Source organism: Papaver somniferum, chromosome 2 (genome assembly GCF_003573695.1).
Source record: "Papaver somniferum cultivar HN1 chromosome 2, ASM357369v1, whole genome shotgun sequence".
NCBI classification, from domain to species: Eukaryota; Viridiplantae; Streptophyta; class Magnoliopsida; order Ranunculales; family Papaveraceae; genus Papaver; species Papaver somniferum.
In genome coordinates this window covers 64,615,763-64,678,602 of record NC_039359.1, presented here as the reverse complement: position 1 = coordinate 64,678,602, position 62,840 = coordinate 64,615,763, and the positions used below count along the sequence as shown (strand labels likewise).

Genomic DNA, 62,840 nt, shown 5'->3' with positions numbered 1-62,840 from the left:
TTAGTCCATCCCGATTAAGAATCTCAGAGGCATACTTAACTTGAGATATAAAGTAACCTTCAGATGATCTATCAACTTCTATTCCAAGAAAATATCTTAAATGACCAAGATCTTTCATACACAAATTCAGATGAATTTCAAGGATTTTATACCTTATGAGTCACTGCCTGTAATAACCATATCATCGATGTAAAGAAGAAGAAGTATATTCCTTTTTCAGATTTTCTGGTGACCATTGCTGAGTCATATGTACTTTGACTTAAACCAAATTGAAGAATAGTAGTAGAAAATTTCTCAAACCAGGAACGAGGTACTTGTTTGAGTCCATAAAAATCTTTACGAAGCTTACATACTGGATTCGAAAGATGAAATAATCCTGGTGGTGGTCGCATACACACTTCATCTTGTAGTTCTCCGTGCAGAAATGCGTTTTTAGTATCCATCTAGTGAAGGTCCCAATTACGTACAACAGCCACAACGATAGATGTACGTATTATTGTCATACGATCGAGTAACAAGAGCGAAAGTCTCTTCATAATCAATCCCATATTGTTGTGTATTTCCTTGAGAAACTACACGTGAGTTACATCATTCTAAGGTACCATCTGATTTAGTCCATAATTTATAAACCCAGTGACTTCCTACAAACGGTTTTCCAGGTGGTAAATCCAACATGTCCCATGTGCCAGCTAGTTTATGTGCAGTCCGTTCTTCTCTCATTGAGTCTTTCCATTATGGTATCAGTGAAGCTTCCCTGTAACTCATAGGTTCGTGTAAAGACAAAAAATAGTTGTTAAAGAACAATGATAGTCAGATAACTTAGGTGGTGGTCGTCGAACACGAGGTGGCAGAGACACAACTTCAGGTACATGATCCCCAGTTGAAGATGCAGTGTCAGGATGTTCCAAAGAGTGATCAGTAGCAACTTCATCTTCAGTAACTTCAGTTTTTTCAGCGGAAATAGGAACCAGGGTGTTTGCACTGTGATAAGACAAGAAATTTTCGACTGAGATATCTTCAAAAGGATCAAGATATGCGAAGAGCTTTCTAAGGTGGATTATTTGATACTAGGAAGAGAACAAAATGTAATTTTATCCCAAAAGGTGACATGACGAGAAATACGTAATCTTCTAGTTACTGGGTCATAGCATCTGTAACCTTTCTGGTTTATAACACAACCTAAGAAAACACATATAGTATTCTTCTTTCCAAGTTTATTTCGTTCACATTATGAGAGAATAACAAATCAAGTTGAACCGAAAAAATAAAGTTCACAGTAGGTTGGTTTCTTATTGAACAAACACTCATATGGGGATATACCTCCTATAACCATAGTTGGAATACGATTGATAGTGTAAACGACAATGAGGACAGATTCTCCCCAAAAAATTGAGGAAACTGAATAGGATAAAAGTTGCGTTCTAGTTGTTTCAGTAGTATATTGGCGTATTCGTTCAGCTACACCGTTTTGTTTTGGAGTTTCTGTACAAGATAGGTGAAGAAGGGTTCCTTATGATTTTAAGAAATCCTTGAAAGAAATGAATATGTACTCACCACCTTGATCTGCACGAATTTTTTTGACGGTTTTACCAAATTGGGTTTTAATCATTCTAGAGAAATTTGTGTATATTCTTAAGAAATCTGATCCAGTGCTGAAAAGATAGATCCATGTATAATGTGTATGATCGTCAATAAATATCACATAGTACCAAACCCCTCCTTTAGTAGCAAAAGAAGCTTTACCCCAAACATCAGAATGTATAAGATCAAAAGGTGCATTAGAAGAGGTAATACTTTAACTAAAAGGAAGTGGAGGCTGTTTTCCCATCTTACAGGCAATGCAATGAGGTTCTTTATCGAAAGGTATATTTCCTAATAACCCTTCATTAATCATATAATAAATACGGGAGAAAGAGAAATGTCCCAACTTAGAGTGCCAAGATATAAAGTGTTAGAGCACTGCTCGGTCAAACTCGCAAGCGTTGCTATCTCAAGATTGATTGTCAAGTTTAGAGATCAAAACTATAAGTCTTTATTTCTAGTCTCCTTATAGTTATGTCTCATACTAGGATAGAATGTGTATTTGAGCTTAAGACTTCACGACGTTTATCAATTCAAGATGAAGAACTACTAAGGGGAGCTTGTGGAACTTCATCAACAAAAGGTATGTGGAGATTGAAACTCATCTATCACTCAGAAGTATATTTCTACTCTATCTCCTATTTGAAACAAAAGTCATATAACTATATAGACTTCATATTATACACCTTTGATATTTCAAGCTGAGTTTAACTCGCTTACATATTTCTTGAAATATGTGTTAGTAAGCTTTTGTTTTAACCAAGTTCATCTTATATTCTTGACGAAAGTCAAAAGATAATCTAGTGAAAACCGCCTGGTAACATCTTACCTGATTTGTGTGAGACAGTCATTTGATGTAGACTCAGAATGTTTCCTATTAATCATTCGATTACTTGAAAACTACTTTGAAGCTAATATTTTGTGTGAGACAACTATTTTCTTCTTCTAAGAATGTTTCAATGATTGAAATGGGAGCTTAGAACACTTAACCATGATTGGATTATAAGCACAGTATGCGTACTTGCATATGTGTTGATCCAAAACCGGAACTTAGTATGCATACACCCGTATGCGTACTGGTTGGTCAGGCGAAGTCCAGAAGCTATAGTATGTGTACATGTACAAAATGAAATCCTTTCTTTGTGAATCTTAAGAAGTAAATATTGTATTCCATCGGACCAAGTACTGGGAGACTACATGTAATGCTGATGAATTACATATGCTTTCGCAAACTTAATTTTGAGTACTTTAACCTACTCCATCTTGCACAAATAATCCAATCTAAGAAATAGAACCCACTTTCAACTTCTCAAACACTATGATCATATTCACTAATTAATAAACTACGATTTATATAGATTTATATCCAAGAGCATCACGCGCCAGAAATTGTATGCCAAACTATAAACTCCTAATATATGGTCATAACATAATAACTGATCACCTATAAGGTTAAGGAAAGTAAGCATGTCAAGTAAGTGATGATGAAAAACAAAGTCAAGTAAGCATGTCAACAATATTTGGCGCTAGTTCGCTGGAAGTTTGAATCCTCGTTCTTGACAAAGGATGAAAAAATATGAGTCATACGACATCTTTGTTCAAAGGGTAATCATCTGAGAGCTGGTAATTCATGTAAGATTGTTGTTTCTCGATGAGTTTATGATATTTTTCTTGGGCCTGGTTGTCATTCTTGAAGAAAAACATATGTGAAAACTACAGGGAGACCCATTCTCCCTGATGTTTCTACTGTGAAACACACGCTCCCAAAACTACAGGCGCGCACCCAAATTCTGGAAGAAAATTATTCTCAAACCCAAAATATATAAAATTCTGTTTCTATCTTCTTCTTTTTTTTCTTCTTCTTCTTCTTCGTCTTTTTTTCTTCTTCTTCTTCTTCTCCACTATACCTAGATCTCAGAAAAAGGGAGAGATTCGAATGATTTCAAGAACAAAGTCATGCCTAAATTCGATTGATCTCAACAGCAGCACCAAATCGTCTTCTTCTTCGAATTAACGACGAAAACTCTTACTACCGATTCTCTTCATTACAATTTAAATTCACTACTGTTATTAATGGTAGCAGCAAAAATCCCTAAATGGGTTTGTAGAACACGGTTTGGTCATCATAGATTTATGATCAAAACTTGTTTTCAATGAAGATTTTGAAATGAATTTCATATTTTTATGAAACTCTCAGCCTGGAATTAAGTTGGAGTAAGCAATACTGGATGACTTGTGAAGAAGGTTTAATTGCAGATGATGGTGTAAATAAATGAAAGAAGATGATGGTGTAAATACATGATTTTGATCAAGAGCCCCCGAATAACTGAAAGATAATGGTTTGCGTGGGAGTTAATGAAACATGAAAGAAGATGATGATGTGGTTATGACTGCATAACATGTCATTCAGCCGAGAAACTGTCTGCATAACATGTTATGCATTCGTGAAAATGGATGCATAACATGTTATGCATCTACAAAATTTGTTGCATAACTTGTTATGCAGTCCAGAAAACCTGCATAACCTGTTATGGAGGTTTAATTGCAGATGATGGTGTAAATACATGAAAGAAGATGATGGTGTAAATACATGATTTTGACCAAGAGCCCCCGAATAACTGGAAGATAATGGTTTGCGTGGGAGTTAATGAAACATGAAAGAAGATGATGATGTGGTTATGACTGCATAACATGTCATTCAGTCGAGAAACTGTTTGCATAACATGTTATGCATTCGTGAAAATGGATGCATAACCTGTTATGCATCTACGAAATTTGTTGCATAACTTGTTATGCAGTCTAGAAAACCTGCATAACCTGTTATGCGTCCGAAAATATGGCTACATAATGCATTATGCATCGAGAAAATAGATGCATAACCTGATATACATCCGTAAATATGGATGCATACTGCATTATGCATCAATTTTTTATATGTACGGCTAAAATCAACCAAAACAATGGTTACATAACTTGTTATAGATGCATAACTTTGTTATGCAGATACATAACTTGTTATGCAGTCGAAAAAATGGTTGCATAATTTGTTATGCGTCTGCAGAATGTGTTATGCATCGTTTTTGGTGACTGCATAATGGTTAAGTATCAAGTTTTAAAAAACTTTCCCTAAAATGAGGATCACCTCCGATTTTTTCGTTAAAAACAAAAATTTGACATTCTTGTTTGTACTCGTTGTGTAGCTCTTTTAAATAGATTTCCAACGATATAAAATTTGTAAAATTCTAAGACGCGGATTTTTAGATATGTTATGTCCAAGTTGCGCTGCCAATTATACACATGAAAAAGATAGTATGCATAACGAGTTATACCTGAAAAGATAGTATGCATACCCAGTTATGTATTGATTCATATAATAATTTCATATAATTATGGGTGTCACGGTATACAAAATTAACTGTGGACCTAAGAACGAGAATGTTATTTTTTTGGGGTCTCCCCCTAATTTCCCCAAAACATATAGCAGTGGAGGCAAAGATGTACTTTCAATGACAAATACAGCTTCAAGACAGATGAAGATCTTTGTGATAATGCAAAAGTCCTGATCCTCTCTTGGGCTACAGCAGCGGGAAACAAAATTCATTCCAATTTCTCTCAAACTGTTCTTAATTGGGAATCATTTTTCTATTAGTCTATTTTGTTTTTCTTTTCTTTGCTATTACTGGTAGCAATTGTGAACATTCTTTTTTATCTAATATATTCTCTTTTTCTATCAAAAAAAATAAAGAGGTAAACGTGTGCCCGATATTACAAGAGGCCTAGCTAGCTCTCAAATTCCCTAGCTACTATCAGATTTTTTAGAGCTCTTTATATAGATAACTCTAATATATTAGATAAATAACAGATTTTCATATATACAACAAAATCAAAATAGCCCAGTAAAACCCTAATAATGTTTTTTTCTTTTCCAGCAACAATAGACGAATATATAAAACCCACGCATGACAAAACCCACACAAGACAACCCTCAACGTTCATGAAGGAGCAGCCTAAACTCTGATAACAAAAAAGTTCTCAAGAACAGATATTGAGGGGGAACACAACAATGCTCGCATTCTACAGTACCACCCATTATTAATTGCTAGATATACTTGTACATTCTAGTTTTCGTCTTTTCTCCATAAATGCATAAATTCTATTGAGAGCAACATCCAAAGTTTTTTCGCTCAAATTAGCAAAACAAACCCTAAACCAACCAGGTTCAGAACAATGACAAGAAGATCCAGGAGAAATATTAAGTTTCACTTCATGCACAAATGATTCCCATAATTCAATTTCTCCTTCTATTGTAGGATTATCCCCTAAAAATGGGCTTAAATTCATCCAAACAAATAATCCAGAATTTCCTTTCAAACAATCTATCCCAGCTTTCCTCAACCCTTGGGTTATCATCTCATATCTCTTTCTTAATCTTTCTCTATTAGTTTGTATATATATCTTTGTAAACTCGGTATCTAATAACATTGAAGCAAATAAGTGTTGTGTATGTGATGATATTAAACTAAAACTTGACATTCTTCGCGCAGTTGTCACGACATGATCGTTGTACGAATAAATCGTTCCAATTCTAAAACCGGGTATGCCAAGATCTTTGGAAAAACTATAAACTATATGAACTCTTTCAGCATCCTTATAGTTTCGAGCTTCAAGAATTTCTGAAATGCTTATGAATTCGGATGAAGAAAAAACCGAACCTGAATAGATCTCATCCACGACCAGGTGAATGTTCTTTTCTACAGCGAAGTTGAGAATTTCTTCGAGAACGGATCGCTGCATTGATGTGCCTAATGGGTTTGAAGGGTTTGTCAATAGAAATCCCCTAACCTTAATGTTCATAGAAGTTGCTTTGTTAAAAGCTTCTTCCATAGCTTTAGGAGTTACTAGGAAATCGTTTGAACTGTCACAATGAACAGGCACAATTTCCACACCGGTTCTCCACCTTAGATCTCTATCGAATCTGCAAACAAAACAGCATCCAAATTCCCAGATCTTAGTTTAAACTGTAGAGATGACAAATCATTTTAAATTCCATGTTGCGCGCTTTTCGTTCAATATTGTATAAAGGAATATGCATATTCTTACCCTCACTACAAGAAAACTTGGTTTAAGCGACCAAAATCTTACCAAGAGCATAAAATTTTGGTCGTTTTAACGGTCAAACAACCATGTCTGCAACTATCAGAAATCTTGGCTGCTATTAACCTGTATCCACTTTATGGCAGCTAGTAAATAAATTTGTTGGTTGCTCCAGCATTTTTCCCAGTCATATATAGCGAGTACAATAATAGGTTACTAGCTTTTTACTTCAAGCTACCATAGATCAGCAATTCAAAACACGTTTCGCTGGTAAAACCCGTCTCAGCAAACAAGTTATAGCGATCGCCAATTCAGAAAAGAGAAAGCGAATGGCTTTATATAGATACATACTACGGTTTCAAATAAAAACAAATTTTGTTACCGAATCAAACAGCTTCTCCACAATCAATCCACTTCACCTTTATCTGATTATCTTAGACACGAGAATGAAGCCTGGATATAATGGAGTTCCTCTGTTCAAAATTTGTTTAAAAATCGGATATATTTCTTCTCCTATTTTTTTCTTCTTTGTGCCAGATTTTGAGTTCATCTGTCAGTCATGGAGAGAGTAGATGTAATATCTAGTTCAATGTTACCGATTAAACATTAAGTTGTATGCATCGTAACCACTAAGGACTGTTACAACTACATCAATTCTGGCAGAGGCAATATCTCGAACACTAAGTATGCTTGAACAAAATTCAACTAAGTAAATTGAAAATTTTAACACAAACTCAATATTGTCAACGATCAGGACAAGAATCCAAAAAGAATTAGAAATCGATGATACTGATTTTTTGTTGATCCAAATAGGTGATTTGAATAAAAAGTGAAATTTTTGCTTCAAGAAGCATTGAATGACCCACACAAGCAACATTTACCCACACGTAGAGATACACCGAAACACAACTATAAATTAAAACATCACCAACAAAATCTGCAGCAGTTCATAACATTCTAAACTTCAACAAGAGATTAGAATTTCATCAGTGTATACGCTTGTAAAGTTGTACTGATGATAAAAAAAAAAACCTCATCATACCATATTGCATCAATACCAGTAAGTTTCTGGAAAAATAAAACACTCATCTCTATAAACATTGACCAGGGGAAAATTTCCAACAATTAATGGTACAAGTTTAAAAGAAAAAACAGGAAGTAAAATTCCACCCATTAATCTGAAAAAAAAATAAAAACACCAATTCAACATTCAATTGAGAACAATATGCCAACCATATAAAAACCTAGCTTTTGCCGAACTTGAATTGAAATGAGAAATCAACAACTAATAATTAATCCACAACATTACTTTTACAGAAATTAAGAAAATCAATGACAAGAAAACTCATTCGATTTCAATTGAAATGAAAAGAATAAACATCTAGTAAAAGTATAACAAAGACCTAAGCAAAGAAATTCATAGACAAGAAAGACTCAATAATTTTCTTCCTTTCATAAAGGCAATATGGGCTTTGTGTTAGTCTGTTAGATCGATTCAAGACTCAAGAGAAACTTGTTCATAAATACGGTTGTGGAATTGGTGTCAGTGGTGAAGATTTGGTGGAGGCTTTGGTGAGTTTTTTTTCTTTTTTTTCTTTTTTTGGAGATGGATAATGCAAGCGGTGGTGAAGAGAAATTTGGGCGTGACATCTGGGAATTGGGTAGGATCTTTCCAGATACTTATTTATCAGAAAGATAGAAATTGGAGGGAAAAATAAACATTTGGAGGGAAACATGGAGCCAAAATTCAAAATTATAAGTAAAAGTGCTCTACAATTCCCGCCTAGAAATTTAGCCTTAGATTCTTTAACAGTTGTCGCGCATGTGATGTTTTGTGGCTGAGATTGAAATTTTTTTGACAACGAGGTGGCTATCCGTGTGATGTTTCATGTTTGCATAAGGTATGGGTTTCTACTGGCGGAAGTGAATATCATACGGATCCTCCTATGTGCAAATTAGGTGATGATCTTTTTGTGTGAGAATTAGTCCCAATTTTAGCCACAAATATGTAAACTTTAACCAGGGCTGTCAATGAATATTGGATATCCATTGGAGTTCGTTCGAATCGTCAGAATATTATGCGAAATTTCGGATGTCGGATACGAATGTCTTATCAGATATTCTTATTTTAATGATACAGATACAGAAAAGGCATTATCCTAAAGGATAATATCCGACATCCGTTAAAGAATGCATAAGCAAATTTTTTAAATTTTAATTGAATAATATATTTAGTTATTAACTTGGTAGTTTATGAAGACGTAGAAATAAAAATATTATGGAAGAACAAAAACATAACTAGTTTTAAGTCACCGGATTATTTGTTTCACATATTTCGGTAAGGGTAACTTGGTCATTTTCATAATTACCTGAATGTTTGCTGTGCATTTTCTGGCAAGGGTAATTTGGTTATTTTTTAAGTTACCAATTATTTGTTGCACATATTTCGCAAGGGTAATTTGGTCATTTTCAAAAACGTATGATTATTTGTTTCAATTTTCCGACAAGGGTAATTTGATCATTTTCATAATCACCGAACTATTCGTTGCACATATTTCGGAAAGTGTAATTTGGTCATTTTCGAAGTCACTTAATTATTTGTTGTGTGTTCCAGCAAGGGTATAATGGCCATTTTCTAATAAATGATGGGCAAAGGGTGAAATGGTCATTCTACAGGTTTTCCTCAAGACTTATGATGAAGACAAACCCAAATTCGACGAATGAGGAGGGATTGATTCGATCCGAGATAGAAAGACTTTATCCGACCAAGCGAGGCGTGACCTGTGCCTCATGAGTGATTCCGGAAATCCGGTTTGCATTAACCATATAAATCCAAGGAATCAAAGAAAAACCGAGTGAGCTCGAGGGATATATTGGATAGAAATTGATAAATAATATGTGAAATTGACCAAAGTCAATTGACATTAAGTTAAAACTTTATTTAACTGGAAAAAAACGATGCAAATCGATTGAAAATGACCGATGCGACGAAAATTGGTAAGATAGACGAGTAACAAATAAAAATAAGTGAGGTCGAGTATTATTGGAGAAGATTAGTATATAAGAGATGAAATTGACTAAGGTTGATGGATATTCGGTTAAAATGATGGATAACAAGAGAAAACGATGAAATGCGAGAGAAATTGAGTGAGACGACCGACATAGGGAAAATTGACGGATAACAAACGAAACTAAGTAAAACCAGATGGAAATCTGGAATGAATTAATAGTTAAATACGAGTTCAAATTGTAGTGAACTGGAAGAAATTGGAAAAACAACCTTATTGAATTGAGGCGATTGCGTCAAATTGAACAAGTGTAATCAAAATTCGATACTTCAATTGTAAATCTAAAATTTGATACTTGAGCTTAATTAAGGAGTTCAGATAAAACTTAAGGTATATGAATCTTAATTTGTAAATAAAATTTTGAGTTTCAATTTCACTGCATAATGTTTGTGACGTCAGGAGGCTGTTTTTTCACCCTATAGAAGGCCTCCCTTTGATCGGCCAAAAATTGTTAGGATTCTGTATAGGAAATTTAGACGGTGAATAATGCATAGTCATACGAATAGTGTAATTTTTTGGACGACGGATATTTAATTTCGGGTTTTCATACGGATTAAGCGCACAAAATTGAGACCGAAGAAATAGAAGTAACCGCACAAAATTGAGACCGAAGAAATAGAAGTAACCGCACAAATCCGTTTTTGTTATAAACTTTGGATAGTTCCTTGGATATATAACAACACAAACTTGTGTCGTGAGGACATTATCAGATTGAGATGCACTTATCTAAACCAAATAGTAGTTTATGTATCTGAGATTCTTAAGATCTTTAATCTAGTTTTGATGCTTCAATTAGTTTATAATCTTATTAGCTAAGCAGGTGATTAGGTTGGAGCGTCACATCATACTAGAAAAGAATTTTTGGTCCCCAAACTGTTTTGGTATACATAACGGTGTTGTTAGAGCATAGCTCGATTAGACTCACCAAGTGTTGCTATGTCAAGCTTGGTTGTCATATTTTAGTATCAAAACTCATCTAAAGTCGCTTGACTAAATACTAGAGTCAACTTATAGGAATGTTGAGACACAAAATTATTACTCCGAAGACATGAAGAACGCGAGGAAGTAACGAACTACAAAGACGATATCATCCTTCCACTTGAGGTTAGTAATATTGACTTGAATTGTTTCATTCCTAATGTATCTTTCAAGTCGTGCTATTTTGAAAACCTAACTGCGAAGTTGTATATACTGTACCTATTGTATATAATACTCTAGTGATGTGACATGATCATAATAGTATGATCATAGTATTAAGGAATTAGACTACGAAGTATAACGCTTATCTTTTGAATATCAAGTTGCCGTAGTGTCTCGACTTTGTCCATAGACGATCACAGTTGGTATCGGACTTATGGGTTGAAATAAAAATATTGTGGTGCATTTGGGTACCCTTGACTTTTTCAGGTACGGATGCCAAAAAGATTTTCTGAACTCCGGAACTCGGTTATGTTTTAATGGTATCCATACTAGTACTCATACCGAAATTCTTTTGTGAACTCCGAAACTTGGTTATGTCTTTAAGGTATGCATACCGGTACTGGGTAAGATTGATGGATAACAAGTGAACCTAAGCGAAACTAGTGAAAGTTCAGTTTAAATTGATATATGACATTCAGTGAATCTAATAGATAATAGTAGAAACCGATGATATATATATACACACACGTGTTATCGTGTAGATTATGATTCATAATGAATGATTTAGGAATTGAGTGACCAAAAACTCAATAAAATTGCTTAGTGCTAGAAATGTGCCTCCAAATCTAAAACTTCACCACGTGGCCATATTTACACCTTGACCAAATTGCCTAACACCGATGGACATTCGGTTAGAAGTTGAATTTCATACTTTAATAGTTTGGTAAGCTGAGAAGCATAACATTTGATATATTTACAACTCAGATCAACGAATGAGACTTGAGGTTTATCTTTAGTAATTCGTTCACTTGAGTATGCATATTGGATCGCTAAATCCACTGGAGAACCATAATATCTAATATTATACATGTCAGATCAGCGGATCAATGAGACTTGAGGTCTATTTCTAGTGATCTGGTAAGATGAGTATGATACTTTACATCCACAAGTCAGCAGAATGACCCCTGAGGTCTATCTTTTGTATTCCTGTAAGCTGAATTCCATATTGGGTAGATGAATCCACCGAGGAACCTTGAAATATGATATTTTTATCTCAAGTTCATCAATGAGAACCCATGGTATATCTCTTGTAATCTAGTAAGTTGAATATCATATTGGATAGATAGATCCACCGAGGAACCTTGAAATATGATATTTTCATCTCAAGTTTATCTGCAGTTGAATTTCATACTTTAATAGTCTGGTAAGCTGAGTATGCATACCAGATCGCTATATCTTTCGGAGAATCATAACATTTGATATATTTACATCTCAGGTCAGTGAATGAGACTTAAGGTCTATTTCTAGTAATATGGTAAGATGAGTATGCATACCAGATGGCGAGTGACCTTATATATCAGAAGAGAATGATTCGCAAAATAAAACAAGTAAGAGTCGGTATCCGTATGACTTGTCCGCGAATATCTAGCATCCATGTTCTTGGTCTCATTTTCCGGTTTTTTTTGTTCGAGACCAGTTAAAACAAGAGCTACTTCTAAAATTAATACGAATTCAATTAAAATTCAAGAAACTGGACCGACGAATAATCCAAATTTGACCAAATATGATATTCAATTAAATTTACATTTTACACTTCCGATTTGTGCCCACATAATTGCCAATCAACGTTTTTCACATTCAACCAATTTGCGTGCGCATTTTTTATCATATAAATTTTTTCCCCACCTAAAAATCAAATGTTTCATAATATGATGTTCAATCAAATGTTTCATAATTTGATATCGACTCAACTTATACTAAGACATGAATTAAAATGCAAAAAAAACATCGAGCATCCTGTGGCCGGTAACCTCCTGTATGTGATGGTTTGCATCATATAAATTTTTTCTCCACCTAAAAATTAGTCTGACTTCGTCGCCATCTATTCTGGTCGCCAATCGTAGACTTGAAACATTTGTTGAGCCGCAAATAAGCCCGACACGTGATTCACATGACAAATAACATTTTGTTTAAATTTTAATAATTTGGGGGAGCGGCAAATTTTCCAACATGTACCAAACAAAATTTGGTTCAAATTTCGGTAATTTGGCGAGCCCAAATTTCGCCCCAACTTCTCACTCAGAGGCCAAAGAAAATTGGTTCAAATTTTGTTAAATTTCCCGAGCGGGAGCTCTCCCCGCCAACATCCACTCGGTAAAAATAACTTAATAAAATAAAGAAATCTCCCTGAGTAAATTTGTTTCCGCCCTATGTGAAATGGGAACAAAAGTTATAAACTATATTCTCACCCGTATGAGTCGTATAAGTTAGAAGCTAGGGTTTCTTATTCACATTTTCAAGTTCTTGTTCTCTCTCTCTTTTAGGTTTAGTAGCGGCGACTGCAGGAAATCGAGGGTTTCCCTTCATCACATTCTAAATTCTTGGGTAAATCATTGTTCTTTACTTCGATTTTTTAAGTTCATGTTTTCTTTTTGAGCATGCATACTTTTGAATTTAAGCTTTTAGATTCATTGTTTAGGGTTTAATTTGGGGATTCATCAAAAGTATTGATTTTTATTTTTAGTCTTTGAAGTTGTCTTTTTGCTACTTTAAACTTTGATTTTAAGCTTAAGATCTCATTTTGAGCAGGCATGTATTTTATTTTAAGATTCCACCGCCTAGGGTTCAGTTTGGGGATTTTTTATTTTTTTTTTGATGTTTGTTTGATTCTCTTCTACATTTGTTTTTGGTTGGATGGAATCTTCCATTAACCTTTGTTTTTTTTGTTTTTCTTCTTTCTCTATAACTTGTCCTGTAACTTAAAAAGAAAGGAAGAACTCTAAATCCTTTGATTTACCTTATGTTCCATGGATTTTTTCTTTGAAGTTCATATACCCTTGCTGTAAGTTTTGGGTGTTGGTAAATGTGAGGTCTGCTTGTTGAGTGTTTTCCCTATAGTCGTTTTAGAAACGGATAGAAATAGAGGGTTTTTTTCTTTTCTTTTCTTTTCTTTTGATGTATCTTTTTTGCTGCTTTAATCTTTGTATAGTTCTCTTTTAAAAAATAAAGAACATTTAAGTTTTATAGATTTTTTTTTTTTGTCATTTATACCTTTGTTGTAAGTTTTGGGTGCTGGTAAACTTATGAAGTTTAGCTTGTTGAGTGATTTTCCTGATTTTTGTTTTCAGAAATGGCTAGACATAGAGGTGGTCACGTGAAACAAGTTTCCCGTGGTGATCCCATGACCACTCCACAGTACTCTTCTTCTCCCCCAACACAAGAAAGGGCGCCGACTAATATGCGATCTGTAAACGGTAACAATATTCTTTCCCCTTTCTCGTAGTTTCTCCCCTATTTTGTTAATCGTATCATTTCATTTGTTTTTCATATCTAATTGTTTTGTTTACGGGGTTACTGCAGCAATGGGTGGTACGTCTTTAAATGTATCAAAGTCCAGGAAGCGATTTGCTGCAGCAGTAACAACTCCTCAAAGGCCGTTAAAGAGAAGACAGTCAGTGATAGATATTCCACCACATAATGATGTTGAAGGAAACTCCAGTCAACGTTCTGCTTCTAGGCAGTTATCTAATCCACGGTGTCTTGAGTTTGAAATCGTAGCAGGAAGCGTTCTACTTCAGCTTCTCAACCGACATCTGTGCACCACAGCAGTCCTCGGGTGTCTCCTCGACGACATACTCAGTTTGCTCGTAACGAACGTGAGTCAACACCTCGTAGGAGTCCTCTACGACGTACTCTATTGGCTCATGATGCATGTGAATCAACACCTCATTGGAGTCCTCGATTGTCTCATCGACAACAAACTCATTTGGCTGAAAATAAAGATATATCACCAGAGTTAAGTCGTCGAGGATTTTCGCAGGAAGCTTCAAATTATCCTGTGGAAACTGATTCTGCCCATCCACCAGCTATAAATAAAATCTCTTAACTTTTATCTATTCTGTCACAGTTGATAGTTAACATGATCATCCTAAAAACTGATTTTGTTGGTTGCTGTCCGTTTCTTGCATAGAGATTACTAGGGGTATTACCACCCTTCCTAAAGTTGCAATTAGAGATACTGACACGGATAAACTGAAAGTGGAAGTTTTTGAAAAGAGCTTGGTGGGTACATTCAGCCTTGAATGTATTCTCGCGATAGAAATGTGGGTGCACCAAAGTGACAACTTCCCTTTGACTGTGTGCTTGTTTTGAAACATGCCTGAAGAAAAGATAGCAAGACTATCTAAACTTGTCAGGATAATACTTAATTCATTGTTTCTATTTTTTTCTAGTTCCTTGGAATTTTTTGATCACTGGTCACTGTTTAACTATGTTTTTTTTGTTCTAGGATTACTATATCTTAGTACCTGATGATGAAAACGCTGAAGAGGCTATTAGAACACAAATGAGGTTGGCTTATGTTAGATATCGATCTGAGTTGGCGGCGTACTACAGAACGTTTGATAGTCATGAGGAAGCTTTGCGACATCCATCCCCAAGAATCCTCAATGTTGATGATTGGGCTTATATGTGTGACTTCTTTAACACTAGTGTAAAGTTTAAGGTATATAAAATTTGCTGGTCTTATCCTTTGCAATGCATTTTGATGATTTGACATTTTAGATAATTATATTTTATGTTTAACCTTTAACATGGAGCTGCGGTGTCCAGCTAGTTGCTTGTAAATCTGATTATGGTTTCTCTATCATAAGAAACAGTAAAAAGCTATATTTTTGGTGAAGGAGTGTCTCTTAATTTTCATTTTTATATTTAATTGTAGGCTGCCCTGAGAAATCAAGGGTTGCACGGAAGGCACAAGCTCTGAACCATACCAATGGTACAGAGAGTTTGGACAGAAAAGCGTATGATAGGGTAAGTTTTAAATTATTCATTGATGCCTTTTCCTTGTTCTTCATGTGTTAATTACTTTTAACGGTGGTAAACTCACAAGTTCTATTTCATTAGGCGCGCAAAAATCTCCCGATTGATCCACTCAGTATGCTCATGGTAACCCACAAGACTAAGAAGCTTTGGTAAACTAAAGATTGGCAGGTACGAATCTCCTTCACTTACTAGTAATAAATTTGAATAATGCTTGAGACTTATTGTTGGTCTAAATATGAACTAAGCATCCCAAGCTACAAGGTCCAGATACGCAGCATGTGTCATTTGTTACTGTTGGTCTGATAGCAATGTGTAGCTCAAATTTGTGTAGCTTTTTGGCTATGCATTTCTTACTGTTGGTATGATGGCAATGTTTTCATTCTCCCTAAGACTTTGATTAGCAGATGTTGCAATCTTTAACTTGAATACGTTTGGAGATGGTCGCCAAACCTTTATCTTTTTAGGCAATAAAATGAAACTGCAAAGAAAAGAGAAAGTGCAGATATAATAAACACATGCCTTTTCACTTGGTTAAGTTCTCTTCAACTTGTAACAGACTCACAGACATGCCACTTATTTGGGCACTAACTCTTACCCCTTAGAATTGTCTCATGCATATCTTCTAGGCAATTTAAATTTGTATAGGAATGATGGACGCACAAACTTTCTGTAACATTTTCAACCTATTTGTATGATAGCAATATTTTTGAGCAACTCGGGAAGATAGGATTATTGCGCGTAGTTTTTCATTTTCATGATCCATTAATTCTTTGTTCGTTGATGTTTTAAATGCCTGCATGCTTTTGTGTTGTCAAACTATGATTTGTTATGAACTATTTTTTGTTTCCAGATTTTGGGTTCTTTGATGATACATAAAAACCTAATTTAGGGTAGTATTTGATCCATTTATCTTTTGCTTTTTTACTCTAGTTACTGCATTTTGAATGAAAATTCTGCTTATTGTATTACTGTAATTTTGTTTTGTTGTCTTTTCTTCATTCTCTTCATAGTAGCTACATAAGCTTGAATTTTGATTTAGTTGCTTGTTTTTACAACTTGTATGCAGAAAGAGATGAACCAGATCAGTGAGCAGGTTCGCTGAGGAGAAGTCAACTACACACCTGAGGAAATATATGCAATGGTTGTTGATCCACGTCGTATAGGGGCTAACCGTGCTCGTAAGTCAAAAGTTGTTGTCCGCTTCAGTTTATATGAGAAAAATGAAGCTCATATGGTTGCTCTCTAAGAACAGTTGGGCTCTGAAAAGAAGAAAGTTGTGAAGCAAGACAAAGAAATCTCAAAGCTTCAAAAGAGGGAGCGTAATCTCAGAGAGTACTTGAATGATGTTTTGCAGACGCTTGGTTGTCAACCTGTGCCAGATGATTCAGAGGATGAGTCCCAAGATGAAAGTGAACATGAAGTTGATGATCGATTTCCTTATGTTACTTTTTTGTTTGGACCTGTATGTTTTTTGTTATTTTCGAAGATGGTTCGCAAACAATTTGGTTAACTTAATGGTTTTTGTTTTTTTTTGTAACAAAGTTAATTTTCTCTGGTGGGGACACTGAAATACATACCACGTGTAATTAAAGAATGGTTTATATAATTGGAAATGGATAATTATAATTATGAAATCTTAATTAGTAATTACCTCCAGTATAAATTTTTAAATTGTAATTAATTTTCGGATTTTCTAAACCAGGAGCACAAAAGTTTGGTTTAAGCAACCAACTTCAGGCGATGTATAGGTGTTTTAAATGCTCTTGGGTTGTTTGGTCTAGCTATGAAGCAATCAAAATTTATTTTAATTGCTCAAAGGGTATTTGGTCTAGCTAAGAAGCGATCGGTATTTCACTCTCTAGTTTTGGTTGGTCTATCTATGAAGCGATCGGCGTTTCACTTGCTTTGGTATGGCTGGTCTATCTATGAAGCGATCGGCGTTTCACTTGCTTTAGTATGGTTGGTTTATCTATGAAGCGATCGGCATTTCACTCGCTCAAGTATGGTTGGACTAACTCTAAAGCGATGGTTATTTTGCTTGTTCTAAGCAGGTCGGTCTAGCTATGAAGTGATGATTATTTTGCTTGCTCTAGGTGGGTCGGTCTAGCTATGAAGCAATGAACAAAGGAGACGCTACATGATAGTTGGTTGATTATTAAAGCAATTTCCTAGCTGCTCTAGACCTATAGAGATCCCACCTTTTGCAACTCAAGAGCGAGAGCCAAATTAAGTCGCTCTAAGGGTTAGAGCGACTCAATATGGGCTTTTCCAACCAAAAGTGTCTGGTTGCTTAATCCAGTTTTTCTTGTAGTGCCTGGATAGTATGGAGTTGGAATAAGCAAAGCATCACCAGGATCAGCCAATACGAATGTGATTAATTCATTAGCTGCGGTTGCACCTACTGTTAGAACAACCCGTTCAGGATCAAATTTCACTCTCCCTTCTCGAATGCTTTCCATGAAACTTGCCATTGCTTTTCGAAAAGTTAAGAGCCCATGGTAATCTTGAAAAAAAGCATTTTCCCTAAACTTAGAGATCCCATTTTTCGGTGCGGTAGCAGGTGATTCAGAATGTTTTTCCAAGTAATCTTCTAGTAAATCAAATGAAACCTGTTCACAAAAAATTCAAGACAAATAAGTATAATGTTTTTGTGAAAAACTCAAAAAAAGAAGAAAAAAAACGGCGTTATTTTATGATGGATATCTTTGTAAAACTACTCACTTGATTTTCTGCTAAACCCATCTGGATGACACCATTAGGGTTTGTCAATTCGTCATATGGGTTCTCATCGTAAGCTTTCCAACCACCAAAGTAGCGCGAATTCTCTGCATGACTATCAGAAACTGCAACTTTTGATAAACCAACACTAGCAAATTGTTCAACTACTTTAGATGAACCATTAGTAGACAATTGTGCAACTTCTGTAGCCCCCATATTGGGAAAAAAAAATTTGAGTGAGATTGTTCTTGTTTTCAGATCTTTGAGGTGTGGTGAGGAAAAACACCTTGTCAAAGAGCCCTTATATATAATCGTAAGAATGGTGTTAATGTTGTCATTTTGAAATAAAAAAAGTAGGTAGAAATCAAAGCACTAAAGACTGATATCATTTTTGGAACAAGATTAAATGTCGATGTCCGGAAGTTAGGGTTCGGACGAATGAGATTAGTCGGAGAAAACGCAGAATTGAATACAAAGAATTAGGAGTTCAAATGGAAAGTGGAGGGAAGAGGAGAGTCATGTGCATTTTACTAAATGGGTTTGAGCATTTAAAGTGCAACGGAAATATTTGAATCCGATGACAAAAGAATTGAGTATTTTGCTGTGTATATTCAGGAATGAAATGGAACGTAATTAATTAGATGACTAAAAAAGATTATGTTTTTCAAATTCATATTTTCAACTTGATAAAAGATTTCCTTCTATTTTAGTACTTATTGTGAGAGCACGAAAATCTGCAATTCAATTTAAGGAAAATTGGGCAATTAATGGTGTAAATATGTGGGAAATTTTGAACACAATGACAAAAAGGCAGTAAGCCGTCCATTATTAATTACTAGTTTTCAACCCGTGCTACGCACGGGCCTATTTCTCAGGCTATTGACCTGAGGATTCATTTTACTTGAAAAGCTGCATACTGTACAACTACTGATCTTGAAAAATGAGAAAACTGTTTCAAATGTTGCAGATTGACTTTGGAAGTAGAAGTTGTGGAAAACACTTTCTTTGTAAGCCACTTGTACATCCATTGAGTCTGTATACTAACACCGTCCATACTTTCTTCTTCCTAAGTTGTCCTTTAGAAAAAATGGAGAATTGGTGGCGCCAAAAATGTCTTTTTGTTGTAACAAAATGATATAGCTGGGCCACTTTCCTAACTCGCAGTAGCTGAGTTCTCATATATCAATATTATACGAGTACTGGTTTACGATACAAATGCAAATTAAAGGAAAGAACCAACAACTAACAGTGCTAGTATACAAAGACATAAGAACGAAATAATGAGTGAGAAATTTCATTCTTCTTTTCTATCACAAAGTTTACCGTATACAGCACCCTAAATGGGTATTTATACTTGTACTAGAGAAATGGATATACATTATCGAGATATAGTTAAGTGATAACTATCACTGTACATGAGACACATAAGAGCGGATGTGTCTTTTACTTGCTGGATGTTGTGGGACCCACAGAGACGTGTCCACCGGTGGATCAGCCACCTAGCACAAACTTGTACAACACTCCCCCTTGGATGATCCACCGTTCCAAAAATGTTGGCTCATTGAAGCTTCGCTGTAAAATCTTTTGGAACTTTAGAGTGATGATGGTCGTCTTGAATTTTCTCCTCTTGCCAAAGTTGCGCCAGGAAAACCATTTAGGAAAAAGCACGAGCTTAGAAAGAGGGTGGTCGCCGCCACAAAATATTTTCTTTGACAAGATTTACGCCAGGAAAACCACTTGGGATAAAACCTTAGCGCCGAGAAATACTTCCACCATAAAAATTGTGTTAGGAAAACCACTTGGGGACAAAACCTGAACGCTTGTGCCAGGAAAACCGCTTGGGACAAAACCTGACCACCAAAATTCAGAATAATGCCGACGTCGAAGAGCATGTTGCCTCGTTAAAAACCTCGTCTGGAAAACCACGTGGGACAAAACCAGATCAAAGGAAAAGAGTACAACGGACGTCGTCCAATGACAGTGCTGGATACGCATACGCTGCCTCGTTAAAACCTTGACAAGAAAAACCCATTGGGAAAAAACCTTGATGAAGGAAAAAGAGTACAGCGCGTTTAAGCTCAGCCAAAGATTCTACGAGTTTACTCCCCCTGAAGTATGACTTCTTAAAGCGGTTGGTGGTGTGGACATTTTACAGCCTTTAGAAAAACTGCTTTACTAAGTTCAGTTTATGGAGGATTGACTGCCAGATTTTGCGCCGGGTGAACAATCTCCATTGTACACCTCGCATTTAAATCCTCCGCCCATTGCACACCAAATTCATTTTTCCGCTTTAACTTCAGGCATAACAATGAAAGGCCTTTTGTAAACTCATAAATACCGTAGACTCAATTTCAGCCTCTAAAAGTGTAACCTGCAAAACAATAGTTAGAACACAACAAGATAATGCATGCATTATATTCGTATATGGTACTTCTGTACCATAAAGTATTATTTCTACGTACGTATTAGATAGATCGTCCACTTCCCATTTTTGGGAATCACATAGTAATGGTGTAAATTTTAGTAGCACAATAAGTATTACCAGTATCAAAAGTTAGATACCCTAATCTGTGCTAGCATATTCTCGAACTTTTGGCCGAGAAATATTTCAATTTCGACGAGATCTCAAAATTTAATTCAAGCGTGGATTTTGGCGTTATTAAGTGCTCGTTAAGAGGCCAAGGATGATACCATCAGCTTATCCGGACTTTAGTCATTTTTCAACAATTAAAAACACACAAAAGATTGTTCACAAAATTCTCCTCTTCTAACTGGTGATTATGACTTGATTTCAAGCCTCACATAGTTCATAAAGTCAGGTGGCTGCCTGAGTTGGAAACTCGAATCCTTCAGGGATTCATTATGTTCACTAGTCATAACAAGATGCAATATGAGTCCTTCACGGAATACCACGCTAAAGTGCATCAATATTAGGAGAATACCTTAGAACCAATCCTGGGATTCAGCAGGAAACCCTTAAATCGCACCTTGAGCGATTATATTACTCTCTCTGCGCTTCATCTCAAACACCAGCCTGTAATATTCAGGCCTCATGATTTTTTACGGTGTGAGTCGGATCCGATCTTTTGCGCTTTTTGGAGAGATTCCATCCTTTACCTTATTTTGAGGGGAATAGACTATATGCCTACCAATCACAATGTCGATGTTCCTCTGCAGAAGGGTACACAACTACTATTGTTAACAGTAATCGACAATTATATATAATCCAACACATTCTCTAGTGCATGCACATTCATGAAAATTTCATAGACCGGTACCAGCGCCACTTCAGGGGCATTATGATATCCTCAATTTAATGAGGTATAAGCTTAGAGAATGTGGGTCATATTATGATAATCTCCACGAGCACTATCTGTAGTCTCTCTTTAAGAGCACTACATATTGGAAAAATGATTGGACTCTCTTTTAAGAGGCATATATGAGGCAGTTATTCAGGCCTCAAGCGTGTTTGAATACACGACTTGGCCATTGCAAGATGCATGATTTAACCTGCTGTGACAACTTCTTGTGTCTGCATCCTCAAGCAAGTAACAAACAAAAGTTTCCAAGGGCTACTGCAGTTATTTTTTTTAATCATGAGTAATCTCCAACACCTCAATTACATCCAATATCTTGGTGTGAGAAAACAAATGAGATGTTTCACGCCAATTCTAGTGGCAGCCAAACTTTGTTTGATCAGGATAAATACTTAATCAGATAACCTATTTGATTGTCGACATCTGTTACTACAACCTTTAGGTGGTGTCTGTCATCTTTATGACTTCAAGGGAAAATTCCTTAAATTTGTCGACATAATTCGTGCCATCTTTAGATGGCAGTCATTCCCCCCTTGTTTAGGCGGGAAAAAACCTTTTTAGGTTATCATAATTTGCACCATACTTTTATGGTGGCGTTTCTCCCCCTGACTAAAGTGGGAGAACCTTAAAGGTTATCAACCCTACTCTTGCCAAACTCTGGTGGCGGGTTGCCATGCCAACTTATGGTGGCATTTTAGTTTTCCTGATCATGGCGGAGACATTACTATCTCATTTTTGGAAACTTCTGGTTCCATAATTGCCTATTTTCAAAGGCAATTCTGCTCATGATAGTTTTTGGGTATTAATTTAACTGCACAAAAATTACCCAAAAACAGATGCAGGCTTCGACAGAAGATGAGACATTTCACGCCGTTCTTTATAACGGTTTACTTCCTCCCCCTAACGGCGGGAATACAGTCTCATATTCAATAAGACATTACCAACACATGGTTTTAAATGTCTTATGAATCGAAACCAACATATATAGCTAGGTGACGTTTTGGAACAAACACGTAAGTTGTAAGGTTGCTTCCCAAGATATAATTGATGGTAAATAGTTGGTCGAGCAATAAACTAAAGATGCTTAAACAAAGAACTCAACTAGACCATATCGAGTGCGCACATGTGCTAACTATATGCTCGATATAATACCAACTGAAGGCAAATCATCAAAAGCTTATAAATTTACCACCAAAATAAATGGACTTAGCTGGAAAGTCCAAAAATGGATACGCAACCTCAAGATTTGCACAAACAGTTTGGCAAAATCTAACATCACGTGTTAATATAACAAGAGACCATCTAATAGATTGTCTATCAATACATTAAAGTATTGAAATAATTGTCCATATTGCAGGGTGAATAAGTTCTGCAATTTCCACCTTGAATCCTTTCTAGGAGTTAATGTTGGTGACTCAGTAATGGGTTACCATAATGTTAATGTTAATGCAATTTAACAACTAATTGTCTCAGGGACCAATAACACAATTTACATCCTTATCTAATAGAAGCTTCAGGTTCAGTAAAGGATGTCCATGAGCATTTTGAATCGTCTACTCATCTTGGTAGAATTTTAGTGTCCATACTGATCATGCCTGAGCATGAATAATTCAAGGGTCATTAAACTTCTGGCTAATGACACTATGGAACTCGACTATTTGAGTTCTTCTATGGCACACCCCATAAAAGAAAGCCTTACGTTTCTTTACGATGTGCTTCTGGCACAAAAACAAATGAAGTAACAAAATACTCCATAAAAATGCTCGTTTGTCATTTCAAGGTGGTAACACCAAATATTCTCAAAAACTCAACAGATTCTTCAGGAATCCGAAATATTATAAGGCGTTAATAAAGATGACTGTTGTACCACCAAAATGATACACGCTCTTCCGGAGCCATCTATCATATTATTTGAACCCGAAATGACATTTCACATTTCCAAAAACCTCTACAAGGTTACAGAAATGGTTCGAAAAATTTGTATTTGTTGTTCCCTTGTTTAGAGACAAATATCTCTATCGTCTATTTAAAATGGATAGATTACTTCAGGAATCCATATCCGATGTCACAGTTGGACGAGAGACATACATTAATAAGTCATTAACAATATCATTATGTAACCATGGGCTACTTTGGGAACCCAAAAATTCGTGGTTGATTCCTGAAATCCAACTATTTCGATAGACCACTTCTGGAGTCTATTTTATGGATTATTACAGGAATGCACAAAATGTATGTTGGACTTCTTCTGGAGTCGACAACATCTCATGGATTGTTTCTGGAATCCATTACTGACAAAAATAAGCAAAGAAAATAAACAAAACTTAAAACAACATCAAAACACATATGGTACTAATACAATAACAATAAATCTCCAATTTTGTCGCCTTCAAGGTCAACGAAATATTAGTTTACAAGTGTACAAATGGATACACTATTTTATGGAAAAGTTTCCTACTTGGTCACTTCAGGGACCGCAAATAGGAACGACTAGCACTTTTATAACGGGTCACTTCTGGGACCAGCGGCTAGCGGACCGTGCCTTTTGCATCCATACTATGCTAGACGAAATTCCAGCTTCTGGTGGAATTGTTTCAAAATCTCTGGAGATTATTTAGAGCAAGAGAAATTAAATTTATGTTATCCTCTAGGGATACAACAATTTCTCGCTTCGCCGGTATTAAAACCGCAAGTATCATAAGAAAAATAATATAGCGGAAAATTATTAAAGTTTACGGAGTCGCGGTTCTCACCATCCCGCACTTACCCAAAAACATCCGTACAAGTTTGCAATACTTGTATAGAATAACTTGCCTCCATTAGTAGTGTTATTACCCTGATTAATAAAAGCAACAGAGTCAGTACTACTATTCACATATATAATCAAAAACACAAATTCAACTCAAAACACAAATATAAATTGTGAAGTTGATTATATGGCTTTGTGGATATCATTCCCGAAAGCTTGGCATAAACATCGTCGAACACTGGTTTATCAATTGACGGCATCGAGCTATTCGTGCTGATAACGTGTTGTAACAAAATGATATAGCTGGGCCACTTTCCTAACTCGCAGTAGCTGAGTTCTCATATATCAATATTATACGTGTACTGGTTTACGAAACAAATGCAAATTAAAGGAAAGAACCAACAACAACTAACAGTGCTAGTATACAAAGACATAAGAACGAAATAATGAGTGAGAAATTTCATTCTTCTTTTCTATCACAAAGTTCACCGTATACAGCACCCCTAAATGGGTATTTATACTTGTACTAGAGAAATGGATATACATTATCGAGATATAGTTAAGTGATAACTATCACTGTACATGAGACACATAAGAGCGGATGTGTCTTTTACTTGCTGGATGTTGTGGGACCCACAGAGACGTGTCCACCGGTGGATCATCCACCTAGCACAAACTTGTACAACACTTTTTTTTTTAATAAAACTGTCCTCAATGTATTGAAATCAAAGTATCACTGTTACCCTGCAATAGGTAATGATACATCGTTACAATTTCATTCCAAAGTCTGGATATTCAAGTAAGCTAAAAGAGCCCATAAGCTATGATCGTTATGCTTAATCATGCATTCCTTACAGTAGTCATGTTTAATCATGCACTCCTTACAAAAAATAGCTAATTCGACTGCCCATATTATACTTCCGCCAACAATGTTAATCAGCGGGAAAAGACTTATAAAATGTTATGGAAACGTACTGTGTTATATTGTCTATTAAAATTAAAATGCGGTAGTTTTTAAATGCATAAAACTTGCCAAAAAATATAATCAAACAACACAGAATTTACTCAAGAGAGCACTAAAACAAACCCAAACAAAGTAACCAAAAAAGAGAGAATTTTTTTCGCAAATGGAACATTCCTTCGACCCAGACAATTAAAAACGCAACAACTTTCAACCACAAATCCTTAGATTTACCTAGGTGATGTCTACTAAGTTGTGTCTTGCCTGGCGACTTTTTCTAAGCCAAATAATCAAGAAGTTTGAGAGAACGTGTCCAGGATAAGGAAACTCGATCAAACGTCACAAACAATGGGAAATTAAAATGATGTCAATTCGAGTACGCATTTCAGATAACTTTATTTTAACATTACGTTGATTCAATAATGTTGGCATCCTATATAATCATACAGTAAGATCTTGCAGGCGCTCCCTGCAAATGGCAATTTAGCATAAACTTGATATGTATGGCTTTCCTATGGAGTTATACCAATATAGCGTCCTTCTCTGTTTGAAACCTCACCTCTACACGTGTTGATGGTGGTTTTTAGCTTAAGGTCAAAATCGTAAAATTGTACATCTGATATGACGTCATTATGACCATTAGCACATTTATTGAATCAATCAGCATGCCTACGTAAGAATTACTGGGGTACCCTTTTTTTTTACATGGGTCATGTTCCACGGCAGAATCCTTAACACTGACACACATCATCTATGCCAAACCCTAATTCTCATGTTACCGCGCTAAGGCATGCCAACCATGCCAGCCGCACCACCGTGTCAATGGCAGACCATGCCAGCCACATCTCCGCGCCAAGGCATGCCAACCATGCCAGCCGCACGACTGTGCCAATGGCATACCACGCCAGCCACATCTCCGCGCCAAGGCATGCCAACCATGCCATCCGCACCACCGCGCCAATGACATGCCATGCCAGCCGCACCTGCGCCCCAAGGCATTCCAACCATGCTAGCCGCACCTCCGCGCCAATGGCATGCCATGCCATCCGCACCTCCGCGCCAAGGCATGCCAACCATGCCAGCCGCACCACATGTGCCAATGGCATGCCAACCACCTTGTCGCGCCATACCATATCGTCCTTCCCTGTCCGGCTACCAAAACGAAGACGTGCGATGATCAACGGCCACCCTTCCATCTTAGATGCAAATCTTAGCCGTCCAAGGTCGCCAAACAACGCATGGTAACCTTTGGCCCAAAACCCTAGTTTTGGCCACGCCAAGGCATGCCATGCTACATGTGCCAATGGCATTCCAACCACCTTGCTGCGCCATACCATGTCGGCCTTCCCTATGCGGCTACCAAAACGAAGGCGTGCGATGATCAACGGCCACCCTTCCATCTTAGATGCAAATCTTAGCCGTCCAAGGTCGCCAAACAACACATGGTAACCTTTGGCCCAAAACCCTAGTTTTGGCCACGCCAAACCGCGCCAAGGCATGCCATGCCACATGTGCCAATGGCATACCAACCACCATGCCGGCCTTCCCTATGCGACTACCAAAACGAAGGCATGCGATGATCAACGGCCACCCTTCCATCTTAGATACAAATCTTAGCCGTCCAAGGTCGCCAAACAACGCATGGTAACCTTTGGCCCAAAACCCTAGTTTTGGCCACGCCAAACCGCGCCAAGGCATGCCATGCCACATGTACCAATGGCATGCAAATCAGCTTGCCGCGCCATACCATGTAGGCCTTCCCTATGCGGCTACCAAAACGAAGGCTTGCGATGATCAATGGCCACCCTTCCATCTTAGATGCAAATCTTAGCCGTCCAAGGTCGCCAAACAACGCATGGTAACCTTTGGCCCAAAATCCTAGTTTTGGCCACGCCAAACCGCGCCAAGGCATGCCATGCCACATGTGCCAATGGCATGCCAACCATCTTGTTGCGCCATACATGTCGTCCTTCCCTATGCGGCTACCAAAACGAAGGCGTGCGATGATCAACGGCCACCCTTCCATCTTAGATGCAAATCTTAGCCGTCCAAGGTCGCCAAACAACGCATGGTAACTTTTGGCCCAAAATCCTAGTTTTGGCCACGCCAAACCGCGCCAAGGCATGCCATGCCACGTGTGCCAATGGCATGTCAACCACCTTGCCGTGCCATACCATGTCGGCCTTCCCTATACCAACTAACGCATGGCAACCTTTGGCCCTAGTTTGGTCACTCCTAAACAAAGCCAAAACCCTAACTTTTGGCCGCGCCTAAACTTGGCCATATTGAAGCCATACTGATCATGCTTTCATGCCACTGGCTATCAAACGAAAGGTTACAATAATCAACGACTACCTTTCCTTTTAATATGCAAAATCTCGACCGTCGAAGGTCATCACCGAGTCGGAAAGTCTCCCAAGCTCAACTTTCCAGACAGCAACAACATGCTACATGTTTTCTACGAAAACGCTCGATACATCAACACATGTCACAAACTGGGGGATGCTCATTGGGTATTGGTTTGGCGGTTTACAGCGTGCGGCGTACACTACGCCCGTTATAAGACAGTGTCATAAGGATGAGGCGGTTAGTAAATACAGGGAGTAATGGTGAAACGCTTTATTTTATGGAACACCAATTCCAGGCGTTACCGGTTACCACTTCCTCCCATTTACTCACCCGTTTTTCATTTCTTAATGAGACCAGAGTACGTTTCACTTCGACTGGTATAAATAGGCATTACCTATTTCCATCGAACAACAAGTTCAGGTCAGGAGGATACAACACTCAAAAAATATTTGTTAGCTTTCCATCTGTTAGCTTCCCACTTTCTGATACAAGTCGTGAAACAACTACTTTTCGTCTCAACACTCTCTTCGCTTCCCTCCCCAAAACCAACCCTTCTACTTCACTTTGTGACCGAAGAAAGTCTGGAACGGCCATTTCTTGGTTTAGGCCGGATTTGTACACATTGATCTCTTGAATCTAAAGTACTCCCTTGCAGTACATTGTTTAGGATTTAAACTAGTTTCTCACCCACACACCCGAAATTACCAAAATCAGCAAAAATCGTTTTCACCCTCAAACAATATGATAAAAAAAAATCATGCAATACTGATTCCAACCAAAACGTCTAAACTACAAAACCTTCAAAATCAGGATCATTTACCTAATCACTCGTTTAATTTAACTGCTTAACTAAATAGCAGAAAAGAAAAGAAAAATACAGTAGATTAAATAACCCTGTGTTCCTAATTCCAATACAGTGATTGGTTGTATCAAATTCTCTTATTATCGAACATATATATATATACATATATCTGTTTTGAACCGGCCCTAGCAATGGTATTTAATGGATCATAGCTCAAGGAAGAATAAATTTGATAATATCGCTTGAGGATTCCAAACGTGGATGGACAAATCCGCAAACTTAAACTTTCAAAATGAAATTCGAGCAGTTACTCATAAGTCCAATAATTCAAGTAGGAGTCTAGCCAGATTTTAACAGTATACTGTGGTTACTATAAACTCATTCAAATCAAGCTTCTATAAGTTCCAACCCTTGCTCCATGCATGCTTATATATGGTGCCTCATTTGTAGGCATATTACCTCACAATGACTAATGTCAATTTTGCTACACCTAGCCTTTACCTTTCTGGACAGGAAGCTGTTTTAAAGAAGATCTCAAATAGTACTTGTATGAAACAAAATCTGTAGATTAGGTGCCTTCACCTCATAAATTAGGTTACATAACACTTCATTCGTAGATATGCAACAGGCATTGTTTTTCAGGTGGCACATGACTTATAGGATAGATTTGTGAGTGAAATATACATACCCATAGGGTGCCACTAAGGAGATTGATAGGCTAAAGCTGGACCCAGGCCCCTACCCAAATCCGTCCAGTTGGACTAGCCCCATTGCTAGACCCAATCCCGCCAAACCCCTCTATACAACTAATTAAATACAAACCTCTACCACTGTGGGGATCGAACCCCTGATTTCCTCCTTACTGGAGTTGATGGGATACCACTGAGCTATGCTTTTGGACCCGGAGAAGAAGAAATTATGCATGAAGGGATCATTATCATCTGATTCAATCATTTATTAACACTTGTTAATGGAACTAGCCGAAATGAACAACGGTTAACGGATTTCGGAAAGAAATAAAAATCTTTGTTCTTGCATTTAATGAACTCCAGAAAAATCGAGGTGAATCAGGGTTCGCGGCGCCTCTTTAACAGTTGTTGAGATTGTAAATTTCACCTAAAACTGTTGTGTTTTCTTCTACTCTTCCCATCTTAAACTAGAGAAATGTACCTGCCAAAATGTAAATTTAAAGGACCTCGCAGAGTTACGTAATGAAGCCCTAGTTGAAACCTAAAGAATATATATGACGGTCTGGGGTTCGAATGCATGACCTTGTTAAGTGCTAACAGGGCCATGCAGGCTTGTGAGTGCGTATTAATTGTAATCCGTGCAGGCTGGTGAGTGCTTATTAATTATAATCCTAATTGATACCGACTAAAATGATACAATGATTCTACTGTTCTACATTCAGCCATCCAGTATCCAGGATAACCCGAGGTATATCAGGTAGAATATTTTTCAAGACAAGTAATTAATATAAGCTATCGATGACTTGGGATTTTTTTTCATATTGGTTGAGACTTCTCATGGAATTTGCATCTGTTGAGAACATACACGGTGCAGATATTTTACTGTACGTCGATCGCACTCCACGCAGGGAGTTGTGTATTAAACTTGCACCTTGTTTGTTTACTCATGACTCATCTGAGTCATCAGGATCTGAGTCGTTTGGATCTGAATGAAATCACCTGATTTGAATCAGATCGGACTCATTATGTTTGTTTTGAGTTAGATCTAACTCAACTGACTCAAAAAATTGTGAGTCAGTGGTTTGATCTCATGAGTCAAGGGTGTTTCGTTACCTGTCTCAAATGAGTACGAGTCAGGAGTTAGGTCTGAGTCAGAGGTTGAGTCAGATCTGACTCAAAATTAAAAAAAAATGATCTGACATCCAGATCGTGAATCAGATGCAAACAAACATGGTGCATGGTTTGCTTAAATTTGTGAAGAGCATATATAAACTCCCGGCCAACTGAACCAGTAGCCAATACATCTCAGATTGTGTCACTCAGATATAACACTCTCTCTTCAGCTATGAAGCATTCCTTTAAGCTTGAACGATCTTAGTATTAAAAATATTTTTTACTTTACCCACCGGTCCCACCCTACTGTCACCGATATGTTTCTAAAGAAGATTGAACTAACGGATGTGTTATAACTTTTTTCTGGCAGGATAAAGGTTTTCCGGAGAAGCTTGAACCAAATGATGATACGCGGCGCCAGCGTTTAAAAAAATTCACAAACTTGGCAGCACAATGGACGTTTTCGTTGATGTGCATAGAAAAAAGAGAGTTGGTGATGAAGCATGAGTATTGGCTTTGGCATTCGTGGAGGCCCGAGATCCAACAGGGCTCAAGTTCGCAAGTAACAAAGAATAGGTGGTGTTTTATTATCTTACGTGTATTAGGATTTACTATCTTTCAGCATTTATATAAGGTTTATCTTATTAGTTTGTTTATCTTTTTCTTTGCTAGCAAGTTTAGGGTTTTATTTAAGGTCTTGTTTAAGGTTTTAGTTGGGAGTTTTTTTGATGAATATTAAGAAAATTTTAGAGCTCTTTGTTTTAATGTTCAGTTTTATGTTTAATCCTATAACCCTGCATCAATTTTGGCGCTAGAAACTAATAACGTTCATGGCTCGAGGAAGAGAAGAACGTAGAGTTGCTGGTCGTGCTGCTCCTCATCTAGAGGGGATGATGAAGTTTGAGAGGATTACCAAACTTGAACGACAGGTTGAAGTGCTCACCCGTCTGATGGCTGTTATGCAGAAACAGCAAGAGCACCATCAATATCCGAATCGGCAAGAGGCAGAGGAGGATCTTGATGAGGAAGACATGTATGATGTCTTCGCTGGTAGCGTTGTGGGTAGTCAACTCGCTGATTATCAATCGCGTGATTCCAGGAGTTGTGAATCCGGATTGAAAGTTGACATCCCTTACTTACATAGTAGCTTGCAACCAGAGGAGTTAATTGTTTGTGATAAGTGGAAGTTCAAGCGTATGATGGTGTTTCACCAAATCCAACTGCGGATAATCGGTCACTTTTCTGCGTAAGTGAGGAAAAGAAAAGAGCTATTGTGGATTGGGATTAACCACCAATCTATGATACTTACCCGGAGGAATTTCTCTGTCAAGCTGATTGTATTAATCCATTTACGGGAGAAGATGCAACCGTGGTAAGTACTTCTAAGGATCTATGTGATTTTGTTAATGAGTATCAAGTTTTACATTTGATTGTAAATGATCCTTGGAGTTCAAACTTATATATGACAGGGTTGTGTCATAAGGAAATACTTGAACAAAATTATAAAAGTAAAGTTCGAATTTTATCGAACTCTTGTAGACAAGCTACAACTAAAGAGTTGTCCAAAAATTTTGCAAGCGTTTCTAGCACAACATATCCCGAAAGTGATTTCCAGATTGAAGACATTTTTGTGCAATGGTCTAAGCCAACAGGTATCGGATGGAAGAATGCGCATCTAACACTTGTTGTTGCAAAAGATATCACCTTACCGTCCATGAGAATACTAGATTTATTTTTACCAAATGAGGGAGACGGTTCACATCATGGAGGTCGATCAGCAATAGCAAATCCTAATGTTTTTCCTGCTGCTGTGATGACATCAACTAATGAGACTGTAGAAAGGCACGGAAGTTTAACACTTAGAATCGACAGCGTAAGTATGAAGAGTTACGCCTCTCTATTGTCCCATATAAATTCTTATCTCTGGTTTGGTGTTTGTGTTTCGTCTCAATATTTTCATCTTAGCATCAAAGAGCCATCGAACAACAAAAATCTGTTATATGGAGAAAGATTTGAGGGAACTGGCATCAAGAGATATGTATTCTATTGTGAATCGTGCACATAAGCCCTTCTTTAATTTTGTTCTTGAGAAACTGCTCTCTTGGACGATTTCATCTTATTGGTACATGTGTCGTTATGCAATTCTAATTGCCAAGGATCTTGTTTTGCTCTCTCTACAAATGGATGCATGCTATTAATTGCATATTATTATTATCAGTTGCTTTCCTTGTTCTCTGACGCGTGCTATCATAAGAAAACTTGTTCCGAAGTTGTTATACCATCTTTACTAGAGAAGCACATTGAAGTTATGTTAAAGAAGCTGGTGAAGAAATGGACAAGCTACAAGGTTTCTACAAGGTGGTGTTCAAGGTCTTTCCACTACTGCAACCATTATTTTAACATTTGTGCATCTCTTCAAGCAGTCAGTGAAGTTAGGTTCTCTTACTTCCATGAGGTATTCAATAAGGGAATCAAATATGTCGTAGTTCCACCATTTGAACAAGGGAGAGAAGAACATAAGGTTTTCAAAGGAACTCAAGAAGGTTTATGTCCAGATTATATTTTTACGAATGAGGCGTGTTTGGGAAGAAAGGAAGTTACACTTTCTCGTTATTCGCACTCGATCAGGGAGCATAAATTATTGAAGGAAGTACAACATGAGCTATCGTCCTCATATGCGCGCAAATTAACTGAACAAGAATTATTCAGGCATCTTCTTGTGCTTAAGGACGATAAGGATGATAAGATGGATGACCTTGTTCCCAGGCACATGTTTTGGTCAATCAAAGAGAATGTGGAGCAGGAAAATCAGCGGTCTCTACTAACATGTGCTATATATCGAAGCGGGTTAATGCTAGTGACTGGCATAATTAAGTCCGGTATCATAAGTGAAGGCTGGCGTTTTGTGTTTGATCGTGGAAAAGCATCATAAAAGTCATATGATTCATTCAACGACACCTCTTGTTTACTGCTTTGGAATTTCAAAAGCTTTGGGTTTTATTTTTGAATGTGGGAAAGCAGAAGAGGAAAAATTCAGGGACGAATTTTATTTGAGCTGGGGAGAATGAAGAAGCATGAGTATTGGCTTTGGCATTCGTGGAGGCCCGAGATCCAACAGGGCTCAAGTTCGCAAGTAACAAAGAATAGGTGGTGTTTTATTTTCTTATTGTATTAGGATTTACTATCTTTCATCATTTATATAAGGTTTATCTTATTAGTTTGTTTATCTTTTTCTTTGCTAGCAAGTTTAGGGTTCTATTTAAGGTATTGTTTAAGGTTTTAGTCGAGAGTTTTTTTTGATGAATATTAAGAAAAATTTAGAGCTCTTTGTTTTCATGTTCAGTTTTCTGTTTAATCCTATAACCCCGCATCAGTTGGCAACTTGGCATCACAACAATTGAGGAGACATCCTCGGCAAGTAGATCTTCATAGTCGATCTGGAACAAATTCCATGATGATGGATATTTTCCAGGTGGTCTTGCTTCAAGCGGGGATGAAATATGGTTCAAAAGAAAACCACTCCTAGTGCGATAAACCCGCTTGATTGTAACCTGAGCCTCAATGAAAAATTTTAGTATTAGTAGAAGGATGTTCCACCTTTCCTTAGCTTAGATGTCTAATAGGATACTTGAGATCCTTGAAATCCATACAAGGATAATTTCTTGAGAATGGCATCTTAATTAGCAAGAAAAGCTTAAGAACTAAACAAGAAAAAGAGAAAATTAACAAAGCTAAAAGATTTGTGTGAGTAATTAATGCCAAACCTTATATATACATGTTCCTCAGAACGCCTAGACTTGCTTCACTGTGGATCAAAAAAGGAGACAAAGGAATTAACCAGGATGCTATGATTGTTTGGAAGAATTTTTCTTAACATGTATGGAAAAACAGAAGATAGAATTTTTTTTTAATCATTGGAAAAACATGATGAAACTAGTTTCATCCAGTAATAATCCGAGATGAAACCAATTTTATCCAATGACAATACATGATAAAACTAGAAAATGCATCAATTTACACAAAGATTAAAAAAATCAACAAAATGTAAACAAGTATCTCCTTAATTGCATCAAATTCGATATTAGGATCTAAACAATTTCAAGGAACTAAACTTATATGTATACGAATTGATCAAAAAAAAAACTTAGGGTTTAATCAAAACAAAAAATTAGGCTCGGAAATCTTACTCACCTTGCGAAATTGATGGAAGACAAAGCCCAAATTTATTTATTTTTCAATATATCTGAGAAATCTTAATTTAATTAGGGTATTTGAACAAAAAAATAATATTATCGATATGGTGGTGCTATCGACGATGGTTTTGTTGTTGATGGAAAATGACATTGAAGGAGTATAATATTGTTGATGGTGGTGTAGATGTCGATGACGGTTGTTTTGATTCTGTTGTGATGGCGAAAGATATTGGAAAGAAATGATGTTGTAACCGTTGATGGTGGTGATGTCGATGACGACGGCGTTGGGGTTTATGGTGGCGAAAAAACAATGAAAACGGTAGTGTTTGTTGATGGTGCTGTCGGTGTTTGTGGTAGCATATAGGATGGATGTGATGTTGTTGATGGTCGAGAATAGGAGATGATGTATCATTGGGAAAGAAGGAGTTTCTAGAGATAAAAATGTTTGAATTGTTATAACAAGGGGTACAATAGTCTGTTTCAAATAAAAATATGTCCCGTACATTTGACCCAGATGAAAAACCTACCCGTCCATTTGACCAAAAAAAAAATATCATTTTGACTGTATAATCCATTTTCTGTATATAAACCCTCGACCAACTGAGCCGGTAGCCAATACATCTCAGATTGTGTCACGTCAGATATAACACTCTCTCTTCAGCTATGAAGCATTCCTTTAAGCTTGAACGATTTTAGTATTAAAAATACTTTTTACTTTACCCACCGGTCCCACTCTACTGTCACCGATATGTTTCTAGAGAAGCTTGAACTAACGGATGTGTTATAATTTTTTCCTGGCAGGATAAAGGTTTTCTAGAGAGGCTTGAACTAAATGATGATACACGGCGTTTAAAAAAATTCACAAACTTGGCAGCACAGTGGACGTTTTCGTTGATGTGCATAGAAAAAAGAGAGTTGGCAACTTGGCATCATATAAAGTTTCCCTTGTAACGACCACTCCATCTCCCAAACTCCCCAAAAATACAGATCAATGGATTCCTTCCCATTCCACTGCTATCTATTATCTATAGGTATCCAGGCTGTACCCTACGTATTTACCGAATATAATACGTACACACATAGTAAATTGGGGATTTGAGATTTCAGGCGTGGTGAGGCGGCCACCTTAAAAGAAGCATGCAGTGCTTGTAAATTATTTAAACTTTGATTTTGCTTATTGTTTATTCTTTTAAGTTTTGAAGGTTATAATAAACCTGGCAAAATTGGGGCATATACCATTTAATTGGGGTCTATGGATTTCTTCATCCACCCAATAGAGAATAATAAGGGGTGTCTAAAGATTGTAAAATTATTAAATTAACCTTAAAAAAAATCTTAATTATTCTAACAGAAATACAAATACAAAATCATAACTTAATTAACAAATATAAAAATCATTAATCAAACTCAATTTATTTTTCAATTTCCATCAAAATTAAAACTAAATCCTAATCAATCACAAACAACAATTATAATTTAATTTCCTTTTGGTTTATAAAAAAAACACCCAAAAACAGAAAATTTGAGTGATTGAGTTAAATCCCTTTAAACCCGGATACTCTACAATGATTTACCTCTAAAACTTTGAAATTCACTCATCAAGGTATCTGAAAATCCACCCAGAATCGGTTTATATGTAAACCATAGCAACCCGATTGTGATCAAAATCGGCTTTTACTGTGAACCTACATACTCCGATTCTGGGTTGATGTGATGAACATCAACAATAATAGGATTACATTAATACACACATCAACCGATTCTGGATTCATGTTCGGATTATTTTGGACCATATGTAATCCGATTGTTTAGTTAAAAATCTCTGAACCCTTTTCTTCAATAATCGGATTACATTGTCGTACATATAAACCGATTCTGAAAAAGCTGCAACAAACTACCTCAAGAATCAGACTTTATAGATAAACTTAAAGTTTGATTCTGATACAAATTTCATGATTCCAAGTTACCCAAAAAAACAAAACCACTTTCATTAATTAAGCTTGGTTCAAGTTTGCAAAATACAATATAAGAAAGAGACAAAATATAAGCATCTGATAGATCAAGTTTTTAACATAAGGAAAATACTCATTCCAACAAATGGAGACCCTCGAATTGATCCGGCTCGATCAATATAAGACGCTCATCTTCGGCCTTTTCACGAGCGGTAACTTTTTGCGTCTTTGGCTTTTGGATATGACCCCTACAATTACTTCTAATATTGCATTGTATGTACCATGTGCAAAGAAAATGCTTAGCATCCGGAAAAACAAATCCAATGGCATTCATTAGTGCTTGGTCCTTATCCGTTACAATGATCCTCGAAATTTGATCGCCACGGTATATCTCCTTCAAGGTCTCTAGCATCCAAGTAAAACTCACATCATTCTCCCGATCCATAAACTCCCATGCTATCGTGAAAGTTTGCTTTTCGGAAGTATGGCAAGCAATGTTTAACAACGACATATTGTACTTGTTGGTCTTGTATGTACAATCTATTAACAAAACTTGATAGAAGCATTGTGCCAATTTGATCATCTCCGGATGCGCCAAGAAAATACGAGTCACTTTGCCTTCCAATACTTGCTTCCTCATTTTGTATCCGTGTTGATCGGCTAACCATTGAGATTGTTCCATAACCGCTCTACCATCCCATGACCTCCTCCTAAAGGCTGCTCTTGTCGTGTATATTTTCCTCAACGTGGACAAGTTATCCTTATCATCCTCCTTAATATTCCTAAGGATGTCACTTGGTCTACACGCTTTCATCGACCTCATCGTTTCCAATTGATGTGGTTTCAACCCAAAAATGGCTGCGTGTCCAACAAGAGATTCCGGATCATCATGATTGTGAAGACCATCCATCACTTTAGAGAACTTGTATACCCTACTACCATCGGGTTTCTCGGGTCTATTAACTATAATCATAAACGGGCAACCATACTTCTTTGATTTAGTAATGTATTCCCTTGTCGTCTTCTTCACGTACAGTCTTTTCTTTGCCCAGTGACTTTCTTGCTTTCCACCTCTCTCACAAACAATTTCCAAATGCTCTTTACTTGAATGACTGCCTAAAACTAATGCGCATTTGATCTCTATTCCCTTGTCTATAAACCATTGCTTTGCATCGTTTCTGTCTTTCCATTCCAAATCGGTAAAATAGTGGGCAGAGGTATCAAGACCCAACAAAGATACGGCTTCGGGTTGATCTTCTTCAAACACCACAACAATCTACAAAAATATCAACAAGTTGATGATTCAAAATCGATTTATATGTTACAGTCAATAAACCGATTCCAAGTAATCGGTGTATATGTGCAACTATAAAGACCGATTTAAGAATTGTCGAAAAAAATTCAAAGTCCAGAATCGGTTCACTTCAAGTGTCATATAATCCGATTATTGTTCACATTTCTCGTGGAAATTTAAAATCGGTTTACATATACACGAAAATAAATCGATTGTCAACTTTGTGTTTTCTACGTGATTATTTAAGTGAAGAAATCGGGTTATTAACATCACCAACAAAAACCGATTCTGGTCACGTACTAATGGAGACAAAAAATTTACTACAATCGGGTTATATGGTGGCTAACAAAGACTGATTATAGATCCAAATTTGGGGATTTTACCCAGAATCGGTTTATGTAGTGTTATCGAATAAACAGATTCTGGATTAAAGTTTTGAAAACTTTTCCTTTTTTGAGCGATTGGGACATGCAAATACATGTTTGTATATCGTTATAACTCATACCTGTTTATTAAGAGCATTATCACCTTCTTCTTCCCGAAGAAATTGTTCTTGTGCTTGAATAATATCCTCAAGCATTCTTTGGTTGACTTTGTCTTCTTCATTCAACAGATTTTTCAATTCGGTAGGATCGAAATCATGATAATATGATGCACCCACCTCTTAAATCACTATTAGAGTCTTCATCATCACTATATTCTTTCATTTTTGCTAAGAAAATTAAAAACCCTAGTTTTTCCTTTTTTCCCTCTACTTCTTTCCCTCCAAACCTTAAAAAAGAAAAATGAATTTCTACTCTAATCCAAACATTATAATCCCACTCAAACACTTATTAATTTAATAAAAATTAACTTAATTAATCATCACTAATTTAGTAAGGGCATATTAGGTATTAATATAAATAATAGATAAGGGGTTTCTACAAATTACTTCCTAATGACCCTACTTTGTCATGTAGTTATAGGCCCCAATTAAGTGACATAGGCCCCAATTTAGCCAGGATAATAAACCCTTCTGCTTACTTCTTATAGGTTTATTTTTTTAGGTTTTGCTTCGCTCTCAAGATGATGAGAAAGATGAAAGTAGGAGCCCCTTCTTCTTTCTCTAGTTCATTGCCTTGGAGATCGAGTGACTTACCATCAGCCGATTCATTGCCTTGGAGATTAAGTTAATTTCCATCAACTGGTCAAGGTTGCAGTTTTGACCTAGCAGGAAAAAAAAAAAAAAAAAGGGTCAAGGTTGCAGAACTACTGATATAGGAGAGGATATCTGGCTAGAAACCTTTCTTTATCTTCCTCTAACTTCGATCTTTAAATTCAAGTGTGTTTCAAAGGTATGGTTTGCACTTCTATCAAACCCATATTTCACTAACAAGTGGATCAAACACCACACTTCCGTCAAATCTGTCCCATGGGCTGTAGTTTACATTATTCCCTCAAACACGTCTCTTGCATTACATTCGCAATTTATATCAACTCATAATGTGTTATCTTTTAAGTTTTTTAACACTACAGTTACTCGAAACGGATAAAAATTTGGATGTTATGGGTTCAAGTAATGGTTTGGTTCTGTTAGCATCAACCTCACGGAATCATACTAGATATTTTGTATGTAATCCCCTCGCACAAAATGGGTTTCACTTCCACCACCACCCAAGGTGGCGAGTCATGTGTAATATGACTGGTCTTGTATGTGAGTGCTTTCCGTCCACAAGTTACAAAGTTGTGCGTTTCCGAGAATTCAAAGAGGACACAAGAGAATTCAGCGTTGATATATTTTCTTCTAATAAAAATGAATGGATGATCCGTGAAGTTTCATGCCCTGAATATGTCCCATGGAAGTTACTTAAGTATAGCGAATCAGTTGATCATAATGGTGATTTGCTTTGGATTGAAAAGGAAAAAAGAATTTTGGCTTCCAATATTAACAAACAGAAATGTACGTTAATTGAGTTGCCTCCCGAAGAGGCAGCCGATGGTTATTCACTTCACAGACAACGTATATACGTGTCTGAAGGTTTGATCTGTTGCGCTAGGGTTCGAGAGAACCGGCAACTAGTGAGATTCAGATTGAGTGTTTGGATGCTTAAGGAGAACCGGCAACTGTTGGAGCAAGATATACAGTTAGATGATATCTTTGGAAAAACGAATAGTACGTGGTGTATTTTAGATACTGTGGAAGGACAATAGTCCCACATTACTAGTAATTACATGATTAATTTAAATATAATATGGAAGGGTCACTTCATTCATTGTTAATTAGTTTTGCGTTTGATGTCCGCTGACTTTAACATGGTATCATAGCTAGGCCCGATTTTGGCCTTGGCGACCGAATGATGTAAATAGGTGCACGTGCCTTACACGTGAGGAGGCGTGTGGAAGGACAATAATCCCACATTGCTAGTAATTACATAATTAACTTAAATATAATATGGAAGAGCCACTCCACTCATTGCCAATTGATTTTAAGTTGGATACCCGGAGACTTTAACAGATACGTTATGTTTTAATCCACTAGACAAGAATGTTATTATGTTTATGTTTAGTGGCGGGATCTGCATCTGGCAATACAATCTTCAAACAAAAAAATTAGAAAATTTTGGTGAGCGTCAAACTTATATGACTGGCAAACCCATAGTGATAATATGTTTTAATCCACTAGACAAGAATGTTATTATGTTTAGTGCCGGGATCTGCATCTGGCAATACAATCTTCAAACAAAAAAATTAGAAAATTTTGGTGAACGTCAAATTTTTATGACTGGCAAACCCATAGTGATAAAGCTTTCGCCAACAATACTTCCAGCCAATCGCATCGCTTGATCTTCTGTTCTCGGTAAGTAAGTTGTGTCCTGCAAAATGTTAGACTTTTACTTTCGGTTCCCTTTTCCTATATGCTCGTATCTTTTCCTTATATTTTTCGTGCCCTTCATATTAATGTGCTTAGCCCAATGGAGGGTATTGGTGTTTTCCAAATATTGCTTAAGTGTAATGTTTTGAGTTATACATTTTGTTGGTTATTCATCTGTGTGAAGACTATTGCCCGAGTTCTCGGATGTTTTGATCCTTTACTATTATGTTTCGAGGCCTCGAGCCTATCTCTCATGAATATTTATGTTATTTTTGTTTGTGTTTTGTTATCTTGTGCATCCATGCACAAAATAAGAGTTAATCATTGACCTTAGAAATGATAAAAAACAATAAAAATTTATGATAGATAATGTATTTTGTATTGGAGAAAGCAAATGTTCATAGATTTTTTGAATTTTCTTTTTATAGAAGTGCAAACTTTATCTTCTCTAACGCAAAATACAACATCTTTCATAATTTTTTATTGTTTTTTATCATTTCCAAGACCAATGATTAGCTCTTTTCTTGTGCATGGTGCACAAGATAACAAAACCCTTGTTGTTTTCACCAGGCTCAATAAGGACACGTAATTGCTCTTCATTGTGATACTTATCTAGTCTTCTTCAAATATGAGATTATAGTTTTTCTTTTTCTTTTTTATCCATTTCTGGAGACGAACTTAAATCTTTGAGCAAATAGTGGATCCTGATTCTACTGGGCTGGTGATGACCCGAAGCCCAACTGTTAGACTGTCTAGTTTTCAGTTTTCACGTAAGTTGCTCGTTCGACGTATATTGATCCTCACTGTAATTGTCTGATCAAACAAACATGATAATTCCTTTTGTATGGTCTAAAGACTAAAATGGAAATGGTACATTCTCGACCAAACTCAGTCCAACAGTGCAGGGAAATTTCACGGCGATATAAAACTCATCTATCAGTAGACGACAGATTTGAGTAATAAGTTTAGAGTTCACTGATCGGTTTGAGAATTAGCATTACCTAGACTCAAGCTGATTCATCGTGTAAATTGCATAGCAAATGTCATTTTTAAAAGTGTCAAAACAAGTTGAAATATTAAGGGAAAATTGAGAAAATGCCTCGTATTAAGATACCCCGTTGGAAAAATGCCCCGTCAAATAAAATTTATGAAAAATGCCCCGCCGTTACACTTTCCATCCAATCTCAGTTAAACGGTCAAACTAGTCAATATCTTCTTTGACGAGCTTCTTATGTCCTGTGTCTCCTCCTTCATTAAACCTTAAAACAGAAGATGGGGAATGCAACAACAATTCGTCAACCCCTGGTAATCCACCGCCTCTTCCTACTGAATCTATTTACTATCCTTTGACCTCCTCCTTAAACCTTAGCTACACCTACTACTGATGATAGTGCTGATGATATTAATGATTTCGATTCATTTGAAATCACATCACTAATTTGTGATTCCGATGCTTACCTTCTTCTTGATCGGTTAAACACTTAGCTGATTAACATCATCAGACTTCTTCATCATCTCCAGCTTCTAAACCTTCCATTGAATCAACAGTTAAAATCCCTAGTATATTATTATTGAATTCTACATAGGTATAGGTTAAGAAGAAGAGAAATCAATCAGAATTCCATTTTCCATAGTTCTTTGCATAGATGTAATTAGTTTTGTTTATCAGGGACATGCAATTTTGGGTTACAAGAGTAATTTGAAACATGTAATACGGGTTATAAATTTGTGGTAAATTGAATTAATAATTTTGAATGATCAGTAGTAATGATTTTGGTCCAATTGATGAAATTTGATTTTTAGGGTTCACAGGATTTGTGGGTTTCTGTAAAACCATATAATCAAGTTTTTGAACGGTTTGCAATGGATGTATATTTTTAGAGTTCATAAAATTTGGAACTTTAGGGTTCAGTTTTCTACTTAAGGGCTTAAAAGAACGAAGAAGAAGATGATTTCTTTTTCATATTTCATCAACACTAAACAGATCACATGGCATACCAGTAGCCGTTGGATTAGGACAACACGTTTTTCTTTTCGCACATGCAATCCCGCATGTGTGCACAATTTGACCTGTTAACTAGGATGGATGGAAAGTGTAACGGTGGAGCATTTTTCCATAACTTTTATTTGATGGGGCATTTTTCCAACGGGGCATTGTAGTATAGGGTATTTTCCCAAGTATCCAAAATAATAACTAGACGTAGCAAGTTAAGCCGCCCCGTACGTGCGTCCCATCCAGCCAAGTATAAGACTCGTAGTGGTAACTTCACCCCACAATCTTTTCCGAAGTTTCCACGGGATCAACAAGGTGAGTCTTCTGCTGCAAGATAATCTATTCCCATGGAAAAAGTATTGGGCTTTGAAAAGGATAGCTCCAAAAGAATTGAGGAAATTAGGTTAAGGCTCAGAAAAACAATATTTTATTATCATGTCCAAAATATTTTTGGGTTACAGTAACACCCATAATTATCTGAAACTATGAAAAATGTCGGCAATACATCCTAATTTTTCAGAAGTATAATTGGTAAGCAAATTATAATATAACTCATGTAAAATCCGCACCTTGGAAAGCTTTTATAGAGATCTATACAATGAGTACAAACAACAATATCGAATTTTTGTTTTTCACGATAAAATCGGAGGTGATTATTATTTTAGGCAAAAATTTCGAAAACTGACTACATGTTCATTATGCAACCTCCAAAAAAGATGCATAACACAAAATGCATACACCACAAACAATGCATAACACGTTTTACAACTATATTTTTGTTCATGCATCTATTATTTTGGTTATGTAACCACTAACAAGTTATGCAACCATTTTCACGACCGCATAACAAATTATGTATCTATAACAAGTTATATAGTCATTGTGTTAGTTGATATTAGTACGTACAAAAAAAATTGATGCATAATGCATTATGCAGAAATATTTGTGGATGCATATCAGGTTATGCATCCATTTTCTCGATGCATAAGGTTACAAAGCGATTTTCAATTTCACAGCTAATAAAGATGATGTCTGATAATGTATTATGCATCCATTTTCTCGATTGCATAGTTATGCAGACATTTTATTGAGTGCATGGCAGGTTATGCATCCATACCAACATCATCATCTTCTTTTTCTTTTTCTTCGTTCTTCTTCGTTTTCTTCTCCTTGAACTCCTCTTGGTCATAACAACATCCATCTTCCCCAATTCAGGACACCACATGTACATCCATTACACCCACTAGGAACATCACCTTTCTTTAATTTCTCACTGATTTCATAATCATTTTCACAACCAGAAACCCCAAATTTGTATTATTCATTCTCAAATCATCATTACCACAACACCAAACTCGATCTGTTCATCATCTCAGCTCAAATGAGCTTCACTATTATTCCCTATATTTTTAAATCTCAAACCAACTCGTCTTCCTGTTCTACTTGATTGAAACAACTTAAAACAATATCTACATCGTAGATCCATCTTTTCAATCATAATACCTAATTCAAACAAAACTCATTCATACATCTATCGGAAATAACAAAAGCAAGATCTCGATTCATCTAAGAATATCACCTCAAACCCTAAATTTCGGTTTCATTCATCTATTATTTCCAATCTTCCTGTGATCATACTTTCTATCAATATTACTCATCGGAAGTCACAGTTGGGAGGAAGAAGAAAAGGAATTGAAGAAGAATTTATGCGTGTGAAGAAGAAGAAGAAGTTATGCGCATCCATAAAAACATCATCATCTTCTTCTTCTTTTTCTTCGTTCTTCTTCGTTTTCTTCTCCTTGAACTCCTCTTGGCCATAACAACATCCATCTTCCCCAATTCAAGACGCCACATATACATCCATTACACCCACTAGGACCATCACCTTTCTTTAATTTCTCACTGATTTTGTAATCATTTTCACAACCAGAAACCCCAAATTTGTGTTATTCATTATCAAATCATTATTATTACAACACCAAACTCGATCTGTTCATCATCTCAGCTCAAATGATCTTCACTATTATTCCCTATATTTTTAAATCTCAAACCAACTCTTCTTCCTGTTCTACTTGATTAGAACAACTTCAAACGATATCTCCATATTAGATCCATTTTTTCAATCATAATACCTAATTCAAACAAAACTCATTCATACATCTATCGGAAATAACAAAAGAAAGATCTCGATTCATCTCAGAATATCACCTCAAACCCTAAATTTCGGTTTCATTTATCTATTGTTTCCAATCTTCCTGTGATTATACTTTCTGTCAATATTATTCATCGGAAGTCACAATTGGGAGGAAGAAGAAAAGGAATTGACGAATAAGTTATGCGCGTGAAGAAGAAGAAGTTATGTGCATCCATAACAACATCATCATCTTCTTCTTCTTTTTCTTCGTTATTCTTCGTTTTCTTCTCCTTGAACTTCTCTTGGCCATAACAACATCCATCTTCCCCAATTCAGGACACCACATATACATCCATTACACCCACTATGACCATCACCTTTCTTTAATTTCTCACTGATTTCGTAATCATTTTCACACCCAGAAACCCCAAATTTGTATTATTCATTCTCAAATCATCAATACTACTACACCATACTCGATCTGTTCATCATCTCAGCTCAAATGAGCTTCACTATTATTCCCTATATTTTTAAATCTCAAACCAACTCGTCTTCCTGTTCTACTTGATTGAAACAACTTAAAACAATATCTACATCGTAGATCCATCTTTTCAATCATAATACCTAATTCAAACAAAACTCATTCATACATCTATCGGAAATAACAAAAGCAAGATCTCGATTCATCTAAGAATATCACCTCAAACCCTAACTTTCGGTTTCATTCATCTATTATTTCCAATCTTCCTGTGATCATACTTTCTATCAATATTACTCATCGGAAGTCACAGTTGGGAGGAAGAAGAAAAGGAATTGAAGAAGAATTTATGCGTGTGAAGAAGAAGAAGAAGAAGTTATGCGCATCCATAAAAACATCATCATCTTCTTCTTCTTTTTCTTCGTTCTTCTTCGTTTTCTTCTCCTTGAACTCCTCTTGGCCATAACAACATCCATCTTCCCCAATTCAAGACGCCGCATATACATCCATTACACCCACTAGGATCATCACCTTTCTTTAATTTCTCACTGATTTTGTAATCATTTTCACAACCAGAAACCCCAAATTTGTGTTATTCATTATCAAATCATCATTATTACAACACCAAACTCGATCTGTTCATCATCTCAGCTCAAATGATCTTCACTATTATTCCTTATATTTTTAAATCTCAAACCAACTCTTCTTCCTGTTCTACTTGATTAGAACAACTTCAAACGATATCTCCATCTTAGATCCATCTTTTCAATCATAATACCTAATTCAAACATAACTCATTCATACATCTATCGGAAATAACAAAAGCAAGATCTCGATTCATCTCAGAATATCACCTCAAACCCTAAATTTCGGTTTCATTTATCTATTGTTTCCAATCTTCCTGTGATTATACTTTCTGTCAATATTATTCATCGGAAGTCACAATTGGGAGGAAGAAGAAAAGGAATTGAAGAAGAAGTTATGCGCGTGAAGAAGAAGAAGTTATGCGCATCCATAACAACATCATCATCTTCTTCTTCTTTTTCTTCGTTATTCTTCTTTTTCTTCTCCTTGAACTTCTCTTGGCCATAAAAACATCCATCTTCCCCAATTCAGGACACCACATATACATCCATTACACCCACTATGACCATCACCTTTCTTTAATTTCTCACTGATTTCGTAATCATTTTCACACCCAGAAACCCCAAATTTGTATTATTCATTCTCAAATCATCATTACTACTACACCATACTCGATCTGTTCATCATCTCAGCTCAAATGAGCTTCACTATTATTCCCTATATATTTAAATCTCAAACCAACTATTCTTCCTGTTTTATTTGATTGAAACAACTTCAAACAATATCTCCATCTTAGATCCATCTTTTCAATCATAATACCTAATTAAAACAAAACTCATTCATACATCTATCGGAAATAACAAAAGCAAGATCTCGATTCATCTCAGAATATCACCTCAAACCCTGACTTTCGTTTTCATTCATCTATTGTTTCTAATCTTCCTGTGATTATACTTTCTATCAATATTATTCATCGGAAGTCACAGTTGGGAGGAAGAAGAAAAGGAATCGAATAAGAAGTTATGTGCGTGAAAAAGAAGAAGAAGAAGAAGAACAGGAAGAAGAAGTTATGCGCATCCATAACGACATCATCATCTTCTTCTTCTTATGCGCGTGAAAAAGAAGAAGAAGAAGAACAGGAAGAAGAAGTTATGCGCATCCATAACAATATCATCATCTTCTTCTTCTTTTTCTTCGTTCTTCTTCGTTTTCTTCTCCTTGAACTCCTCTTGGCCATAAAAACATCCATCTTCCCCAATTCAAGACACCACATATACATCCATTACACCCACTAGGACCATCACCTTTCTTTAATTTCTCACTGATTTAGTAATCATTTTCACAACCAGAAACCCCAAATTTGTGTTATTCATTCTCAAATCATCATTACTTCAACACCAAACTCGATCTGTTCATCATCTCAGCTCAAATGATCTTCACTATTATTCCCTATATTTTAAAATCTCAAACCAACTCTTCTTCCCGTTCTACTTGATTGGAACAACTTCAAACGATATCTCCATCTTAGATCCATCTTTTCAATCATAATACCTAATTCAAACAAAACTCATTCATACATCTATTGGAAATAACAAAAGCAAGATCTCGATTCATCTCAGAATATCACCTCTAACCCTAAATTTCGATTTCATTCATCTATTGTTTCCAATCTTCCTGTGATTATACTTTCTATCAATATTATTCATCATAAGTCACAGTTGGGAGGAAGAAGAAAAGGAATTGAAGAAGAAGTTATGCGCGTGAAGAAGAAGAAGAAGAAGAAGAAGAAGAACAATAAGAAGAAGTTATGCGCATCCATAAAAATATCATCAGCTTCTTCTTCTTTTTCTTCGTTCTTCTTCGTTTTCTTCTCCTTGAACTCCTCTTGGCCATAACAACATCCATCTTCCCCAATTCAGGACACCACGTATACATCCATTACACCAACTAGGACCATCACCTTTCTTTAATTTCTCACTGATTTCGTAATCATTTTCACAACCCGAAACCCTAAATTTGTGTTATTCATTCCCAAATCATCATTACTACAACACCAAACTCGATCTGTTCATCATCTCAGCTCAAATGAGGTTCACTATTATTTCCTATATTTTTAAATCTCAAACCAACCCTTCTTCCTGTTCTACTTGATTGGAACAACTTCAAACGATATCTCCATCTTAGATCCATCTTTTCAATCATAATACCTAATTCAAACAAAACTCATTCATACATCTATTGGAAATAACAAACGCAAGATCTCGATTCATCTCAGAATATCACCTCAAAACCCTAACTTTCGGTTTCATTCATCTATTATTTCCAATCTTCCTGTGATCATACTTTCTATCAATATTACTCATCGGAAGTCACAGTTGGGAGGAAGAAGAAAAAGAATTGAAGAAGAATTTATGCGTGTGAAGAAGAAGAAGAAGAAGAAGAAGAAGAAGTTATGCGCATCCATAACAACATCATCATCTTCTTCTTCTTTTTCTTCGTTCTTCTTCGTTTTCTTCTCCTTGAACTCCTCTTGGCCATAACAACATCCATCTTCCCCAATTCAAGACACCACATATACATCCATTACACCCACTAAGACCATCACCTTTCTTTAATTTCTCACTGATTTTGTAATCATTTTCACAACCAGAAACCCCAAATTTGTGTTATTCATTCTCAAATCATCATTACTACAACACCATACTCGATCTGTTCATCATCTCAACTCAAATGATCTTCACTATTATTCCCTATATTTTTAAATCTCAAACCAACTCTTCTTCCTGTTCTACTTGATTGGAACAACTTCAAACGATATATCCATCTTAGATCCATCTTTTCAATCATAATACATAATTCAAACAAAACTCATTCATACATCTATCGGAAATAACAAAAGAAAGATCTCGATTCATCTCAGAATATCACCTCAAACCCTAAATTTCAGTTTCATTTATCCATTGTTTCCAATCTTCCTGTGATTATACTTTCTGTCAATATGATTCATCGGAAGTCACAATTGGGAGGAAGAAGAAAAGGAATTGAAGAAGAAGTTATGCGCGTGAAGAAGAAGAAGTTATGCGCATCCATAACAACATCATCATCTTCTTCTTCTTTTTCTTCGTTATTCTTCGTTTTCTTCTCCTTGAACTTCTCTTGGCCACAACAACATCCATCTTCCCCAATTCAGGACACCACATATACATCCATTACACCCACTATGACCATCACCTTTCTTTAATTTCTACCTGATTTCGTAATCATTTTCACACCCAGAAACCCCAAATTTGTATTATTCATTCTCAAATCATCATTACTACTACACCATACTCGATCTGTTCATCATCTCAGCTCAAATGAGCTTCACTATTATTCCCTATATTTTTAAATCTCAAACCAACTATTCTTCCTATTCTATTTGATTGAAACAACTTCAAACAATATCTCCATCTTAGATCCATCTTTTCAATCATAATACCTAATTAAAACAAACTCATTCATACATCTATCGGAAATAACAAAAGCAAGATCTCGATTCATCTCAGAATATCACCTCAAACCCTGACTTTCGTTTTCATTCATCTATTATTTCTAATCTTCCTGTGATTTTACTTTCTATCAATATTATTCATCGGAAGTCACAGTTGGGAGGAAGAAGAAAAGGAATCGAATAAGAAGTTATGCGCGTGAAAAAGAAGAAGAAGAACAGGAAGAAGAAGTTATGCGCATCCATAACGACATCATCATCTTCTTCTTCTTATGCGCGTGAAAAACAAGAAGAAGAATAACAGGAAGAAGAAGTTATGCGCATCCATAACAACATCATCTTCTTCTTCTTCTTTTTCTTCGTTCTTCTTCGTTTTCTTCTCCTTGAACTCCTCTTGGCCATAAAAACATCCATCTTCCCCAATTCAAGACACCACATATAAATCCATTACACCCACTAGGACCATCACCTTTCTTTAATTTCTCACTGATTTAGTAATCATTTTCACAACCAGAAACCCCAAATTTGTGTTATTCATTCTCAAATCATCATTACTACAACACCAAACTCGATCTGTTCATCATCTCAGCTCAAATGATCTTCACTATTATTCCCTATATTTTTAAATCTCAAACCAACTCTTCTTCCTGTTATACTTGATTGGAACAACTTCAAACGATATCTCCATCTTAGATCCATCTTTTCAATCATAATACCTAATTCAAACAAAACTCATTCATACATCTATCGGAAATAACAAAATCAAGATCTCGATTCATCTCAGAATATCACCTCAAACCCTAACTTTCGATTTCATTCATCTATTGTTTCCAATCTTCCTGTGATTATACTTTCTATCAATATTATTCATCATAAGTCACAGTTGGGAGGAAGAAGAAAAGGAATTGAAGAAGAAGTTATGCGCGTGAAGAAGAAGAAGAAGAAGAAGAACAATAAGAAGAAGTTATGCGCATCCATAAAAACATCATCATCTTCTTCTTCTTTTTCTTCGTTCTTCTTCGTTTTCTTCTCCTTGAACTCCTCTTGGCCATAACAACATCCATCTTCCCCAATTCAGGACACCACGTATACATCCATTACACCAACTAGGACCATCACCTTTCTTTAATTTCTCACTGATTTCGTAATCATTTTCACAACCCGAAACCCTAAATTTGTGTTATTCATTCCCAAATCATCATTACTACAACACCAAACTCGATCTGTTCATCATCTCAGCTCAAATGAGGTTCACTATTATTTCCTATATTTTTAAATCTCAAACCAACCCTTCTTCCTGTTCTACTTGATTGGAACAACTTCAAACAATATCTCTATCTTAGATCCATCTTTTCAATCATAATACCTAATTCAAACAAAACTCATTCATATATCTATCGTAAATAACAAAAGAAAGATCTCGATTCATCTCAGAATATCATCTCAAACCCTAACTTTCGGTTTCATTCATATATTGTTTCCAATCTTCTTGTGATTATACTTTCTATCAATATTATTCATCGGAAGTCACAGTTGGGAGGAAGAAGAAAAGGAATTGAAGAAGAAGTTACGCGCGTGAAGAAGAAGAAGAAGAACAGGAAGAAGAAGTTATGCGCATCCATAACAACATCATCATCTTCTTCTTCTTTTTCTTCGTTCTTCTTCGTTTTCTTCTTTTGAACTCCTCTTGGCCATAACAACATCCATCTTCCCCAATTCGGGAAACCAGATATACATCCATTATACCCACTAGGACCATCACCTTTCTTTAATTTCTCACTGATTTCATAATCATTTTCACAACCAGAAACCCCAAATTTGTATCATTCATTCTCAAATCATCATTACTACAACACCAAACTCGATGTGTTCATCATCTCAGCTCAAATGAGCTTCACTATTATTCCCTATATTTTTAAATCTCAAACCAACTCTTCTTCCTGTTCTACTTGATTGAAACAACTTCAAGAAATATTTCCATCTTAGATCCATATTTTCAATCATAATAACTAATTCAAACAAAACGCATTCATACATCTATCGGAAATAACAAAAGCAAGATATCGATTCATCTCATAATATCACCTCAAACCCTAACTTTCGGTATCATTCATCTATTGTTTCCAATCTTCCTGTGATTATACTTTCTATCAATATTATTCATCGGAAGTCACAGTTGGGAGGAAGAAGAAAAGGAATTGAAGAAGAAGTTATGCGCATGAAGAAGAAGAAGAAGAGAAAAAACGAAGAAACCTAATTTTATAAACTATGGGTTTGGGAGAAATTTTATCACAGAAATTAGGGGCACGCGTGAAGTTTTCTGCCCGTGGGTTTCACGGTGAAAAAAATCTGAGGAATAGGTTTAGTAGTAGTTTTTACAAAATAAAAACCTTCCTTTGAAGAGCTCTGCATAATGGCCTCACAGTCTCAAAAAGAATTGGCAGATTCATAGAGGGAGTTTCAACAAGCTGCAACATTTGCAATAATGATGATGAATCGGTGGGTAAGTTTGCTCGAGCTGTTTGGTTTGCTTCACCTTTAGGGTTCGGTTTTCAACAGAACAACCAGATATCTCTCACAGATCTTATGAACCTGTTGTTCAGTAGTAATAACAAGGAATTGACTACAGCTCTAGGTATGTCCATCTGTTGGGCCACATGGAAAGCTTGTAATGCAAAGGTTGTTGAGAACAAGATTGCTAATGTTCAGGGAGTTCTGGCAATAGATTTACACTGGTATAATCTCTACTTTAATTTCACTGAAGCAGAGGAGACTCAAGTAATGGAAAACAATCAGGAAAACTCAACAACACATGTCAACACAGTCTAGACATCTCTTGATTATCCCATTATCAAAATCAATGTGGATGTTGCTTGCAAAGATGGTGAATATGCTGCGCAGCAGTGGCAAGAGACGGTAATAGTACCTGGTGCGGAGCTGGAACAAGAGTGGGAATAACATAAATTTTGATTTATGCAGAAGCTGATGGTTTCAAGTTGGCCATTGAATTAGCTAGCTGATTAAACCTGGATCGTATTACTATAGAAGTCGAAAGTCAAGTAGTGGTGAAGAGCCTAAAGGGAGATCTGAGAAAAGTTCCTTGGAAGATTTGGAGACTGAAAGATGACATCTCTAGAATGAATTCTCTTAACGGAACTGAAGAATACAATTTCGTGTCAAAACCGGCTAACTCAGTTGTTCATTCTCTTTCAGCTTATGCTTTATCTAACAACGTCCAACAAATGTGGACTAGTTCTGATTTTCCTCCTAGCATTATTAGCCTTCGGGTTGTAAAGAATGGCTAGTCTCTGCTTTCCTTGCCTTACCAAAAAAAAACTCATAGTTGTTCCTTTTCAAAATTATTTGTTGAGACTTGAGAGCAGTACCGTCAGCGCACTCTGAGATAGAGAGTGAGAAGGAGAGCAATGGTCAAGGGCGAAAAGTCAAGGGAAATCAACTCAAATTTCTCTTCCACCATTAATGAATCATTGGTTCCTGCAACAAGTAAATCAGCTAGTTAATGTTATATCTTGTTTTCTTGTGTTTAATTTAACCCTCAGTTCCTCTCTCTTTTGTCTGAATCTCGATTTTAGTTATTTATGTCTTATATTTTTACCCAAAATCGAAATTGCATGTTAGTGATTTAAGCTAAATTTGAGTTTTCTTGTTTCGTTTTTACCCTCCTGGTTCTTGATTATGTCTTGCAGGTGTTAAGGTTATGCCTGGTCTTTGTTTCCTTGTTTGGTACAAAGTTGTCATTGCAAAAGGTTATCCCCATTAAAGGTTGTTGTCTCCAAGGTTTTAGTTCCTTTAGAGTCAATGGAGGAAAATTTTATCTCATTATTCAAGTATTGTTATGCTGGTAAAGATCTGTTTCCTGGTTTTTCTTCTTGTTGGAAGATAAGTGTCAAAAGCTCTATGACATTATCAACACGTCTCAGTTCAAAATCATGCATCCATTCTATAAATTGGAGTAAATTAAGACTAATATCAATCATCTCCACCTTAACCACTATCCTCATCCTAAAACCAAAACTTTACTCAGATTCCAAAACCATGGAACCAAATTTAGGTGATATGAAATACCTTGGAGAACAGTTGATGTCCACCAATCTCAACAACTCTGAGTCGGACGACATTAAGCAAACCTTTGTTTATGGAAGTGTCAATATTGACATAGAAATTTCAAAATGGGCTACTAGCATTGTGGGAAAACATCTGGCTCCTGAACCATTGAAACCTAAGAACCTAGAATTCCACCTCAAAAATCTCTGGGAAAAGAAAGTAAAGAAAATCTAGATAAGAAACCCAGTGCCAAAAAATTTCATTGTCAGATTCTCAAACTGGGATCAAGTCAATTGGGTATTAGAAAATGCTCCTTGGTCTGTGAATGGATGTCTTTTCATAGTCAAGCCTTACAACTCATTTGTTCAGATTCAAAAAATGGATTTAAGCACTCAAGAATTTTGGGTAGACTTCAAGGATTTACCTCCAGAACCTTTTGATGAATGTTCAAGTTTGCAAAAAATTTAGGGGAAGTCAAAGCTCTAGATCCTGAGGATGGAAATCCTGTAGACTCGAAGGTTGTCAGTGCAAATATTAGCATCAATGTGAAAACACCTCTCATTAGAGGTATTTTAACTGGCTATACACAATGGATCCCTTTCTACTACCAAAAAGCAGCCAGGAAATCTATGCCAAGGATGCTTCAATCTTGATCATGATGAAGATGAGTGTGAAAATAAATCTAACTTTGTGAAGGCTCTTGCTAACAAAGATCTGTTTAAGTTTGGACAAACTAACTTGTCCCTACAGGATGTAATGGCAATGAACCCAAAGTATGGAGATGGTTCGCCAATTATCATCAACAGGAAAATCTCCAAAAAGAAAGATAATGTTGTCAATAAAGTAGTTTTTCAGAGGCCATCAGATGGGTACCATGTCACTGCAGCTTTCACTGAAGAAGTTGGAAGTCACACAGGAGTGGATGAAGGCTCAAATCATAGAAGAGGGAAAAGGGTTAGGGAAAATGTGGCAAGAGCTATCAATTTTGATAATCCTATCTTCATGGATGCTGACAGTCAAGCTGAAAACAGTGTGTACATAAATGAACCAGAAATTCAGGAACATTACAACAACCAAGGAGGGGATTGGGATCAACACAGCAATGCAATGATGTCGTACCATAACAATGCAGGGCAAGAAGACCGGGTAGCCACTTTACTTAACACTCAAATTTCTTTAAAAGTTAAATTTATTTTTCAAATCTTCTCTTTATCGACTTGTTTTTCTTATAATCATATTCATCATACTATTAGTTGTTTAAATAAAAATTTAGTTAAAATGAAAAATTTTAGCATGGAACTGTTAGGGCATATGCCAAAAGGATACTTGAGACATTGCATTCATAGTAATGACCTTGACATTGTTTTTATTTCTGAAACCAAAACAAATTCATTCATTAGAAACTTTGGTTTTTCTAACTATTGGTCCCAGTCCTCCATTGGCCTCTCTGGTGGTATAACACTTCTCTGGAAAGATGGTATGGGAATCAACATTGTAAAAGAACATAGAAATCAAATTGAATTCATGGTCACAGATGGTCCACAAAATATTCAATGGTTGTTAACATGTCTATATGGGAGTCCAAGATACAAGGAAAAGAAGATTATATGGGAAACAGTAACTTAAAGAAGTCAGAACATGCAGATTGCACGGATCATTATTGGAGACCTCAATATCACCATCAACTCTCAAGAAAATATCTCAAAACCTGCTTCACCTAAATCCATCATCAACAAATGCATCAAAGAGTGGCTACTTCAGACCGACTTACTGGATGTCAAATTCTCAGGGTACCCATACACTTGGAACAACCACAGACAAGACAATCAATTGGTGGAGGCAAAATTGGACAGAGCACTAGCGAATACAAAATGGAATGACATCTTCAAATCTGCAACAATCTACAGTTTCACAGCTTTTGGTTCTGATCATGCTCCAATTTTACTCCACAAAAATACTGCTGAGAGAGAATACAAGAAACCATTTAGAGTCTATGAAAACTGGATTCAACAAGACTCATGCAAGGATGTAATTGCTAAAGCTTTGAGTCAACCACAACAAGGATTTGTAGCTTTCCAAACAGTCTTAATATTAAAACTCATCAAGAAATAAATCAAGAAATGGAACTATAAAGTCTTTGGCAATGTGAATCAACATATCAAGGAGGTGGAGAAAAAAATCCAAGATGTTCAAACAAAGAAAGGGGGAATAACAACAATGAACTTAACATTCTGCATCAAGAATTGAGATTCAGGTATAAAATGGACTCAGACATGAAATATCAAAATTCTAAAGAGAATTTTTTGAATAAAGAGAGCGGAAATACCAAATATTTCCACTCAAAAGAAAATTTCAGGAGGAGAAGGAATCACATAGACCTTCTCAAAGATGAATTGGGTCTGTGGCACTCAGAAAGAAAGGAATTAGAGCAGCTCCTAAATAACCATTTCAGCACCATAACATCAACTTCACACCCACAAAGAATGGAAGAAATCTTATAACTCATCAACCCATGCATAACAAATGAAGACAATGCTAACTTAATAAGGATACCAGATGCATATGAAATCAAAAACACAGTCTTTCAAATCAATTCTTGGGAAGCTCTTGGACCAGATGGATTTCAGGCTGGCTTTTATCAACAACGTTGGAACACTGTAGACCTTATGACACAAAAAAAAATTCAGAAATGGTTATTTATTTAAAAAACTAAATTACACATTTCAGACCCTGATTCCAAAAGTTTAATACCCTCAATCCCTTTCAGATTATAGACCAATAAGCCTTTGCAACATAAATTACAAAATAATTTCAGAAATTCTTGCCAATAGACACAAACCCATCTTGCAGAAAATAGTGTCTCCTTTTGAAGCTTCCTTTGTCCCAACTGGAAATATCTCAGACAATACTATAATTGCCCATGAAATTGTTGATCATGTGAAAAATGCAGAAACAAGTTTGGTGAAGTAGGTATCAAACTGGATATGTCGAAAGCTTTCGACATAATTGAATGGAAGTTTTTAATGGATATAATGAAGCAACTTGGTTTCTGCAGCAAATGGTGCCGCTTGATTAATAAATGATTAGCACCACCTCAGTGTCTATTCTTCTAAATGCTTCTTCTTGTCAACCTTTCAACCCATCAAGAGGCTTAAGACAAGGGGACCCAATCTCTCCATACTTATTCATTCTATGCATCGAAGATTTTTCAAGAATGCTATGCAAGGCAGAAACTCTAAAGAAGATACAAGGCATCAAACCAAGTCTCCATAGTCCCAGCATAAATTATTTGCTATTTACAGATGATTGTTTACTTTTCTGCAAAGGAAAAGAACAGGAAATAAGGAATCTTTTGGACATCATCAACAAATTCAGTGCTGCTTCTGGCCAAGTTATAAATTTCAACAAATTCAGTGTTTTCTTCAATAAACATATGCAACCTCATAGATGTTTTTATCTAACAAGTATACTCCAAATGAAGTCAATGGAATTAAATGAAAAATACCTTGGATTGCCCCTCTTCTTAGGCAAAGATGAAAAAGAAAGCTTCAAACCAATAGAAGAAAAAGTGCAGAGCAAGCTAAGTTCATGGCAAGGAAAGATAGCGGACCAAGCTGGCAGATCAACTCAAGTGCAGTCAGTATTAAGCACAATGGCCAACTATCAAATGGGTTGTTTCAAGATTCCAAAACATGTGACTGAATCTCTAAATAGAATCCAGAGAATATACTAGTGGAGCAAAGACAATAAAAAAGGCATGAATCCAATTTCTTGGCTTTCTATATGCAAACCAAAAAGGTTATGAGGAATGGGCTTTAAAAACACCACTAAATTTAATGATGTTTTGCTTGCAAAATTAACTTGGAAGATGGTTACAAATCACAATTCAGTATGTGCTAGAATTCTAAGAGCAAAATACTTTCACAATAAAGATTCATTATGTGTTGAAAAATAAGTTCTCAGGGATCATGGATTTGGAGAAGTATTCATAGAGGTTTGCAGATAGTGAAGAAATATAATATCTGGAGTTTTGGAGATGGCTCAAGAATAAAAATCTGGAGGCATAATTGGGTTGTTGTCACTCATCACTCTCAACTCTCAAATGCAGCACAGTTTTCAGACAACAATGACAAAGTTCAGAGTTTAATCCAACAAGATACTCAACAATGGAATGTGCAAAGCATAAATCAACTGTTCAACCAAGCTGAACGCAAGAAGATTCAAGAAATAAGAATTCCTAGAAATGCCAGAGATACGTTAAATTGGAGTCTTACAAGAAATGGCACTTTCACATTTCAATCTACTTACAAAGCTCTGATACAAGAAAACAGTGGCAACTGCATCAGTAAAGAAGAACAAAAAACTTGGTTGAAGATATGGCACCTAAAGCTCCCTTACAAGCTCAATTTTTTTCTATGGAGATTCCTAAAAGAAATTATTCAAACTAGAACAAGAGTGGGAAGAAATATTAAGCTTGATGATTATTCTTGTCCTTTTTGCAAGCAAACTCCAGAAACAGATACACATATCTTCGTTTAGTGTGATCTGGCAAAAATAATTTGGTTCACAATTCTCCCAGAAGCCACGCATTCTCAACAACAAAGCCATTCCTTGCAAGATTGGATCAAAACTTGGAGTCAATACCAAAGCATCATCTCTTTTAAACAAAAGAAAAGTATCCTTTTAGCTACAGTTATCATGTGGCAGATCTGGAAACATAGATGCACTCTAGTCATTGAAGGAAAAAAACTCACCCAAACAACAAAATCATGAGCATAAAAAATTTCTGCACAAAATATAACATTCTAGCTTGTGATACTAACCATATTTGCAAGAAGCAACCTCGTAAAAATAAAAAAAACATTGGGAGAAACCACTTGTTAATTGGTGGAAATTAAATTTCGATGCAGCATTTGATAAAGAGAGTAAAACCTGTGGTATTAAACTAATTTTAAGAGATTGTGCAGGGAGATATCTGGAGGCCTTGGTGAAGGTGACTAAAGCCAGAGATGCTGAACAAGGAGAAGGTTTATCTCTCTTAGAAGTTGTGGAATGGATAAAAACTAGAAGGTGGAAAAATGTTGTCATTGAAGGGATTGCAAGACTGTCACTGAAGCTGTGACTTAAAATTTTGTAACTCTAGCTGGCAGGATCACAATCTTCTTTCGGATATTAGTAGGACAATAGAATCTATGAGTAATGTCAAGTGTGTTTTCTTTCCTAGGTCAGATAATGAAGCGGCTGATGGATTAGCCAAATATGCCAAAAAAAAAATGAATGTAACCAAGTATCGGCTGAGACACCACCAAGATGTATCCTCTCATTTCAAGAACTCTGTCTAATTGTTTGATTTAAGTAATGAATTTGCTTTTAAGAAAAAAGAAAAAAAATACCGTGAAATGGCCCCATTATTCTCATCTTGATTCCCGTCAGTGACAGAATAAGTGCTGTAAAGGAAATCCAAATAATTGTTTTCCATTCTCATAATTTGCATGCATGCTGGCATCCGTAACAACATTGTTCTGATGACAATTATTTGCCGATCAAATCAAACTGACTGAAGGTATAATAATTAAGCTTACGTATTAAGATGTTATCTTTAATCCCACCATTTCATCTTGGGTTCTCAACTCTCTTGACCTTATTTGGAGATCATAATAGATATAGCTAGGCAGGTTTGTCCCTGGGAGAGGTGATTTTATTGCCTAAAAATGGTTAGACAAAGTTGCAAATTTGAAATAAAAAAAATTATTTAGGTGCTCAAGAAAAATAATATTTAGGTGCTCAAAAAAATTTGTTATCCTGAGTTCACGTGATTTGCATCTTAAACTATGATATCAAACAGTTTAGTGCTATATATAGTGATTTAATTTAATTTGAGTGCCAAAACCTTTTGAAATTCTTATATGTAAAAAAAAAAACTTTTAAAATTGTAAATTTATATATGAGCCCAAAGTTTAAAATTCATATGGAGAACAAAAGAATTATGTCTCTCTTATCTTATTCTCCCCACCGTTATACGAGCTGACCCTAAAATCAGATTGACCCTTTATATCGTTTCAAAATCTCATTGGCTAATGCCTTAAACAAACATTAGGAATTAAAATATTCCTTAAGCAAAGATTAGTATAATCATTCTGATTTTTTCGAAAGATTATATGCAATCATTCTAAGGAAGAACTACATTCTCTTTTTATGGGCTGCTATGGATTCTTTGTCTGATGAATGGAAAGACACGTCTAACTGTCTGACAAAGGTGCCTTGAACTAGCCCGGAAGAATATTTTGGTCGATATTCTGAGAAAGTGCGTATAGAGACTCAAGCGAAAAAGAAATGCCCAATTCTACTTCCACATGCGTTTATATTTTGTGCAAACGTAGAGCAGGGTCGGATCTGAGGAAGCACTAACCTAGGCTTTATTCTCCATTTCAAAATAATAGGAAGATTTATGTGTAAATTGACTGCCTATTATTTTAAAACGAAGGGAATATTATTCATTCATCATATAAGGCATTTAGATTGAAAGCAAGCCAGATTTATGATACCTGGCTAAATTGGGGTCTATGCCACTTAATTGGGGCCTATGGATTTCTTCATCCACCCAATAGAGAATGATAAGGGGTGTCTAAAAATTGTAAAATTACTAAATTAACCTTCAAATAATCTTAATTATTCTAACACAAATACAAAATCACAACTTAATTAACGAATACAAAAATCATTAATCAAACTCAATTTATTTTTCAATTTCCATCAAAATTAAAACTAAATCCTAATCAATCACAAGCAACACTTATAATCTAATTTCCTTTGGTTTATAAAAAAACCCAAAAACAGAAAATTTGGGTGATTGAGTTAAATCCCTTTAAACCCTTCCTTCTCGAGATACTCTACAATGATTTACCTCTAAAATTTTGAAATTCACTCATCATGGTATCTGAAAATCCACCCAGAATCGGTTTATATGTAAACCATAGCAACTCGATTGTGATCAAAATCGACTTTTACTGTGAACCTACATACTCCGATTCTGGGTTGATGTGATGAACATCAACTATATTCGGATTACATTAATACACACATCAACCGATTCTGGATTCATGTTCGGATTATTTTGGACCATATATAATCCGATTATTTAGTTAAAAATCTCTGAACCCTTTTCTTTAATAATCGGATTACATTGTCGTCCATATAAACCGATGCTGAAAAAGCTGCAACAAACTTCCTCAAGAATCGTACTTTATAGGTAAACTTAAAGTCCGATTCTGGTACAAATTTCATGAGTCCAAGTTACCCAAAAAAATAAAACCACTTTCATTAATTAAGCTTAGTTCAAGTTTGCAAAATACAATATAAGAAAGCGACAAAATATAATCATCTGATAGATCAAGTTTTTTAACATAAGGAAAATACTCGTTCTAACAAATGGAGACCCTCGAATTGATCCGGCTCGATGAATTCCTCCCATCGCCTCATGTTGGGATCGTATTTTTTTAGCCACTCCTTGGTGACCTCCGTGACCTCATTTAACTTATCTACCGATGGTAATGGACAATCATCACGTACTCTAAGACCGATATAATGTATATTGTTATGGTTGAGTAAAACAATTCTCCGATGCTTAAGCGATTCATCCCAAATGGTGTATTTTGGTACGTATGTATAACATGTTCCTTTACCAAATAGATGAACAACGCAACTCCACTTTTCCGCCAAGAGATGACCACATATAGGCATCTGCATTCAATGCTTTCGGGTAATTGGTCCATTCCCCTTTGGCCCTTGTAATATAGCAACCATTTTTTTAAAAATCACTTCTTTGTCTTGTCTTGTTTTTCCCTCCTTCATCATCGATATGTATAATTCCTTGTCTTCTTGTAGGCGCAAGGCCATCATCTTTCTAAAGTATTGACATTGGGTTAGGTTCTCATCGTCCGCCAAACTTATATGGCCTATTTGTTCCGACGCAATGTGATAACCACAATTCTCATCCGCATCCACGTCGTCGGTGGATAACACATAGGGCTTGATGATTTCAAGAAGTTTCGAGTAATACTCCTCGAATATGGTGTAACACGTTCGATGGGGTCTACCTCGTTCATCCTTAGGCGTGTTTCCATCATAAATAACGGCCCTTAGAGTCGCCATAGAACCCTTTTGTCTTGCTTCTCCCTTCCATGCACGTGACCTTGATACTCGTCTTGTAATCGCTTGACTCTCTTGAGAATGAACGAATAGATTGTTTGGTACTTGACTCTGTTGAGTAGGAGCGATTGGATCCTCATGTTACAAAGGAGCGCTTGTCCCGCTTTCTCCCTTCTTTGGTCGATCCCTTTTCCTCTTAGCCGGTGCCTCTTCATTCTCAATGTGTGAAGAAACGTTTGAAACATTTTTCTTCTCTTGTGCGCTACTTGCTCCGCTTTCTCCCTTCATTGGTCGACCCCTTTTCTTTGGAACCTTCCCCTCTTTATATTTAGCGTCATCATTCTCATGTCGACAAAGGATTCTTTTATGACTCAATAACGGGTTTTTTCCGGTACTCATTGAAACCTTAAACTCTTTTCTTTCTTCCTTCCTATCCATGTTGGTAGGTGGTCTACCCATCGGATGTAGCACCGTTTGATCTCCGACCGGTACCATATGGGGGTTCGCGGCTAGTTTTAAGTCGTACATCAAAACTTTTCTTCCCAAGCCATTCTTTTGTGAGAATTTCTCGATGATTTCTCTTCCAATATCCGTGTCCACAAAGGATTCGAGTGAGTCTTCGGTTGGGGGTGGTTTGAAAGTAAATTGCTTCCAAAACGGATCAATGATCTCAAAAGGAATCCCTTGTTGGTACTTCGCGATCATGTGACGAAACGGAAATCCGAAGGCCGTCATTGTCATGATGAGCATTCAATTATTCTTCTCCCTATCTCATTATCCACATAATATTTGTAATCCTTCATCATAGAAATGATTGCCCAATGAGACACCTTATAATTTAAATTTCTAATCAACCGGGTTCCTTGTAGCTTGTGATGATTTTCATCCTACTCTCTTCCATTTGAGCGTTTATCTTGATGATATCGGCCTTGGTGTATTCATGGATGGCTTCTTGTAATGTAACCACGGTGTTTTGGCTCCCTCGGAGCAAGCTTTTCAAACGTCCATGAGATCCTTCCGCGATTCTTGTAATGCATGTGTTGGTAGGTGTAAGCATACACAAATTTTTCCTTGTACGGATCCAACAATTCCTTCAAGCAATAAACCACACATTTATCGTAATATTTCTTCCATAGCCCAACAAAACTCTCCAAGTAGGATTCGAACTCGAACACGGACATTGAGTGTACCATTAAATCCCAATGATGTTGAAAAGCCTTCCATAGTAACCCATTCGCTTCATACTCCGATTTCC

At 36.2% G+C, this 62,840-nt stretch overlaps 2 protein-coding genes across 2 annotated transcripts; one reads left to right on the top strand and one right to left on the bottom strand.

Moving 5' to 3' along the window:
- Nucleotides 1-5,673: 5,673 nt before the first annotated feature.
- LOC113351239 (1-aminocyclopropane-1-carboxylate synthase 7-like) lies at nt 5,674-27,251 on the bottom strand (the record flags this gene model as incomplete). Its single annotated transcript, XM_026595259.1, has 4 exons — nt 5,674-6,554; nt 18,019-18,316; nt 18,429-18,573; nt 27,232-27,251. Coding segments are annotated over 4 exons (1,344 nt in total), but the record flags the coding sequence as incomplete, so codon positions are not given.
- A 27,824-nt stretch (nt 27,252-55,075) lies between these two features.
- On the top strand, nt 55,076-55,549 carry LOC113351238. The gene has a single exon (XM_026595258.1). It carries the CDS (start codon nt 55,076-55,078, stop codon nt 55,547-55,549), a length of 474 nt encoding a protein of 157 aa, XP_026451043.1.
- The last annotated feature ends 7,291 nt before the right edge of the window (nt 55,550-62,840 follow it).

What these genes read in the sequence shown, in the direction of transcription:
- LOC113351238 (XM_026595258.1), top strand. Translation starts at nt 55,076, where the DNA reads ATGCAGATTGCACGGATCATTATTGGAGACCTCAATATCACCATCAAC.